This window comes from Prosopis cineraria, unplaced genomic scaffold (assembly GCF_029017545.1).
Source record: "Prosopis cineraria cultivar Desert tree isolate PC_DT_omini unplaced genomic scaffold, ASM2901754v1 PC8, whole genome shotgun sequence".
In the NCBI taxonomy this organism is placed as follows: Eukaryota; Viridiplantae; Streptophyta; class Magnoliopsida; order Fabales; family Fabaceae; genus Prosopis; species Prosopis cineraria.
The window spans coordinates 21,759,719-21,831,807 of NW_026555339.1; the positions used below are offsets into that span (position 1 = coordinate 21,759,719).

Genomic DNA, 72,089 nt, shown 5'->3' on the forward strand with positions numbered 1-72,089 from the left:
GAGAAATAGATTCTCCACTACCAACATGCCAAGCAAAATGATTCTTGATAAGGTCAGAGGCTTTCAAGATATATCATTTCAAAAACCAAGAGGCACTGTGAGGTATTTTGAACTAAAGCCCTTTAAAGTTCTCAAAATATTTGATTTTGATTGTATTGCCTAGAAGAAAATGCTCCTCAGCAATATGCATTCTCTGTATCTGCCTGGCAAAAAGAGCCATATTCATGTTTTTAGTGTTTCTCAAACCAAGACCACCCTCTTTGGTAGGGGAAAAAAGAATTTCCCTTTTGGCAAGATAAATGTTTTTCTTATCATCATTATATCCCAAGAAGTTAGTGAGTTTTGCATCAATGGCATCATAAAGGTGATTAAGAAGTTTAACACATGAGAGAGTGAAAATATTAGATGCAGAGAGAATCAATTTGATGAGAATGAATTTAGAAGCTTGAGAAAGCAATTTAATTTTCCAAGAAACAATTTTTTTTTTCAATGGATTCCATGATTTAGGAAAAAATTGAAGATTTGTCTCACTTAACATCAATCTAGGTATCCAGATATTTACCAAAAGAATCAGCTGGTTGAATGCCAAAATAATTAGCAATCTCTGAATGTTAATTGAGAGGTAAGAAGAAAGAAGGTCTCCTTGTTTTATTCCACTTGATGGGTGGATTAGATTTGAGAGTCTACCATTAAAGATAATTTGAAACTCAACCGTAGAAATGCATTCATAATCAAATGGATCCATTTGGTAGAGAAGTTCATCCTTCGTAACACAACTTCAATAAAAGACCAAGAGATCTTGTCAAAGGCCTTAGAGAAGTCAAGTTTAAGCGCACCCAATTTTTTCCCTTTTCCTTTTGTGATATGAGTCTGATGAACCAAGTTAGCACTTTGAAAGGGAGGAATTAACCTTGTAGGACAACCTTGAGTGTGTTACTTAAAACCTTAGAAATGATATTATAAGAAAACATTGCACAAATTGATAGTTCTAATGTCCCTGGAGGTCTTGATGGAATTGCCTTTTGAGATGAGAGTAATAAAAGTGCGGCTTAAAGCTTTAAGAATATGTTCAAATTGTTAGAAGTAAAAGAATAAGTTGAAAACATTGTCGTTAACAATATCCAAAAACTTCTAAAAAAAGATGGCATGAAAGCCATCTGGTTAACTTTACATTTGTAATAAAGAAATTGTTTTGAAAACAAAAGTTATTATATATAATTATTTTTTCCTATTATATTCAATAGCTATATCTTTCAGCATTTCAAAAGAGTCATAGGTTCAAAACTCTCTTGAAAACACCTTGGAGATTTAATGATCATCAGTGCTGGAGCTCCTATGATCACTGTCGGCAGCAGGTGGTCAATAACTAGTGCTGGTGGGCCATTTCTTTTTTTCAACAAAAAAATTAAGGGTAACTTTATCTTTCACAATACATTTTAATTATATTTAGGTCTCTTGGTTCCACAAAACAAATTCACATTCTTTTGCTCCTTTCTGGTGATAATTGTGCTCTTAAGGTCCTTAGATGCAATTTTTCTTATTATTATTTTTTTTGGTAGTATCTCCCAATTATTAAATATGACAAACATCACGTAGTAAAGTTGATAATTCAAGCTACACTCTATGAGTCAGTTTGAATAAATTTAAAAATTCTCAACCAAACTCAAGAGTTTAAAAAATTTTCTTTACTTTAAATTTATTCAGACTGTTTAAATAAGCTCAAAAAAATCTCAACCAAGCTTTAATTTCAATGGACTTAACCCAAATGCTCAAATTCTTTTTTAGTATTAATAAAATAAAATTAAATTAAATTAAAACTATCAATTCTTTAAGAAAAAAAATTGAAATTGGCTAAAAAGCAAAATAAGCTAATAAGGTAATATTTAAAAATTCATGTATTTAGGCTAAGTCAAAAGTTCAAATTGTTTAAATCAGGGTTTGTCATACAAACATTTTTATATATTCAAATATTTCAAATACGATTAAAAAAAAAAAAGGAAAAAACCCAACCTGCATCAAACCAAACACATCCAAATTACTAACTCTACTACACCTTTGTTGATTAAAATAAAAAGTTCTTCCAAGAGCTAACTAATGACCTTGAATATGTTCAACTTATCCTTTCCACTAACAAAACTACTCCGACTTCTAAGTTCAGAATCCAAGTAGATTGAAACTTGTACCATTATGCCAACTCATTTTCCCTTGTTTCTTCCATAAAATTATCTTTCTAAATATTCATAATCCGCAATATTTCAATACAGAATTTATTTACATCAAGCATTTGTTTACAACATAACTTGGCAAGCTCACAACGTGCTGGATATCTTACATGGTAAACGATTTCATCCACCAGCATAACCAATCCTCCATCATCCCCAAATTCAATGTTCCTATGTGCAATACTTTTTGTTATTTACAAATTGTATGTATAGACTACTCGTTGGACAATACAAAGTGTCTATCTTTGATCATCCCAGTACAGCAATGCGGATAAAATCACATTTTCTTCACTATTCTCATTCGTTTTCCAGACTCTGCTTTGGCCTATAAATTAGTGCATGATTCAAGCGAAGACTTAGCCAACCACAATAAGCCAGGATCATTCCGCTTCAGTATTAGGTAAGATTCTGGCTTACCAAGCTCATCAAACATGACATCTTCCTTGAAGCCAACCAAGAACAAAATTTCCAATGCAGCTGCAACATTAAAAAAAAAAAAAACAAAGAAGAAGAAGGAAAAATAAGGCTGTGGCACAAATTCAAGCTGATGTATAGAATCAACCCATTGTTAATTTAGTACTGTGTTCATTAGTATTTTCTCTCTGACATTCCTATGTAGAAACCTAGTAGATAAGGTGAAATAATAACAATCCAATCCCGAAGAGACAAAATATGGTAGGAGATTGATGCTATTCAATTTTATCCAAACCCCTTGCACAAGTAGTTTAAGATCTCTGAAATATTCAGTCATAAAACTAAATCAGGAGCTCTCCATATTACAATAATTAAATTAAAACCCTACAGTGTCAATATGCAAACCTTTATTGTTCACAACATTCGTCTCTATAACAGGATTAGCCTGCAAAAAAAAGAGTAGTTTCGATATTTTTAGTCAGGCCACGGATACAGCATGTACTAGAGACGAAAGGTCAGGCAAATCGTACCTTTCGGAGCTTTTTGTATTTCATCTCATCAGGGTGTTCAATCACATTCCTGTTGTCAAGTGGCAAACAATTATTAGGCTTGAATTACCATGCCAAAGGGAACATATAGGATAAAAATATAATTTCTGAAGTGCCTCAAAGGAAGTGGAAGTCAACAAAAACAAGACTAGTATGCTTGGTTGGAATAGATTATGAAGGAGAAGATAAAGAAATGGGAATAACAAAAGAATGATATTATTCAAAATCTCGTTTGACATACTTCAGACAAAATAGGGAAATTTTTGCATTACTATGTTTGGTAGAGTAAAAATGAAAGGAATGGAAAAGATACAATAATAATTGACCCAACTGCCCTTAATATTTGAATTCTGGTTATCTAACAAATTCCCTCGTTGCCTCTCCCTGCTCAACTGTATGTGGAAGCTCGGTTTAGGAACAAGATTGACACTTTGGCTTAGATTTCCAAGAATGGTGCATCATTCCATTGGGTTTTCGATGGAATAAAATTGAGCCATCATTGATTACAATGAATGTATAGGGAGAGCATTTTCATTATATCAAACCATTCTCTTACATTGTTCCCTCCCCTTTTCCATTAATTCGCAATCCTTTCTTTCAAGCAAAACATAACATAAATACTCTCAAATATCAAACTACCTGATAATTTTTATGAGAGTTTGGAGAACTGAGGCAGTCTGCAGGGGGCTAGCTTCAGCTCTCAGCACTTCCAGGGTTTTCTGCAGACGGTTACAAACATCAGTCACAGGGTCATTGATCCTTTGTAATTCTTGATCATCAGGATCAGGCTCATCAATCTGCATTGTAGATAACTCCGGCGGGGGCACCACCACATCATCGGGATCAGGTTCTGCCAGCACAATTACTTCAGCATTAGGTCCATTATGAGCAATTTCTTTAGAAGCACTGCTTCTTCCAATAGCTTGAGGTCCAACATTTACAGTCACAGGAACATCGATCCTCTCTGATTCTTGATCATCAGGATCTGGCTCATCAGTTTGCATTGCAGATAATTCTGGCAGAGGCACTACCAAATCATCAGGATCAGGTTCAGCCAGTACAGCTACTTTAGTATTGGGTTCATTTTGAGCATATTCTTCAGAATTCTTGCATTCAATATCTTGAGGTCCAACACTTACAGTAACAAAAGAACGTAATGAATTAGAACCATCAGAACTTAATGCTGTTACATCGTTGGATTCATCTGGATCAGGCTCATGCTTCATTACCTTCGTGACATGATCATCTGGATCAGGCTCACTATAAGGTCCTCTCTCAGCATGAGAAATCATATTCATATCCATGATTTCTTTTGATTCGGAATTCATATGATCAGATCTGTCACTTGCTATCAAACTAGAATCATCTGAATCTGGCTCTTCATTCACTGCAGACCTTTGAGCCTTTTGGGCAGATGCATTAGTCATCCGGTAGTAAGCAGCAGCAACAGAGGAAGCCCGAGCACTTGCTAGCAGATCAGACCTATTACCTCCAACCTTCTGAGGAACATTGCTATTTTTTCTTTCAAAATCTTCTTCAAAATAGTCAGAACTTCTGACATCTCCCAAGGTGTTGCCAGCAGATTTAGTCCAATCTAAACTAGTAGCTTCTTGATTTAACTGCCAAAAAACAATATCAGAATAAGCCAACTCATTGGACGGGGTATAATTATGAACCAAGTCAAGGAAAGACACTTGAGCAAAACCTGTTTATCCAGAGCATAAAAATTGGCATCATGCTCAGAGTATACCATGTGAGCCTGAAACAAGTACAAGACACATTAGTTCAATAATTATCCAGAGCATAAAAATTGGCATCATGCTCAGAGTATACCATGTGAGCCTGAAACAAGTACAAGACACATTAGTTCAATAATTATATTTACATCCGATGAGCCCAATCTATCAAAGGGCCAAATATACAAGAGGGAGAAGCCTAACAAGCCCAACATGATGAAACAGACTTCAAACGGTAATATAGGCTAGAATACTGAAGAGGTAGGCGGCCCATATCCTAATGGAAGCAGGAAGGATGGAGGGGGTTTTCATTATCAATGGTTGTGAGCCACTGGTGAGGGGGCAGCTAATGTCATGGTTTTGCGAGAGCCCTGACCTCTCAAATGTCGGGGAAGTTATTGTCATTCTCCATTTGTTTTACTGTATTTACATTTCCAAAAGCTGAGGAGAGTTAGTGATTTTGAAAATTTTTCCTCTTCCATAACTCATACAAGAGGCTTGTACTAGCTTTTCCTATTGATTATTGGCATGATAACACATGGGCTACATCAATCTTGGTATCAAAGTCAGGTCGCCATCCAAGGCAATGAGGGTACGAGAATGGAATCAAGGGTTAAAAATGCTGAGAAGGCAATGAGCAAGCTACAAAGCATTGGAACCATTGTGAATGAGATATGAAAGAGTTAACGTTGAGACTAGATGAAAGAGCAATGATGAAAAGAATGGTGTAGCTAACTCCAGAAGCAAAACTCAAGCATTCTTGCTCTGCTTCAGAACATTCCTCCGTCACAAGATGGTAATTCAGTGTTGATACTGAGATAATGAATGTTAAGGCTGGTGAAGGGGTAAAAAAGATGGTAACAACTAGATTGCGGCCCCTGCTACACGTGCAACAGGAAGTAAAGAGGGGGAATCTACAGAAGTGTCAGGCAACAGAGTTATTATACCAATAACTACTACAAGTAGTGGGAGAAGAAACAATTAAAGAACCTGACAACTACCAGAGGCTGAGTTGAATCGCAAAAGATAACTGGGCCTTTCTTTCAAATGTGATGAGAAGTTTGGGCCAAACCATAAGTGCAAGGTAAACAGTTGCAATTGATGGTTGTAAAAGATGAGAATATTGCTGAAATTGGTGAAAGAGATTTCATAGAGTTGGAAGATGAGTTTCAAGAAAAGGAGTTGGCAACTATGGAGCTTTCTCATACATCAGTGGTGGCATTAGCTCAACACAAGACTCTGAAGTTGAGAGGGAAATTACACGACAGATCTGTGGTAGTTCTTATGTCAGTGGGGCTACCCATAATTTCATATCTATGCAACTAATCAAGGAGTTGGGAGTTGAAGTAATACCAACTGCTTATTACTCTGGCTGTGGGCAATAGAAGTAAGAGATAATTACAAGGAAAATGTGCAGATGTAGAACTTGACTTGCAAGGGATGAGGATTATACAGACTAATGATTCATTCCCTTTAGAGAACATAGATGTGGCACTTGGGATTAAATGATTGGAGTCATTGGGGAGACAACAGTGAATTGGAGATAACTAAACATGAAAGAGAAGGTCAACAAGAAGTGGGTGTGCTTCAAGGGTGGCCAGACCCTCAAACAAATACTAGTGTCTCAAAAGCTTTTACTAGAACTTTGATGCTCTGTTTGGATGTGGATTGAGAATATGGGAGAAAAGAAAACTAGGAGAGAAAAGAGGAGAGAAAACAAGTTTTCTCTTGTTTGGATGAAGAAAGAAAAGTGGGAGGAAGGAAAAGCAGGAGAGAAAATTAGGTGTAGGACCCACCACATTTTCTCTCCACACATGAAGAGATTTTGAGAAGAGAAATTCATTTCAAACTCTGCCCTCATGCTTCATTACTTTAATTTGTTCTCTTCATCTTCACCATCACCTTCGAGACTTCTCCGCCCAGGACAATCATCTTTGCCACTCTGCCCCTCTTGCATCAGCATCTTCCACTTTCTTTCCTCATCTCTTACTGACATTGTTGAATATCCTGGATTCACTAACATTTATATCCAATTCTGCTCTGTAAAGCATCATACACATACGCCCCTCTTCATTAGTTCCTATCATCAACATCTAATTTCAATACATATATATTTATTAAATGGCGAGATGGACAACAAAAGCTAGTATTGAAAGGAGAAGAAAACAGGCTTTTAAACATACTTCTGGGAAAAAATAGGTGTAAGCTTATGGTGATAATAAAATACTAATAATTTAAATAAAAAAGTATTTTTATCAATAACTAATTCGATTTTAAATTATTTTGAAGATGTTAATTTTAATATAATTTTGTTCCTCAACTTATTTTTATGAAGATATTACATGAAACATGATATATTTTGATATGACGGTATTATAGTCATTGTGATGTTTGCTCATTTTCTCTCCTTCCTGTTTTTCTTTGCTCATTCAAACATGAGGAGTGATAACATTTTCTTTTCAGTTTTCTCTTCTCTCCAATTTCTTTCCTCTCATTTTCTTTTTTTTTCAACTTTTCTTCTTATCCAAACGAATGGTGAAGGACAAGGGAGAAACATACATGCTGGAGATAAACACTATTTCACTGCATAATGGAACAAAGTGAAGAAACTGCCACTGAATTCCCAGGAGTTTAGAGATTGATGGAGAAATTCACAAGTGTTCGTGAACCAGTTAAGGATTTACCCCCACACCAATCAAAAGACCATGCTATAGTAATCAAAGGAGAAGTACAGCCACCCAATACTTGACCATAAAGGTATGCATATGCTTATCAAGCAGAAATTGAAAAGATGGTAAAAGATATGATTGAAGCTGGAATAATTACACCCCACAATAGTCCTTATTCTAGTCCAGTATTGCTTGAGGAAAAGACATGGTAGATGGCGTTTCTGTGTAGACCATAGAGCATTAAGGCGATTGTTCCAGACAAGTATTTGATCCCTACTATTGACGAGTTGCTTGATGAATTAGGGGTTGCCACAATTTTCTCCAAGCTTGATCTTAAATCAAGTTATCACCAAATTTGAATTAAACATAGGGATGAATATAAGAGTACTTTTAGAACTCATGATGATCACTAAGAGTTTTTAGTTATTGCCTTTAGGCTTATTAATGCCCTATCTACTTTTCAATCTTTGACAAATGACATCTTTAGAAATTACTTGAGGAAGTTCATACTTCCTTTTTTTTTTTAAATCACATACTAGTGTACAGCAAAGATGAGAAAACACATTGGGAACACTTGAAGCTGACATTGAAGGCATTACAACAGCATCAATTAATCATTAATTAAAAAAAATGTCTTAGCCCAGCCACAGCTCAAGTATATGGGACATACTATTTCTGCCTAGGGGTGAAGGCCAATCCTAGCAAGGTAGAAGCTATGCAAAAGTGGCCTAAACCAAAGGATTTGAAGAGCTTGAAGGGATTTTAGGCCTTTCTAGTTATTACAGAAAATTTATCAGAGGTTATGGCAAAATAGGAACACCTTTGCCTGCACTGTTGAAGAAGGACGCTTCTTAGTGGAATGATCAAGCTGAAGAGGCATTTGATTGGTTGAAAGAGGCTATGGTTTAAGCAACTTATTTGGCTATGCCAAATTTCAACCTACCATTGGTAGTTGAAGCTGATGCTTCCAGGGTTGGGGTAGGAGCTGTACTAATGCAACAAGGAAAGCCAATTGCCTATTTTAGTCAGCAACTGTCACCAAAGGCTCGTCAAGGATCAATATATGAAAGGGAGTTGATCGCCACAACGCTTGCAATCAAGAGGTGGCAACATTAATTAACCGGGAGGCAATTTATCATCAAAACAGTAAGCTCCAAGGTTTTAAAAACCAGACCAGACCAGACCGGCTGCTCTAGAAAACAAATGACCCTGATCAGAAGAGGTGAGTCTCTAAACTTATGGGCTACAAGTTTGAAATTCATTATTTATAAGCCCAAAAAAGAGATTCATGCAGCTGATTCTTTATCCCGTTGTGAGAATCAAGATATTGAGCTTATTGCCTTTCTGTTTCGGCAATATCCCTAGCCTAGAAGAGTTTGCTTCTGAAGTGGCTAAAGATGAAAAATTGTACAACTTATGGCAACAGGTATTCACTATAAAAGAGGTACCAGTGATGCAAAGATTGAAAAATGGCTGCTTAGCGTTTCCAGGAGGCTGCTGTTACTACGCAAATCACCCAAAAAACAATATCTTTAATCACGTAACTTCATAATTCTCCACTTGGTGGTCATTTGGGTTACTCGCCAACTTACAAGAGGCCGGCAAAGGTTGTTTACTGAGAAGTTATGTGATGTGTAATTTGTAAATAATAAAAGGGGTAGTTATTAGTTAGTAACTGTCAGAGGTAAAGGGAGTTAACGAGTCAGTAACTATATAAAGGGGGTGTTTGTAAATCAGAAATTATGTTTTTGAGTAATCTGAGAAGTATTATTCAGTCTATTCATCAGAGGAGCAGGGCAGACATTCCTCAGCTTGTATGCCAGAGACAAGGTCCCAAAAGAATCAACAAGAGATGGCAGAAAACTCTAAAAAACGTTTTCATGCTATAAAAGATGATTTACGAAAGTTTTCTTCTTTACTTGGGGCACTCCAAGCCTTGACAATTGGCTGAGCAATTGTGTTCTCAGCTTCGATTTTAGTTATGGCAGTCATAGGTCACATATAGGGAGAAAACTAGGTTTGTTACAAGCCAATCAAAGAGAATCCAGAAAATTAAAACTATAATCTGATAGAATTAGATCACAACCTAATATGAAAACAGAATAATATAAAAAGAAACAAATATCTGTTATTAGATTAAATTAGAGGAGATCCTTTCTAAAAGGGCTTGGGCCATCAGTGCCCTGCAACACTCCCCTTCAAGCTGGAAAATAAACGTTCATCATTCCTAGCTTGCTTGTTAAGCCTTCAAATTTAGGTTTTGATATGGCCTTTGGTTAGCACATCTGCAACTTGCTGATGTATAGGAATGCATGCAGCATCAACAATTCTGTCATAATGCACCAAGTCATTTACAATCTTAATAGTTTCTTTGTTATCAAGAAAACTTTCGTTGGATATATCAAGCCATATGCCTTCACATATTCCAAAGGCTAGTGCTCCAGCTCTGCTTCTGCACTACTTCATGATACAACATAATGTTTCTTGCTTCTCCACGTTACCATGTTTCCCCACACAAAGGTACACTAGCCTATAGTTGATCCTCTATAATCAGCATCAAAATAAACTTCAATTCCCCTATTGCTTCCTTGTATAAATTATAGACCTTTCTCTGGTGTATTCTTCAAATAACGCAGTATCCTATATACTACAGTCATATGATCCTTATTTGGTTTACCTGCAAACTGACTCACTACACCAACTACAAAGGAGCTACTATGTCTTGTGTGAGATAAGTAAATTAGTTTGCTCACCAGGCACTGATATCTCTCGCTATTAACGAGAGCTCAATCTTCTTTAATCCCAATTTAAGATTCATCTCCAAAGGGGTAGTAGCTGGCATACCATGTCTGGATCTGCCCACTTCCATGCCTAGGAAATACCGTAGGGTTCCTCAATCTTTGATCTCAAACTAAGCAGCTAGCATCTTCAAACTTTCTAACTCACTGATGTCATCTTCAATGATGATTATGTCATCAACATAGAGTATCAAAATAGTTTCTCATCACAGTACTTGCAAACAAAGTATGATCTGCTTGGCATTGATTATACCCTTTTTTCTTTACTGCTTGAGTTAACCTTTCAAACAACGGTTGAGGAGATTGCTTAAGACCGTATGGAGACTTATGTAACCTGCATAACCTGTTCTAATTTTAATTATCTCTGAATCTTGGAGGAATATCAATGTATACCTCCTCTTCCAAATTTCCATTGAGAAAGGCAATTTTGATGTCTAGTTGGTGCAAAGGCCAATCAAGGTTAGCTGCCAAGCAAAGCAATACCTTGATTGTATTGAACTTAGCTACTGGAGCAAATGTTTTCTGATAATTGATCCCATATTGTTGTGTGAATCCTCTTGCACCCAGCCTAGCCTTATACTTGTTCACTGTTCCATCTGGGTTGCACTTCTTAGTAAACAGTAAACACCCATCTGCTTCCCACTGTTGACTTGCCATTTGGAAGCATAATCAACTCCCAGGTGCCATTTTTAATCAATGCCTCCATCTCTTCATTGATTACATCTGTCCACTCTGGACTTTTCATGGCTTATTGACATCCTTTGGGATATTTTCAGCTAAAATACTAGCTGTAAAAGCTCTCCAAGTAGGAGACAATTTGTCATATGATACAAAATTACGGATAGGATGTTTGGTGCAAGATCTTACCCCTTTTCTCAATGCAATGGGGCAGCCCTAGACCATCAGACTGCAGATTTGGGGTTGAAGTAGATGATTGGTGTGATGTACCTCATCCTTCATTCCTTGGTGGCTGAACGAGAGCAGATATTTGCTGCTGTACCTCTGCTGTACAGTCTGATCACAATCCTCAAAGTGGCCGTTATCATTAGCATTACCAGCTGAGACATTTTCATGCTGTGCAGGTCTAGATTTAGGTTTTCCTAGTGCATTTTCAGGCTCGGTCAGTGGCCGAATGTATGAAGGGTGGACAGATTGGTGAGACTCAGAAAATGGCCATTTGTTTGCATTTACTCCCTGATTCTCCCTCTGAACGGGCATTGTTTGGTAGTATGGCTGTGTTTCGCAAAAGATACATCAATGAAGATAGAATTTGTAAGAGGGAGAATGGTAGCACCTGCACCCTTTTTGTGTTTGAGAATAACCTAGAACTACACACTTCATGGCTCAAGCTTCAAGTTTGAAGGCGTGAGAGGTGTGGACATAAGCTGTACATCCAAACACTATGAGTGGTAGTGTGTTCATGATCAAGGTGGTAGAACAAGTTTCAAGCAGAATCTGTTATGGTGTTTTGAAATTCGAAGTTTTGGAAGGGGGATCAATTGATTATAAGGGATCATGCCATGTCAAGAATTTGTATATATTTTCTTTCAGAGACACCATTCTGCCGTGGTGTACAAGGTTGAGAACTTTGGTGGTAAATCCAGTGAAGGGTTAGATAATTTTCAAAAGTAGAGCAAAAGTATTTGTGGGTACTGTTAGTTCAGAGAACTTTCATTTGGACAAGAAACAAATTTTGAATTAAGGCATGAAATTTCTGGGGGAAAAAAATTGGAACCTTGGATTTGTCTTTGAGAAGGTAAACCCATGTTAATCATGTGTGATCGTCAATCAAATTGACAAACTATTGTACCCCAATTATGGTTTTGACTTTGGATGGTCCCCAAACATCACTATGAACTAAATTGAATGGTTGAGAGGATTAGCATGCCCTAGTGGGATAAGCGTTGTGTGTCTATTTGGCTGTATTTCCATGTCTAGTAGCTCACCAAGGGGCAGTAAGTGATTTTGAACTTTTTTCCTCTTCAATAGCTCATAGAAGAGGCTTTTTTCCAATTTATTATCAGCATAATAATACAAGGGCTACATCAATATCATTTTTATTAATTAGCTTAATTAGAATATTTGATGACTAGGCATTAAACCCCATATTTTTCTGAGAATGATTCGATATGAACAGTTGATACTTATGATGAAACATGAAAGTTAATATTTTCACATCCATGCAGACTAAGAACGGTTATTTCTATATCTTACAAGTTCATGCAGGAGAGTTTTCTTGATGCTTTCATATTTCCTGAAACCCTTGAGGTCATCAGTTCGCAGTCGCAGAGATATTTCTTCTCCATGGTTCTATGAAGAATAACAAAAATGAGTGAAATCAAAAAGATAATGCTGGGTATTAAGACTTTTGTAAACCTCATCCAGGACAAGGCACTACCTTGTTGAAACCAAGAATGCACTTCGGGCTCACACCAACATACCCAATAGGCGCCATCTCAGTCATAATAACTACATGCCAACGATGCTAAAAGATGAAATTTAAACATCAATTAGAAGTTGTGCAATCATGCCATGATGGATCAATGATATCTTTATTATCAGGAAATACATTAAATCATGCCTTGTTCATGATGGCAACAATTCCAGGATCTGCAGCAAGCATATGCATTCTCTTTAATGCCTCAGAAGGAGGAGGGTTCAGCTGCAAATAAACAATTATAATTTTCATCGATGGTCAGTTGGGCAATCTCCCTTACAAATTTCATATCATGAAAAAGTTGGCAAAGAGTGTGATGGTTTGGCAAATGCAGCATTAAGAAAAACACGTTAGCAAGCCAAAATGTCATGCTTGTTACATTTTCTCAATCCACAACAATGATGCCTTGTTCTAACATGTATCACAATGGTCATTCTTTTCAACTGATCCTTTCCAGTTCTACTGGTCAGTCACATCCATTAGCCTATGCCAGTAGAAAGACTGAGCTGCCAAGATAGCTAATTTAGTGAGGGCCTACGCCATTAATGGCTAATGGAAACTAAAATGAAACAGCCCAAGCATGATTTCTAATCAAAGCAACTTCTTGTCAATCTTGGTGATAATTCCAAAAAAAAAAAAATTCCATCCAATTCCTTGTTCACAATTTGGAAAACCCGAGCAAGGGATTCTATATGCCATTCCCTCCTAGAATGTACCTTAGGATTTAGCTGCACTTGATCCTCGAGGGCAAGGGTCTCTTTTGGGAAGTATTGATAAATAATCATAATAAACGCAAGTGACACACAAGGATGTTATAGAAGTTAGTTATGGGTGTGATAAAGCCTATAAATAGGTACCTAATTGCAATTCAGACTGTGACTTGAACTTGAACGAGGATATACAGCATACTATTCAGATTATCCCTCTCTGTTCTTCTCTCTTCTAAACCTTCTTCTACCCTCTCGACCTCTCTTCTTCTCTCTAATTCAATTTCCTTCCCTCTCTTTTCAAATTAGAAACATCTAGCAGTATACTTAGAAAGGCCTAACATTGGAATCATCTGTGTCACACATTGATGCAGCCAACCATTTGTGGATCCGCCAAGTCATTTTTCTGCTTTAGCAAATATGATAGATGATAGATACTAAAACTCACATGCTAAAATATACCTCCATTCCTGGAATTTCAAGTGTCCGAAACTCACTAAAGATATAAGGCCCTTGTGGCAGCTTCAATGAAACAGGTCCAAATGAACTTCTTTGTTTCAATCTCTTTTCCTCATCCTCAAATCCAGCTATCCTTAAATTTACCCTTGTGTCTTGTAGAACTTGCTCAACTTCATTTGCTGACACACCCATCATTTTTATTGACTTAGCCTGTAGAGGAACAATGAATGGTTAGGGGAACAATAAGCAAAATATTCAAGTCAATACGGCCACCATCATCATGGGTGGTTTATTTTTAAATGCAAAAAGGAGTATTTCTTTGTCTGTCCCAAAAATATCCAGAAGATAGCAATTGGACTTGTCTTGATAATCTCAAACTCTCCCATTGGTAATCATAAATACTCACTAAAAGACATGATGCAACTTTTTTCATCCATTACTCAAATGATACCACACAGGTATTTGCAGATGAACTTCTGTCCATCAACAAATTCTCTCTTACAGGTTCAGAGGACAATTTTTAAAATGAAACTATCAAGTTATATAGACTCAAGCCCATTCTTTGAATCCATTTGATCGACAAAGGTCCTCATGGGAGAAAAATTACTGCTGATATTAATTAGGCTCCATAGCCAACCCCGCCTAATGGAATAAAACTTCTTGTTGTATTAATTAGGTTGCAAAGAGCAATATAAAGTAAAATGTCAAAGAACAATAACACAGAAAGATATAAAATTATATACATAATATTAATTCCATACCCCAATGATTAAATGTCAGAGCTACAGTATTAGTAAATGATGGGGTACCTCAGTAATGGAAGCTTCATGCAGACTTAAGAAAGCATGCTCTGCAGAGAAGGGAGACATCAATTTTGAGGCTTTGCTGGAAACCAGTGGAATAATGAGACGCATAGTATCTTCTTGGATATTAGTCAGCTTTTGCAACTCCTCTCCTAGCTCCTTGACTGTGGCACCTGAATTCATCTCTATGACAAACCTCTTACCCCTCCATGTTACAGAGATTTTGTGCAGGCTTGAAGGAGTTTGCATGTTTGAGCTGCAAAATTCAAGCGGGTATGATCAGTTTCATCATAACAGCTCTCATAAGCACAAAAAATCACCGAAATTCAACATCAGATACATGCAGTCCCGATCAAGATCTTTTCAATCTGCTTCCCTTCATTTCCTATATACTCTATCTTACTTCATAAGACTGAACTGTTAGTCCAAATCCAGTATCAAACAATTGCAACTAAGCTAGATTACGGGTATTCAGGGGGGGGGGACAACAAAACAGAAGGAACTTTTCATTTGTGAGCAAGAATCTACCATATAGCATTAGAAGGATAAAGTCACATGATAATGATATGTAATTGATATAATTAGAATAAACATAGGGAGAACCATTTGTTAGTTAGTTCGGTTAGCTTCTTATATAAAGGGGTTGGCTTGTACCTTATTTTCTCTAATGCTTAATAACGTCCGGAGTACTATTCAGAAACTCTCTCCTTTGTCCCTCAATTCCTCTCTTTCCTCTTCAATTCTTCTCTACTCCCTTCTATTCTACACAACAATGGTATCAAAGCCGTTGGTCACCAGAAAGCTATAGCAAAGCAAGAGCTATAGCACGACGTCAATCACCAAAAAGCTCATGTGAAGGGACACAACTCTAGCACACGGTCATGCACAAATGTTTTCTCCTAAAGTGTTGACATAAGACTAAGAATGACGACGGCAGTTGGCAGGGTTTCTTGATGGATCTCAAAGAAGATCGGTGGGTTTGAATATGTGGGATGGTGCAAAGCCCTTATCTGGCACTAATGGGTGCCACTTCAACAAGGGTAAAAACGTCCAAACCTTGAATTTCAATAATTTGTCTTCCAAAAACACATCTTTCACCTCTGTTTCTTCTAATACAAGTAGTAGGTCTTCAAGAAATCAAGCCAAAAACTCTGGAACATTGAGCCCAAATGGAGTAAAGGAATTATGGCCCAAGATCTCTACTTCTACTATCACCAACCCTTCTCTAGAGATCATGTATGTGTCCAAACATAGAGGATGCAGTTGTAGCTTATTGAATTAGAGGAAGGTGTAAAGGAGGCCAAAGATAACATAGGTCAAAACATGGAGGTTCATGAAAGGACTAAAGGTGTCCCGGAGCAATCAAAATGTTTGCAAATATCCTTACATGCGATACAAGGGAGTGTAGGACCCTCTACTCTGCAAATTCAAGAGTATGTGGGTCTGAGACAGATACAAATTCTCACTAATAATGGAGCCTTGAATGCCTACATTGACTGTACACTAGCTTTGGTTAAAATCAGCAATGTGCGACTCTCACCCTGTGGCAGAAGTTTAAGTAGCTGGAGGTGGAAAATTGAAGGTTTATGGTGTTTTGAAAGGAGTCAAGTGGAGAATGCAAGGTGAAGAATTTGAAGGAGATTTTCAAATAATGGAAGTCAGAACCTACGCCATGGTTTTAGGTTTTATTATGGCTTAAAACCATCCATCAGGCTCATTATAATTATGATAATTTGTCTATAATCTTCTGGTATAATGGTAAGGCGTGTAGATTGTAGTCTCAGGAGTCAAAAGGATGTAAAATTGTCGATTTTAAGATTAAAGGTGATTTAGAAGCTGGGGGACAGATGTTTCTGCTGCAACTATTGGAAAATTTTGACGAAGGGCTTCATTGCTGTCAATTGCAAGCTCAATTTGTAGAAGTTTTTAAGGAACCTAAGTCCCTTCCTCACTTGAGAGAGGGTGACAATCACCCTATCATCTTACAAGAAGGTTCCAACCCAGTCAATTTAAGACCCTATAAGCATCCAGCAGCTCAAAAGAATGCTATTATAGACATGGTGAAGGATTGACTACCATCAAAAGTCATTCAAGAAAGCTCTTCACCATTCGTATCACCAATCATGTTGGTGAAAAAGATGGGTCTTTGCATATGTGCATAGATTATCATGAACTTGACGAGAGAACGATCAAAAATAAATATCCTATTCCTCTTGTAGAAGAACTTCTTGATGAATTAAAGGAGCCTAGATGGTTTACTAAGCTGGATCTAAGGGTGAGTTACCATCAAATCAGGATGGAGCCCAATGACATCTACAAGACAGCCTTCCGCACTCATTCAGGCCACTATGAGTAGTTAGTGATGCCTTTTGGGCTCACTAATGCATCTGCAACTGTTAGGGCACAATGAACAGCATTTTCAGGGAGTATTTAAGAAAAATTTGTGCTATTTTTTTGATGACATTTTGATTTATAGCCCTTCCTTAAAAACTCATATTCATCATTTGAGTATGGTTCTGGAAATTCTGAGGAAATTTTTTTTTTTTTTTGGGTGAAGGAAAGCAAGCGTACCTTTGTTGCAACTCAAGTAGAAAACTTGGGACGTATTATCAGTAGAGGAGTGATTTCAACTGACCTAAAGAAGATCAAAGCAATCCTGGTATGGCCAAAACAAACCACTGTGAAGCAACTACAATCATTTTTGGGGCTTGCTGGCTGTTATAGGAGGTTTATTAGGGGCTATGGCTCTTTAACTAGACCTCTAACGGACTTGCTCAAGAAGAACAATTTCCACTGGTCAGAAGTAGCTGCTTCCACCTTCAAAAAGTTGAAGGAAACATTCGTTGCAGCCCCTATTATTGCCCTTCCAGATTTTTCTAAAGTGTTTGTGGTCGAAACCAATGCTTGTAATTCTGGAATTGGTGCTGCTTTATGCAACAAGGTCAACCCACAGCCTTTTTCAGAAGGCTTTGGCTCCTCGACATCTGAATCTTTCTATCTATGTGAAGTAATTGCTTGGGGTAGTGCAAGCTGTGGAGCATTGGCACCAATATCTTGAAGGGAGGCAATTTGTTATTAAAATTGATTAACAATGCTGGGCAAGAAATTGAAGACAGCATTCCAAATGTAATGGGTGATCAAACTCATGGGATATGACTGTGAAATTCACTTAAAAAAGGGCAATAATAATAATCTAGCCGATGCACTTTCAAGGATGCCTAAAAATGAGGTATTTCAAGTGTCTCTTCATACCTGTTCAGATTTTCTTTTCCTGGAAATTCAGAAGAGTTGGGATGATGATATGGATGTGAGAGCTGTAAAGGGCTAAAGGCTTATTCGCAACAGGCCAACAGCATAGAGACGCAGAAGGAAAGTATACTTGGGATAATCAGTTTTTAAGGAAAAATGGCAGATTAGTAGTGGGAAATATCCCTGGTGTGAGGCAGAAAATTCTGGAATAGATTCATGCTAGTCCACAAGGAGGGCATTCTGGTGTGCAAGCTACCTATCAAAGAGTTAAAAAGTTGTTTTGGTGGCAGAAATTATTTCAGGATGTCAAAGAATTTGTGAAGCATTGTGATACATGTGCTCGGTGTAAATCTAAATCAGTGGCTCACTTGGGTCTACTACAGCCTCTACCTATTCCAAGTAAAGTTTGGGAGAGTGTGACTATGGATTTCATTGAAGGATTGCCCATGTCAAATGGGAAGGATACAATTTGGGTAATTATTGATTGTTTTAGTAAATATGCACATTTCTTGCCTTCATCTCATCCTTTTACAGTATCTACTTTGGCATAACATTTCCTTGATAATGTGTACAAGTTAAATGGAGCTCCAATCGAGATTATTAGTGATAGAGATCCCCTCTTTATTAGTACTTTTTGAAGGAATTTTTGAAGGTTTTGGGGGTGGAACAAAAGTTTACTTCCTCTTATCATCCACAAACATACAGTTAGTCATAAGTACTCAATAGATCTTTGGAGAATTACTTGAGGAGTATGTGTTGGAAAAACCCAAAAGAGTGGAGTAAGTGGCTCTCTTTGGCAGAATGCTGGCATAACACCCCGTATCACACTTCTACCAAGTCTACTCCCTATGAATTACTATATGGACAGGTTCCACCAATGCATGTGCTCTATTTTCCTAGAGATGTGGCTGCAGAAGCTGTGGATAGAACCTTTTCAGCAAGAGAAGAGGCTTTAGGGATAGCAAAATACCACCTCAACAGGGCTGTGACAGAAAGAAGCAAAAAGCTGATTTGCAAAGGAGTGATAGAGAATTCGAGGTGGGGCGGTGGGTGTTTCTCAAGTTGCAATCTTATCACCAAATTCCTGCAGCATCAAGAGCTCTCAGAAATTAGCTCCAAGGTATTTTGGACCCAACAGAATCTGTAAAAAAGTGTGTCCAGTGGCATATAAGCTGCAGTTACCTCCAGAGTCAAGAGTTCACTCCACTTTTCATTATCTTTGCTCAAGGTATACCCTGATCCTTCTGTTAAGCAATGGTACCCCCCTCTTGATTGGCCAGAGCCTCCTTCAGATCTAATTCCGGAAAGAAAATTGAATAAACGAGTGGGTAGGGAAAAAGGAGGATCATTACAGAGGTACTTATAAAGTGGAAGGGTCTTCCCGATTTTGAAGCAAGCTGGATTTCCTTATTTCAGTTGCAGACGCAACGCCCTTCTTTTATAGTTTCTGACCCTTAAAGTCAAGGATTCTTAAGGGGGGTATCGATATGTAATTGATATAATTAGAATAAATATAGGGAGAACCGTTGGTTGGTTAGTTTGGTTAGCTTCCCATATAATTCTTATACAAAGGGAATAGCTTGTACCTTATTTAATCTTATGCTTAATAACATCCTGAGTACTATTCAGAAACTCTCAACTTTGTCCCTCAATTCTTCTCTTTCCTCTTCAATTCTTCTCTACTCTCTTCTGTTCTACACAACAGATAATCTATTATGCCTAGAAACATCGCGCGTTACCAATTTACGGTAGAAACATCAACCAAGCTACACCCATCAAGAGGTAAATTTTGACAGATTCAGACAAGCAACAATAAGTTAAAAACCATAACTAACCGTGAAGACAATAATTGAATGAGATAGCGCAGGGTTGCCATAAAAAGGGGGGCAAAATACAGAAATTCTCCACTTCCACAATCAAATTTCGGAGAAATAACAAAACGCGCATGGGAATTTGTAAATCCTCACCATCCACAACCACAAACAAAAGAAAAGAAAAAGGAAAGCAAAAATCAACATTTCAAATCAAGGCTAAATTGCAGCATCGAATTATGAGGGAAAAAACAGCATATTGTTAACATGGCCAACAAGGAAAAAGAAGTCAGCTATGAAATTTTCTAGAGAAAGAAGATGAAATTAAGAAATCGGAAAACCTGTGGAAGAAGATTTTGATGATTACCTCTGGCTTTTGCAGCTTTTGAAGTCGGGGAGAATCACGCTGAAAGTTTTTCGGGGGACAGCACTATGGTTCGGTATATAGGGAATGGAAATATATATATATATATATATATATATATATATTAATATAATTACAATTATATTTAATTAAAAAATATAATATGTATATATGTGTGTGTAAATTTCGATGTAAGAAAACTATTTTATTATTTTTCTTTTCATGATAAAATCTTTTTCCCTCCCTAAATCTTATAAGGTTTTGATTCACCATTTAAATCGGGCAACTCTTATTCTTAATTTCTGTAGAGTTTTAGGAGATCTTTCTTAATTTCTTATTATTTTACTATGCTTAGTCAGGTAAGACTAAATTTTTAAATAAACTATATTGACCAGCCTTTTCTATTATGTATTAAATATAAAATATCTCTCCTATCTTGAAAACTCATACAAATCTTCTTTGAAATTAAAATAAAAGTTACATAAACCTTTCTTGTATATTTGAATACTATTTTCATCCATTCAATCATTAGTTGACCATTATGTTTGACTTTTAAATTTTTAATTTGACCATAATCCCCCTTTTAATATAAGAATTATCTAAAAATCTATATTTTCCAAAAAAAAATATATTTTGCATACAACTTAAAAATATAATAAATTCATTTTGAAATTTTTATTATATTACAAAATTGATTAATTTTTATCATGTTATGAAATTTTAATTTTTATCAAATTTATGGAAACTTATTTATTTATGTTTTTAAAAATTTTTAAAAGCGTATTTCAAATATATTTTTTTGTTCATCACATAATATAAGTTCCAGAGATTATATAAATAATTTAAATTTATAATTTGTAAACATGTTTTTAAAATTATGTTAACTATAAAAACAATATAATTTAAGCTTTATTAGGGTGAAGGGTAAATTAGTAAATAAAATTTGTTTTAATATAAATTTTAATTTAAAAATAAGTTTTTAGAGTATTCCTAACAAAGTTAACATATTGGACTAAATTGTAAGTTTTCAAAATAGAGAAAAGGTTTGTATAATTAAAGTAAAATAAAAGGATAGTGAGAGTGTTTTACTATAAATTTTTCAACCATTTTTAAATTTTGGAACTGAGGCAATTATAAATGGTTTTTCTCCAATTTTCTACAATACAATTTACTTGGAATATGATTTTAACCTCACACAAATATAGAGTTATCCTTGTCTCTCTCAAAGTTCAAATAAATTGTATCCTAAAACTTGATAATCAAGGAATATATTTAGGAATGCATCAACACTTTGCTTGAGAAATGATTTAAATAAGCAATTTTATACTTCTTCATAGGTTTTTGTTAATCAATATTCACATATTCTCTTACCCTTTTTCATTATGCTGTTATAATTATCATTTTTTAATTTCAACAGAACAAAAACGATCATATTTGACTGCTATTTTACTCTATGAATGATGATTATAAAGAATCATCATTTATAGAGGTGATCCTTTTTTTAGGATTATTTAATCATTATGTTTTTTTGTTTTAGAATAGACGAATTCTAGGCCAGGATTAGCCTATATCTCCTAAGACATTATTACAATACAATCTTTCAACATGATTCGTAAGAGCTTCTCTGATGCACTCAAAAGGACTATAAGACCAAGCATCATAACTCCTCTTATGTATTGTGCTACTTGAGTATATTTTATAAGTCTTTGTTATTCCGTGGCCCTGCTTAATTTGCAAGATGAGTTTATTTACTCCTGGAGAGTTACCATGCAAATAATCTAGTATGACGAAATAGCTCTTAAAGATAGTGTTCTTTGCATAACTCAGACTTTAAATTTACCCGCTAGTTCTAACAACAAGCACTCTTCAAGTTTCAATGCAAGAATATGCCGTCCACATTACTCTTCACTTATTTAAGGCCAGGAGGTTGCCACATTCCAATTCGATCAAGTGCAATATAATTTTCCTCCCTAGGAATTTTGCTCATGCTTCTCTAACACTTTAAACCATCACTATAAAGGATGAAATTATCACCTCATTGCTCATTCTGCATTTCTCAAACACAAAAAGGTTGCGGCGCCTTCATAACCACCAACAGTCCAAACACACAATTGCAAATAATTCTTTCAATTCATCCTTATCTTTGTTGGCCTACGGGGAAACATTCCATCTCCCCACTCCTAAAGATCCATGTTGAAGAGGTGTGTTCTTGCAGAAGAAGGGATCGGACTTTTATACAAGTTTTGCATTATTTCAGAGTCTCAAAGTGCGTGCAACATATCCTCAGCCTCTCTGTGGCAGCACGAGCACAAGTTATTGTCACTAATACCCCTTTTGTAACATTTAGAGTTTGTTAGTAGACTACCACGCATGGTTAACCAAATAAACTTCTGCATCTCTAAGGAATTGAGTTTCCATATCCCAGTCCAGACAGAGCCATTATATTTATTTTAACATATTTGACAATTATTTGTAACTACCAAATATATTGCCCCAAATATTGCCCTTAAAAGCTATTCATTAACTTGTTTGATGATTATTCACTATAACTGTCAAATAAACTGAGGTAAATTTGACAATTATGTCTCATAAACATCAAATTTGGTCTAAATATTTTATGGTTATATAAATAGCCATCAAATAAGCATTGACAATTTTTTTTATGCATGGGCTGCTTTTTAAACAAGCCCCTTGCATAGTAGAACTTTATACACTAGCAAAGACCATACTAAAAAATCCAAAAACAACTCCAACAGCAATAAAGCCAATTATAAACAAAATGTAACATTTCAAAAGTAGCAACAAGTTGATAGAGTGATTGATGATGTGAATAAAGGGTGCATTTTCAAACCCACTTCTCTCCCATTTAAGCATAAAATTTTAGCTTATGTGGTAACAAGATTTTTAGTAAACAAGATAACAACCTTTAGTGTTCTCAATGACATTGAGCTGGAAATGATAACCATAATCATCAAGGGGGAGAAGTTCAACCTCTACCACTTCATTCCACATAAAATGGTCTTGTGTACTCAAAAGAAGGATATCTTGATAGATATCACATTCAATATGTGGAAGGGGATGAGGAGGACCTTAAAGAGTTTTGCAAAAAATCCATGTTAAAAATGAGGATGCAATTGAAAGGTATAGATTGGATTCCAGACGCTGAAACCGATGAGGAAATAGTGGCTAGAGATAAGAAAAAGGAAAAGAAAGGGAAGGGAAAATGAGAGAATCTTCATAAACTACAGCATCTAAAATTTTTCAACCTGATTTTTCCCAAGCTATCACAAATGAGCACTTAGCAAAGATGCTCTTTGAGCTTGCCAAGAGATATGATAGTCTATTCAAGTCTGTTTAGGAGCTTGGAGTTTAGATGAATGAGAAAATGTAACATTCAAATTTAAATTTTTAGAATCTTTTAGAGTAAGATAATTAAATTAATTAGGAGATGAAAATTTTTTGAAAATGAAAAAAATATAAAATAAATAAAAGAAAATATAAATGAAATAAAAAATAAGAAGAATAGAATAAGAATGAAATATAATATCAAAAAGAAAGAAAGAAAGAAAGAAAGAAAGGTGGAAACAGTTTTGGGACTTACAATGGATATGCTATATGAATTAAAAAAATGAAAAGAGGGGAAATAGCAGTAGGCTCCATGGTCACATTTCTTTTTTATATCCCCCCTCCACTTTCTTCATTTTGCACCATAGAAGCAGCCATGTCATCCATGTGTACACAGGTAACATCTTGAGATTTAATTCAAAAATAAATTAATTAGTTAGGTAACATAATTAATTAATTATAGTAATTAGAAGTCAACTGTTGGGTTCTAGGTAGCTACTTGGCCTTATAGACTTTAGAGAAGTCAAAATGGAGTTGAGAGAGTTTTGGGTTGTGTTTGACCCAACATGTTTAGTTTAAATGAAGCTATTCATTTTGGACGAAACTTTAAAACTCGAATTTGTCATACAAAACTTTAGTTCAACAAAGCGAGCATGATAAAACTTTTAAATTGGAATCTGTCATATGAAATAATAAATTTGAAATATTTTGGGAGAGAAATTTATACGGGAGGCACCTAGGCTCTACTAGGGTTCGATGATGGTGGAGTTTTGGGAGTACTTTGAGATTTCTACATCACGGGTAAGCTTTCCATTCCATTATCCTTGCCCCTCCCTTCTTTTAGTGGTTTTGAAGTCATTTGGGGGCTGTTCGAAAATAATTTCAATAATGAGGTATCACTACTACAGAAAGGGGGATAGTTGACGCCCTATAATTGATGCTTATTTAAAAAAAATGACAAATGAAAAAGGCGAATAATACTTGACAGTTATTATAAAACAAGTGTTAAGTATTACAACACATACTTGATGATTATCTCATAATAACTGTCAAGAATCTATATTTGATGTTTTTTTAAAATAACCATAAAATAGAGGTGAAATTTACATGTTGGTTTTAGATAAACAAACATCAAATTAATAATTTAAAAAATAAATAAATTTGTATACATACTTGATGATTGTTTTGAAATAACCGTCAAGTATTTTTATTTAAATTCCTCTCCATTTTTTTCGCTCTCCATTTCTACAAATCATTCGTTTTTAGAAACAAACCTAGAGTCATTGAAACCTATTTTTCATCACTCCAACTGCTAAAAACACATTTTTGGTCTTGATTCTTGAGGGGTTTTGGATTCTCAGCCTCTATAAGTCATGTGGGTGCTCATTTTTGTGGATTCTCAGCCTCCATCATTTTCTAACACACTCACCTCTCTGTTTTTCTGCACATTCAGCATTCTCTCTTCTTGTTGAGGTTGGTTCTTGCTTTTCCAATTATTAATCTTCATTTTGAATGAATGGATTGTTGATTTTGATTTTCATACGCAATAAATAATTTCTGTGTTAATTATTTTGATCTACATTATTATTCTTATTAGTAGGTGTTTGAACTTTTGAGTTTTGGGTGCTTAATTATTGAATAAATGGATCATCCAATTATTCTGCTAGTATGAGGAGATTCATTAAGTATATAAAAATAGTATACCACTTAATTACCTTATTTCCTCTATTGGTATACACATCTTTTTGAGTTTTAGGTGTTTGTTCTATAATTGAATGATTAATTTAGATTTATATTCTTTGAGTTGTCAATTTCCACATTACTAGTTTTTCAATTAATTGAAAATTGGCTTATAAAAAATGTTTTTGAGATTTTAAATTGATATATATATATATATATATAGTGTTTGATGTAGTTTATATGATTTTAATTAAAATTGGACTTCTTATTAATGTTGTTGTTATTGTTGTTGGATCATATATAGTCTCATTATGGATAACTTGATTTTTCTAAAGGCATAAAGCCTTGGTAATACTCATTTTAAGCCGTTATATATACTATCAATTTTTTTTAAATTATTCTTGAATATAACTTTATGTGATTATTGCTGTAGATGTTGCTGTTGCTGTCATTTAAATTAATAGAGAGAGGGGATGAAGTTTGAGAAACTCTCTTTTTTAAGTCATTATGCTGACGAAATTATTTCAATGACTAGTATTAAAATGAAAGAAGATATCTATTTTCTTTGAACTCCTTTATTGGACTATCTTGAATGTTCAGCATTTTCTTGATGTCATGCATATTGAGAAAAATGCTTATGAGAATCTTATTGAGACTTTACTCTAAGTGTCACAAAAAACAAAAGATGGCATAAAGGCAAGGTTAGACATGGTTTCTTTAGGAATAAGAGAAGAATTAGCACTCCAAAATAAGGAGAACCGTAACTTTCTCCCTTCGGTAGCTCATATGCTATCTAAGAAAGAGAAAGATGTATTTTGTGAGTTCTTTAATGCAGTTAAAGTTCCCAAGGGCTACTCTTTAAACACAAAAATATTGTATCAATGAAAGATCTGAAGTTGAAGGGCTTAAAGTCTCACGATTGCTATGTTTTAATGGAGGATTTCATTCCGATTACTATACGTGCAATTTTACCCCCTAAAGTATGAGGGACAATTACTAAGTTATGTTTGTTTTTTAAGTTCATTTACAGTAAAGTGATTAACCTGTATAAGTTGACAAGGTTGTAAGCTCGAATTGTATTAACACTATGTGAGCTTGAGATGTATTTTCCACCAGCATTCTTTGATATTATGATCCACCTAAATGTTCACTTGGTTAAGGAGGTTTAAATGTGTGGGCCTGCTTATCTAAGATGGATGTATGTTATTGAGTGTTATATGAAGATTTTGAAAGGCTATGTGAAAAATTGAAGTCAATCATAGGGTTGCATTGTTGAATGGTATATTTATGAAGAGGTTGTTGACTTTAATACTGAGTACCTAAGTCATATTAGCAATGTTAGGCTTACAAAGTCTCGATATATGGGTAGAATAGGTGGAGAGAGGATCATGGGAAACAAAGTCATTACTATATCAAGTGTAAGGTGGGAGCAAGCACACCTATATGTGTTGCACAACACTGAAGAGGTTGAAGAGTATGTAGATAAGCATATGGCTGAACTTAGGAGGGATAATCTCAATAGATCAGAAATTTGGTAGCCAGGGAAAACAATAAAACTTTTACAAGATGGTTTAAGGAGCACATTCTTCAAATGTTAAATGTTAATTCCAATTCAGTTTCTAAAAAATTGAGATGGTTAGCTAACAGTCCAAGCAAACAGGCCATTTCTTACACTGCTTACCTTGTCAATGGATATACATTTTATACAATGGAGCAAGATGATAGGAGCATAATACAAAATAGTGGTGTAACTCTTATAGCTCATTTCATGCATATTTTCAGTACTAAGGATAAAAATCCTATCTATGCAAACATGTCATACTTTAGTGTAATTAAGCATATATAGGATTTAGATTACATATCCTTTTGAGTTTCAGTCTTTAGGTGCAAGTGGATTGATAAAAAAAATGACTTGAAATTTGATTATCAATTAGATTTGTACAAGTCAATTTGAACAAGGGAGGGTATAAAGATGAGCCTTTTATTTTGGTGTAACAAGCCAAACAAGTGTTCTATGTCCCTAACCTTGCTAATAAAGGATGGTCTATTCTTATGTTATATGAAAAAACAAATGAAAATGTAATAGTTGAAGATGACCCATTTGAAGGGATATCAAATCAAAGTAACGACACTGCTGATAAAGCTCTATACATGAGAAAAGATCACAATGAAGGCATTTGGATTTCCAAGAGAAGTAAATTATTTCAGCATAAGAAGAAAATATTTCAAGAGGGGAAGTAAAAAACCAAAGTCAAGGAAATGAAAAAGAGCGACTTGAACATGTAACCTTTGAATTAATTGTGCCATTTCTGTTTCATATTTGAATTAATATAGTAATATTTCAATTAATTGCCATTTTTGTTTCATGTTTGAATTAATATAGTTGATTAATATTTCAATTAATTATGTCATTTTTGTTTCATGTTTGAATTAATATAGTTGATTAATGTTTGAATTAATTATGGTTGATTAATTTTTTGAATTAATCATAGTTGATAAATTTTTGAATTTATTGTGTTACAAATAAATGGCTTCAAATTCTAAGTCCATTGAAATCCCTCCATCAGATCCCACTATAACTTTTACTAATGCTTCATCGTTACAAAAAAAATTGGAGCAAGAATATAACAACATCCAGCAGGGCTTAACAATAATGGAAGAAGTCACAAAAACAAGAGTTGCAGGGAAAAAATAGAAGTGCAGTGGATCAAGAAAGGGCAAGCCATCAAATCTGAAAAGTTTATAAGTTATATTGGGGTTATGGCAAAGATAATTGTACCTATCATGTAGAAATCATGGCACAAAGTTGATCAAGCCACGAAGGACATTGTTTAGGAGACCATATCTGTAAGTTTCATTTTACTAAGTTATATTCTATTATAGTGTTTTAAATTAATGCACTTAACATAGTTATTTTATTTTATAGTCAGAATTTAAAATGGATGATGGCAAGAAGGATTTTGTCCTTCAAAAGACTAGAAGGGCATTACGGTCTTTTAGACATTTTATTACACAAAAATATTTGAAAGACCCTCATGCTGAATTTGTAGCCCGAGTTCCTCCCCTATTACAGCCTTTAGTAAAGCAAGAAGATTAAGATGCTTTTGTTGTCTCTCGGCGCGAGAAGGAATTTAAGGTATATATATTTCTAAAATTTAAATTGTAGTGCCTTTTATTGAATGTATCTATATGTACTAACAGGATATTTTTGTTATTGATTAAAAGAACTGAGTGCCCAAAATAAGGAAAGAGTGGCCTAGAATGAATACCCTTACAGAGCAGGGAGGTTAGGGTATGCAGGCGTGGAGCAGAAAAAAGTGGAGGCCGAGGGATCAGATGTTACCATATCCTGCCAAAGACTCTAGGCATTAGCATAAACAAAACAAAGATGGAGTTATTGACAACCATCATGTGAAAGAGGTTGCTGAAAAAATTGTAAATATTATTCTTATCCATCAATTAATAGATGATTATGAAAATGCATACTAATCAACTCTACTTTGCATAGGATCCCCTCTTTCAGGAAGTCTTAATAGGCAAGCTTTCTGAGTATGAGGATATCTTAGCTAGAGCATTGGGGACCCCTGACCACCTTAGTTGTGTCAGGGGTGCCGGTTTCAGTGTCATAAAGAAGCAATACTTTGGCAAGATTAAGAAGTGAACATCGGCTTCTTCATTTAAGATCAAAGATTTGAGAGAAGAGCAAGCTATTATGTAGCAGTAGCTAAAAGCCTAGATGAAGTTAATTGACATGTTATTAAAGGGGCAGATTGTAACATCCTAAGTTTCTCAATTGGTAATTATCAATGTTTTCAAGGGTAATTTGATTAATTTAGATAAATTATTGATTAACGAGGTTTATGAAAAACTAATATAGTTTTTGGATCTTTGGATAGCCGTAGAAGAAGGCTAGGTTAATGTTTGAGCGGGCCATGGCATGAAAAGGAGTTTAAATTTTAGTGAGATTTTTTGCGCTATGCGCCACGACAGTTGTGTCAAGCGCTGTAGCACACGTGTAAAATCTACACTTATTAGATCATGAATCAGACTCAAAAATAGAAGAAAGAAAGAAGGAACTTAAGAACAACGACAAAGAGAGACTTGTGGCTACTAAGGCTTGCTTCTAACATAATTTTAAAGGCCTTTCAAGCTTCATATATATTGGGTAAGCCTTCCCTTTTTTCCCTCTCCCTTATTATACGAGCATTTGGACATTTAGGGAAATGGGGGCTTTGATTTCGATTCTCTTGGGTTTAGAGCAAACCCATTATTTATTTAAGGTCTTGGAGAGTTAAATCAAGCTTCTAACCTTAAGTTTATGAGTTTTATGGTGATTTGAGATTTTTAGTTAGGCTTTAGACAAACCCTAAGTATAATTTGAAGATTTTGAGACAATGTGGGGAATTGGACAATGAATTTGGTGTGTTGAAGAGGTTTAATAGGATGGTTAGTGTGTTTGGAAAATGGTTGATGTTGTAAGAAAAGGAATTTGGGTATTTTAGACATTTAGAACCCAGTGAATTCAGAGTTATCCAGACTGATAATTGATGATTGTTACTTGATTGTATAGATTTACCATTGCTCAAGTTATGTCGTGTGTATAGAACGTGCGGAGATAATGTTGAGCCATGGTAACCCTTTTGTGTAACAAAGGGTTGAGGTAACAGAATAATTTATACTGATTGAATATATTGCTTAACTGTTTGTGAGTAGATATGTTGATTTGAACTTGAGATTTGATAACCTTGTATATTGCAAAATGTGGTTTTGTGCATGAAAAGCTATTTGTAAATGATGAGAATGATAAAAGTTTTATATGACTTAATTGAGAAAATTTAAGTGTATATGTGTTATATACGATGAGCGTGAGCATGATCATGTTAGAGGTGGGAGTTTACTTATAAGAAGGAGTAGTGAAAGTCCATATGGCATGTATTTCCTTAATGTCTAATGAGGCAGGTGTTGGAGATTTTCTCCTTAGTATCCATGCGAGATATAGCGTTGGAGAGTGATGCTCTTTAGCATTAATGATGTGATGTTGGAGTAACAACACCCTGATTTATGTGTGATACGGGGAGATCATAGTTCGAAAGTGGGCTAGGACACCTTTAGCCAGGTGATCCTACCACTAAAGGTAGCTTGGACCATTATGGATGTGCACTTGGTTTAAGAGTCTATGGTTTCAATCGGAATGATATGAAGGCTCGGATGGTAGAATGATCATGCTAGTAATAAAAGATTTGTACTGATGAAGAGTATGTGGTGATATGTAAAGGTATATTTTGGAGTTTTTATAGTTTTACTCTCTTATGGTTATACATGTTAATTAATAGTAGTGAATTATTCTATTACGAAATGTTTATCTCACCCTGTGGTTGTATTTTACAAGTGAGGGCTCCGGTAAGGCAAGGGGAAGGAAGGGACAATTCAAGAGTAAAGAGCACAGTTGTATAGCTCCTCCCTTTCCTCTTTTTTAGTATTGTAATGAATATTATCAACATATAATGCCAACTTAGGAATATGATATTATTTTGGATATCACTTGTATGAATTTATGATAAGTGTGTGTATCTTGGTCCAAGGTTGATGTTGTAGATTAAATGCATGTGCTTAGCCAAGTTACAATTACAAGTGATGAATTTGAAGTTACTTATGTGCTAAAATGACCAAGTTGATATGTGTATTAAATTTTATCCACCCCTTTGTGTTATTATCAAAAGGGGTTTGGAGGTCATTTTGAGTGTGATCACTTATTTGTGTGATATAAATGAATTGTCATATTATGTGTGGTTCATTTGAGATGGTTAAAGTGTTTCTGGGGCTAATAGCATTTGGCATTGTGAGTTGGACACCTTTGTGTGTGTTTCAAGGTGAAAATAAACATTTTAGGTTTGGGCGTCCATCTTTTAAATGGATGATTGTTTGAGTATGAGACTGGTACCATTAGCTAAAGGGCTTGAAGAGCTTCATGTAGATACTTAAACCACCCAAATCGAACGTCGGATGGCGAGACGACACGCTTCAAGAGTTTAAAGAGCTGTCATGATAGCAATCTGCTATCATAACAGTAGGTACGCACCGCGACGTAACTACCATGTGCTGCGAGTAGATAGCCTTCGAGAGGGTCGTCCCTCTGTGCCATCTGTCGTGGCGAGCATGGTTTGCACTGCAGTAGATGAGCCAATTTTTTTGAAAAGTGGCATGTTTTAGCCTAATTTAATATGGTTTGATTTCTATGCTTTCGTATTTGCTCTTAATTGATTTTTAACGTGGTTTGAGCTCAAACACTATTTTAAAAAGGGTTTTATTAGGATTCCATTATTTTAATTAATTATATTTTAAACCTTTGGATTGTGATAAGTTCTTCTCAAAATTTAACTATTCCTAGTTATCACAACAGCGTGTAAGAGTGTTGTCTTAATAATGTCAAGGCAAACATTACACAAATACCTGGGAGGCTTTTGGCTGACATTAGCCCTAGCGAGAAAGATAGCTGCACAGTCCCTTCAGACAAAATACCCAAGTTAATACATTTTATCTTCTAAATTTGCTTAGCTAATTTTTTGTTTAAAAAACTAACATTGTTTGTTTATTTAGGGTGAGAATGACTACAACTATTTAGCAAACAATCCTTCACGAAAAATAGTTTCAATGGGATACGTGTACAATATAATTAAGGACAAAATCCATAACCTTCCCCTCTCGCCTAATTACATTAGGGTTTCCTTAATTGTTGTAATCGACCCTAAGTATTCCATTACCTTATCCTACTGATGAGATACAGATGATAAGAGATGCGTTGGGGAGCTTCATTGCATGGCCCAACCACCTTGTTACAGCGGGTACACCAAAGTCGATAAAGGACCCAAAGCCGCCAAAGGACCCATTGCCAGCAAAGAAAAATGTATATATGACTTAAATAATTATTTAGAATCTTTAATATATATATATATATATATATGTCTAACTTTTTTATTGTATAGCCAAGGGAAAAAGCAAATTGAAGGGCAAGTTGTTAGGCTATACCAAAGAGTCAGCCACGGTTTCACAACATCCAGTGCTTATGCCTGTTGTAGAAAACAAATTCCATGACTCTCTTGAGACTTATGCTTCGGCTATGAGGATGGCTCGTCAAGTGCCAATTGGGGATATCATTAATTTTGACAATGGACTATTTGGTAGAACATCATTTGAAGTTGTTCAGAATGAAATTTTAAATGAAATCCTTAAACATGATATGGGGAGCACTAGTTTGATGACCTTTTACATGAGGTAATTCTTCAATAGTTATTGGTTAATTACTTGAATTATATATATGTGTGTGTATGCAAGTATATTAACTTGTATATTTTTTCACCCAAGTCACCTTTATACCTCATTCATGGTTCCTGGTGGCCTCGAGTCGAAGATTAAGCTAATTAATCCTCATGATGTCTGTAACAGCCTTAAAATATATATATATTCAAAAAATTATATTAATATTAATATTAATTATAACATTTTTATGTATTTATTTCAAAATTTTGTAGATGTTAAAAAAAATGTGTAGCCTAGTGATATATGTGGCAGCAAATCATTTATTAGGTTCTTGTAATTACTCAAAAAAAATTTAAGTAAAATTAAAATATGTAATAGTACCTTTTTAACAGTATTTTATTTGTTTCGTGGACATATTCAATAAGAAAAAAAGGGTCGGTTCAGTAGAAATTAGATCAAGCAGACACTTATTTAGGTGGTCCCCTGATCGAACTTTCTAGATATTAAAAGTGATTTTTTTAACCTCAAATTCCATTTTTGTCCTTCTGTAATAAAAAAAGTAATGAATAAATAAGAGGAGGTGAGGAATTTCAGAACACACGCACGCACCACCGCCCATTTCTTTCTTCTCTTCCTTTTGAAATTTCGAACATTCAAGAGCCAGGAAGAATTACCTTTTCTCCCTCCATTTTTCGGCACTAATCCCAGCTACCGTCGCTGGCGTGGTTCTTTGTTGCCGCTGTTGGAGAGTTGTACTGGTTGGGATCTCCCTTCTGTGAGTTTTCTTCCCCGTCTCGGTTTTGTTTTCTCTAGTTAGTGATGCCATCGATCACTGCTGTGGAGGCTGCGGGTGGTCTGGAACTTCCTCCTTACTCTTTCTCGGTCCGTATATCACTATAGGTACTGCTCTTGCAGCATAGCTTCTTCTTCCTCTGCTTTTCATTGATTTCTCCTTCCCCTCCATTTTTATCGGTGCTGCACATTCATGGCTGGAACTTCCAACTATTCTTTCAGTTAAGTTTGTGCGTGTGAATATGTTGTGAAATTTGCCTTCATTGCTGTGCGCGCACACGCGTGTTTAATTAGTGTAGCTTGTGGTTGGTTTCTTTTCTCAGTTTGCTGCCGTGTGAAATATGGGGAGATGAGAATCTGGATTCTCTTGAGCTAATACTGATTTATTCAAAGAAGAATATGGAACTTAGGGAGCTGAATTATTTATTTATCCATATTAGAGAATTTCGAGAGATGGAACAAATGGGAAGAAATTTGGATTAAGTTTGAAAAATTTATGCATATAAGGTGTTTGACATAATGGCCATTAGAAGCTTCATTTTTTTTTTAAAAATAAAAATAAAAATAGTGATTCTTGTGAGGGATATGTCTAAATTGAGTGTTGTTGCTCTATGAATTTAATTTGAAAATTCCAAAGGTAAATTGAGTATGAAAGTAGGATCAAATTACTTGAATTCTTAAGAAATATATGATTGTTGACAAATAATGTGATAATAGCTTTGAATGCTACAAAGCTCTTTTGAATGAATTGGAAAATTTGTTACGTCAACAAAGAAATGTTCGTGTACATTATGGATTCTAAAGTTTTAAATTTATAATCATTGTGCGTGTGCGTGTGCGTGTTTTAATGTTAGAAGAAGGTTTTTAGCCTTGTTATAAGTATATTAAGTCCCTAATACACTCTATATTCAGGGAGTTGGGAAGAAAGATAAAAATCGATTAATGTGGTAAGATGAGAACCTTGTACTTTGAGAACATTTCAGGTAAGTGGATAGCGTCCCAACTGATTTTTTTAATCAAAATTTCATTTACTACAATATTATATTTTTCTGGAAATCATTTTTATAGCATTAATGCGATTATTGAATATTTGTTGATTAACATTACTTTATTTTGAGAAATTAGCTTTACCAAATTTAAAATGTTATTTGATCAATTAAGTCAAGTTTGAACTTTGATTATGAGATTTTTATTTTATCAAATATTGGATTGATACAGAGAATGATTTATGCGAGTTCGATGTTGAAAATTTTCTTTATCCAATAAATTCAAGCATGAGCATCGGATACGTAATTTGATTCTGGCAAGTTTTAATGCTTAAAAGTATTCATGCGAGTTTGATTTTGAGAATGAGAACTGTATCTTGAAAGTGATGATTTTCTCGCATGTTTGAAAATGGTTTTAAAAAAGAGACTTTATACATAACATTGATTGCTAACGGCAGTTCCGTTAGCCCTTGGCGCGCCATGGTACACCTAGCTAGTAAGGTGTTTATAGGAAGTGCTAGCCTTGTGCGATGGCCAATGCACGTGGAACGGAGGGATAGTTATTCGTGAGCATAGTACTCACGTTTGTTTCGTAGCTCCACGCCGCGTTTGGTTAGCGATACCCTCGTGGACTGTGTGTCTACGTTTGTTTCGTGGCTTCGGCTGCGTTTGATTACTTACCCTCGTGGATTATGTGTCCACGTTTGTATTCATGGCATAAGCCGCGTTCGGTTATTTACCTTCGTGGACTGTGTGTTCACGTTTGTTTATTGTTCTAATAAGTCCCTAAAAATTTGTGAATTTGACTATTTGGTGATTTTATATTTCATTAGTTTTATCTAGTAAATTATTTACAACCATTTATTTCATTTATGTGTTTTCTAAAATCAAGTGATAAAAACATTTGTTATGATATTTCGATGGTTTAACATTTTATTTAAAAATTTTATAGAGTCATTTTATTTTAAAGTTTATTAAATTTTTATGAAAATTGTTGTCTGTTTAACTTACATGATTATTTCAAACTTTTCTTTTTATTCATGTTAAATTATTTATTGTTGGGACGTTATTCACTGAAAAATTATTTTGGTCTCAGACACCTGAGCTGACGTGGATCTTTCTGCGGATCCTCGAGCACTTATAGACATATGGAGGGTTGATTGAAATTTTTCTTTTGATGTAATTATAAATTTTTATATATCTCATTTTTATTTTATTTTGAAAAGTACGATTAGGTGCTCCACATAAGTTATAACTAGGAACTTTTATTTTTATATATATGCTATCTGTCAGCTAGAAGGAGCCAAGCTCCTGATTTATTTGATATTTTGACTGCATCAATATACTGTAGAAATTTTGAGAGATTTTATTTACAGGAGGGGTTTTGTTGAAATTTTTATGAACATGTTGAAATTTTATTATAATTATTAGTGTCAAAAGTGTTATAATTTCAATATAAATCTGAATTAATTAGTGAATTTACAATTTAAGGCTTACAGGGATGTGTGAAACAGTTCACATCCCGTGCCGGTCACTCTCCAAATTTTAGGGCGTGACAATGTCTCTCCCCACAATAATATTACAAAGGAAGTTCTTGAAAATCAAGCAAGAATGCTTTCAGATTAATTTTGGGAAAGGGGAGCAAAGAAGGATACTTTATTTCTTGCTCATTACTGCCAATGGTGAGTTGTTAATACTTGTTACGGGTAAATATTTTTTTATATTTACTTGTTTGGTAACACATGCTATTTCTTATTAGGGGATACTGGATGCTTATTATGGTTAATCCCGTTGCTCCAAAAATATGGTATCTCGATCCCCTTAATGGAGAGCCAAGCAACAGGGAAGATATGGCGGTACTTTTTAATAAGTAAGTTGGATTTTTTCACTTGTCATTTTTTGTTATTTTTATTTTCCATTCATATATATTTCTCACATTCATTCCATAATTCCTTCTTAAAGTTGTGGTATTGTATCGGACTGCGACCAACAAGACTGTGTCCCCTAAGATGAGGGCATTCGAATTTTCAGAGAAATGGGTCACTATTAAGGTATTCATTTAATTGGTCAAATTTTTAATCGAGAAACTATCTCATATTTTACAATTTCATTGATATGTGTTTTTTTTACTGTGTCTACTCCAGCTAGATCAAAACAATGACTATGGTTATTGCTTGGTGAAGTTCATGAAGGACATTATCACCCACACCCTTACCACATTATCTAACAAGGTATATATATTAAATTTAATTACACTTAAATTATAAATTTTAACCAATTTTAATTAGATACCTATTAACTTGAAATTGTTGTGACTATTTGCTTACAGTACTTCGAGGATGTCTACTGCGTTTGTTATACAGTTGCACATGTAGAAGTAGTCCTTGAAGAGGTGGCTTAATGTGTTTTCAATATGTGGGTAGCAACAGTAGTTAGGTCGGTACAATAGTTAGTTATGCATATATACACATTTTTTGGGCCGATTTTCATGGGATAGGCCACTTAGTTTTGAAACTTTAGTTTGGGAATAAGTTGAGTATAGATTTTTTAGATTTTAAGGCTAAATGTATAGGAATTTTAATGTTAATTAGATAGTAAATACTATTAAAAACATTCATTATATCGTATTATTTTTGGTTGCTGGTTGATTGTTTTTTATTTGTAGGCATCTATATCTTTATCTAGGGGAGCTGCTTTAAAAGCAGCTACCTTATTAAAAAAATGTCATAAATACTTGACAGTTATTTTAAAATAACTGTCAAGTATTTATAAACTTGACGCTTGTTTTCAAATGAGCATCAAGTATTTGTAAATACTTGACGGTTATATGGAAACAAGCGTCAAGTATTTATTCAGGAGAATGCATATTTAATTCATGCACTTGATTTTTTTTTTCAAATAACCATCAAGTATTATCCAAATACTTAATAATTTTTAACCGTCAAGTAAGGTTTCTTTAATATATGTCGCACCCTTACTTGACAATTAAAAACCGTCAAGTATCGTGAAAAACAAGCGTCAAGTATGGGTATTTTCTGTGGTAGTGTATTCAATGACCTTGATGGGACTTAAAGATGCTTATAGTATCATCAATGAAAAGGTTTGATACTTGCTAGCATTAAGCATCATTATTAAGAGTTAAAGTGTTAACCCTAATTTTAAATAATTAAAGTAAATTTTTATAAGTAGTTAGTAATAATAATTAAGTCTAGTACGAGTTGAATGCACTAATAGAAACTAGTTTTGTTGCCTATTATGCTTAATCATGCATAACAAAGGGTTTAGACCTTAATCATAGTTAATGATTAATTAATGATGTTAGTCAATTAATGATAACTTGTTGACCTCTACATGTAAATATAAGCATAAGCTTATTAGATAAAGGAAGAGCTACACCAAAGGGCGGACTTTCCACTCTCGAAGATGATAGAACCTTAGTATTGAGGTAACCAAACAAAATATTTAATTTAGTAAATCAATGAACTATCATTGTAAAATAACCACATGTCAAGTTCTAGTTAATCATTACGAGTAGCCTTTAGGGAGAAAGGCAAGGTAAATTGCGAATGGTAGGTGTTTGATGTTCAGCTAAATTATGTTGGCTGATGGAACTAAAGAGGTATGTAGGTGTATTTAAGTATAATTTCAATAAATTTAAAATGGCCTTGTGTTAATGTTGTGTGAGGCAAAAGAGTCCAACTAAAGGAATTGTTTTGAATAAATTTAAGAGGTATGTTATTACCTAAATTCCTTGGAGTTGAGAGAATTAGCGTTCACTTGGCTGAGAATTTTCTATATGTCATAGCTTTTATTGTTAATTATTGATAATGGAATTAGGGTTTCATATGAATTGTCTTGCAACCAAGAACTAAACTATTGCATATCATTGCTTGCTTTTGTAACTGTGTTAATTATTGACCATTCAAGAAATTTATTTGCAAATAAGGACTAATAACAAGTTTCATTTGATAAAAAGCAAATCCATGTTTCCAATTTAACAATAATCCATATTACATTTGTTTCTATCTGTAAATAAATTTCTTGAATGGTCCTTAAATGTAATTCTCCCCCTTTTTGCCCTTAATTTACTCCCCACCTTAACATCTTCCATCATTCCTTTCTCTCCCTCTCCCTCTCTCTCCTTCTTCTTATTAATTTTTATTTCATTTTCTCTTCTCTTCTTTTAATAAAATATACATATGTGTGTGTCTTGTTTCCATTTTTTAACCTCAATTTAAAATTATATCATAAGTTAAGTCCAATAACCATCTCCTAATTAATTTAATTACTCTTAAATGTTTTTTCTAATTTATACTAACTTTAATTGATTCTTAAATTTTAAATTGGCACTAGTACAAAAGACTCTTTTACGTCTCTAATTTACATTACTTTTACAAAAAAATTGATTTAAATAAAAAGATGTGGCAATTATGTTTTTTTAAAAGGTCTTTTATATCGGTGTTCTAGAAAACCAACATGGAAAACTTATTTTTTTCCTTCTTTTTGCACATGATTTTCAAAATAACTGATGTAGAATATAAATGCCATGTTTGTTTTTTTCCAAAACTTATATGGTATCTCAATTTAAAATTTGTAGAGTCATAGACTCATCCAAATCCATTTCTCCTCAATTTTTTAGATATGTGATGCAACTCTTCTCTCCTCCTTCTTCTTCCTTTCTCACTCAAAGCTTCTCCTTTTTCCTCCCTTCATCATCTAAAGTCTCGTCAATCACTATTTTGTAGTTGTCTTGCTACCTTTTGCCATCACTGTTGTCATTTGGGTTATATAAGTATGTATCTTCCATTTCCCCTCCATTTTAAATACAACTAAAAAAGTAAACTTTTGTTCTCCATCTCTCTATTTCCCTTCCAGTCGAAGAACTCTTCCCTTCCCCTTCTACTCTCTTGGTCATGGGTGGTACATAGGTTGCCATAAGGGATGCATTGGTGGTTGTCAGTGTGCGGGTCTTCCACTTGTGGTCTCCTCCTTGCTATTTCAACTTGTGGGTGTGGGTGTGACTCATCTTTTTCTATCTTCTTCTTCTATTAGAGAGATTCTACAAGCTCTCCTATTGCAAATCTTTATTTTTCTTCATTTCTATTGTTGGTATTGTGATTGATTGATTTAATTGAATATTTGTATAGTTAGGTATTTTAATAGATGAGTTTGTTCCCTTAAATCTTTATTTTAATTCTCTAATTTATATTTTATAATGCTTCATATAATAGAATATTTTTATACTTGAGTATTTAGATTATTGGGTTGATTTAGTTAACATTGCTATTGATCCTAGATTAATTATATATTTTTTGGAGGTGTTAAAAATAAGGGAAAACTGTACCAAATTTTTTGAAAATTAAATAAAACCTTATCTTAAATTAGTCATTTCTATTAAATTGAAGTATTTTAATGTTGTACATATAAATTTGAGTATTTATATTATTGGGTTGATTTAGTTAATATTTTTATTGATCTTATATTAATTATTTATTTTTGGGAGATATTAAAATTAAGAGAAAACAAACAACATTTTTTTTTAAAAAAATACACTTACAACATCAATTTTTTTAAGAAAATTAATGTGAAAAGTCTACTTTCCACATCGATTGTTTATTTAACCAACATTGTAAGTGTAAGAATTTGGAGGAGAAAGACATACCTAAAAGTAGTCATACTGATATACAATGCAAGAATGGATTCACAGGCTTGGACTCAATTCTAGTTTCACAATAATGCACTTAACATGAAGAAAGAAAAAAAGAGAACTAGCGAGAGAGAACAATCAGTTTTTGATCAATTGAAATATTTCTTGAGGCTCTCTTCTTAAACTACCCACATCGATGGGAATTACCTCAGTGTCGTGCTTGCGTTGTGCTCTAGTAACTATTTCCTTTCTAATTTAAACAATTGAAGGAAAATTACACATTTGACCTCAAAACATATTACGTTTTCAGACCTAAATCTTCACTATATTTTGATAAAACCCCATGGGTTTATATTAGGCTTGATCTACTAAGAGTGGATTACCCAATAGTAAGTTTATAATCAAAGTAGAAAGTCAAATTTTGGTACTTTTGACTTTCCTTAAATAATCAACGTAAAAATTTCAAAATAACCAATATATTAAGTCCTTCTTGCATCAATAGTATGGGATATTACAACTTAAGTTTTAAAAATAATAATTGGGATGTTATAGACTAAAACAGTCAAGGCTGGTTCATCTGATATGGGGGTCTAGTTCATTTCTTTTCATCTCTTTGCTCCTCTGATAACTTGTTAGTATTTATGCTTTATTTATTTTGCTCTATACTTATCAAGTTCACTAGTGCAAAATGATATTTTCTCGACTGTAAAAAAATAACATTTCCACAACACCACATGGAGTGTAGTAGAAATAGATGTAATAATAATAAGACAATTTTCACGACAATTGGTAAAGGAATTGTTGCCGTAATTAGATAATTTTAGCGAGAGGTTAAAGAAGGACTTGTCACCGTAATAGGTCAATTATAGTGAAACTTATGATGAATAACTGTCACCATAACTGCCTTTTCTTCTTCTTGTTTTTTTTTTAAAATCTGTAATTCATCTCTCATTTCATATATCCAAACCCTGTAACACAATCACGTTGAAATTTTTATAAATATATAAATTTGCATTAATTAATTAAGCTCAAACATATTAGTCTTTATGATCTTGTGTGGACTGTGATAGGCAGATCACACAAATGAGCCCAATAGAAAGAGTCCTAACCTATAACCCTAAAGTCGTCAGTTATTTCCTATTTCTTAACTGATTAGGTCAAGGATAATGTGAGATAATTAATTAATTATTGAGGTGGCTATTTGATGTGATTTATATAATTCAATCAGTTGATAACTAATATATATGACTTTTTTTCCATTCTCTCCATTATCTTTGCACTCATTGAAAGACTCTGAAGGTCTAATAGGTTGTATGTCTGCCTACACTCAAGATAATCGAGTTATCACAATTAATTATGGATTCTTCAAATATGCATATTACTTTACTTAAATCTTATTTGATTTATATGAATTGGGATATGAAAGTTAACAAATCAAGCTAAAGAAAACATGTATCGCAAAAAAGAATATGTATTATAGGGAAAAAAAACAATGCATACATCAATTAAGAATTCAAAGGATTGAATACAATCAACTAAACCAACAATCATTGCTTGGACACTTGTACAAGCATTGCTGACCTGCTTCAACGCCACCGAGTTTGACAACAATAGCATTTTATATGCGAGACCAAGATCAAGAACATTCTGACATCAATATAAAAGGAATTTATTAATAACATAATATATCATTCCCATTAATCAGAATATAAATCCCCACTACCTGATTAAACACCTTATAGTCAAGAAAAATGAAAAAAAAAATGCAGGGGAATAGGAGAGAGGAAGTACATATGGATAGAAGTCGTCTTAGCGAGAGATAAAAGCATAGTTGAAGTAGTTGTGTGACAGTCATCGATCAATATAAGATGTTTGCACTTTATTATTTCAGGAAAAATTACATCTAGGTCTCACATAAGAAAATTTATTATCAAGAAATCCCATAAAATTAATAAAATACTCTCAAGTCTCAAATCTTGTATATTTACAATATAAATAAGTACATTTACAACTAGGCAATGGCACTTAGTTGTAAATGCCCTTACCCAAGTTGTAAATGTGCAAGATTTGGGATTTGAGAATATTTTGTTTATTTCATGGACTTCTTGGTAATAAATTCTCTTAAGTGAAATCTATATATAATTTCTCCTTTATTTCCAACAGTGATACTTTACGTACTCTCACCTCCAAAATGCAGACCCTTTCATTGATCAGCGTCATCTTTGGGCAGTAATGGCTTGAGTACCCACCTTTATACTCTTGTTTATTTCCTGCAGATAGTAAGGAACACCATATATTATACTCATGATTTGATAATTCGTTTTTCTCAAGCTATTTTGTATGACGATGGTTGGAGATGCAGTTTTTGCAAGGACATTAATTCATAATTATGATTTAGATTAATAAATTGCAAAGACTTTCCTGCACTGGAAGTACGAAGCTTATTAATTTAATTTGTTGTTTTTTGTCATATAAATATGTGTTGGATTTATTTATTTATAATTATAATTATGATTTATCTCTTGGTTTGAAATCGATCTCTCCTCAACTAGCAGTGTTATATTTGACTAAAACTTTCTAATGCATAGAGTAGTATTATAATTACTCTAGTTTAAGTCTGTACTGCATATAGTACTCTTGGTGTACTACAAATTAAAGTGGAAAATAGGCTAAACATACAGCTCCAGTGAACAAGTTTAGTAAAGTCTCTATAAATGTTGGGTTACCACCCTTGTCCATTTACCATCGATTACTTGGCAAAATTTCTCCGCATGACTCTTATCAGAACATGGAAGCTTTTCTCAGTCTATATTAGTTAAAAGCAATCTAATGTTTCCACAGGGAAGGATGAGGAGATGGCGTTGAGTTTCAATGCTCATTAAGTGATGAGCACCAAATTTTTAATTTGGACCATCTAAATTTACCAGTTTTATTTTTTATTTATTAAAATAAAAAATATAAAATTTTAATAAATCTACCTTATCATTAATCTAAACAATGTAGATTTGATCTCTCTCATACCCTCTCACATGGCCACTTTCTCTTTAATCCTTTTTAGTAGTCCTAAACAAGGAAACCTATCAAACTAATTAAATATTAATCTATTATGATGGAAAGTTAAGGTACTCGTCTATAGCAGATGAGCAATTGACATGCAAAAAATAGCAGACTCTTTTTTGAAAGCTACACTCTCACCATGAAGTAAAAAATAGCAGACTTTCAAAGTTAACTCATCAAAACAAACACTTATTTCTGATTGGCACCCTAGCACAAAATTAAGCGATTCCTGTCCAAAGAAAGGAAACTCTGTTACATTATCAGTACATTTTAATGAGATCATCACGAACTGAATACAGGCACGTGTCTTAGCGATGCAACAAAAAATTATTGTATCATAAATGCAAGTAAATCTAATTAATCACAAATTGATCCCTACTATAGAAGCCAAGTATATGATTATATAAGTGATAAGACTACAGAAGCTTTTTTGCACCACTCATCCACTTGAGGATGAACTTAAAACACACGAGTTTTAGAGTTCTGACACGCATTAACTGAGTTTCATAAAAAAAAGTGCTTTTGCTAGGTTTCTTCATATTATAAATATGAAGAAATTAATGAATGAGTCTAAACAGTTAGTTAAAGTCTTTGACCGCTGTAATCTTCCTTACATTATAAATAGAACCTCATTTAAGTGAACGAGTAAGAGATTAACGAATTGCATTCGTTATTTTACCTAATGTAAAATTTTTTATTTGACATTAGTTTTCCTTTGAGGTCTTTACTTGTCATTTTTCCTAAAATGTTTTACCTCTACTCTAGCCTCTGTAGAAACTAATACTTCTTTCTATAGGTAAAAATTGGAACAACACGGGAGACTGAATTACACTTGGAACTCAATCTTAAGAAAATTGCAAATTCACTTTGGACAAAGAAAAGAATTAGAGTGCTTAGAGGGGGGGGGGGGTTATGGGCATGTTTCGTCTGTTTTCCCTTGAAGTTGAAATTAACTCGTGCAGTTTTCATCGTGCACGAGGTTTGAAAAATAATTTGTTCCCTCAAATGCCAAAAGGAATAAATTAGGCCTCATGACCGTAAAGGCCAAATGGGCCTAGCCCAAATCCACCAAGGGTGGTCTAAATATCCAACACAATTAATTTAGAATGATTAACAAGTGCATATAAGCAGCAAGTAAGATTGTTTTGATTCAATTACCTAAATCTAATTAAAATGTCCTAAACTAACGTTCATGCCGATTTCAGTTTTGTATGGTAAAAAAAATAGGTGATAAATGAGAGTGTGTTTTGCCACAATCAATGGAGTGATCCCAAGGAGTGTGAGTGAAGCAGTCATCATTCAATTGAGTATGCAAAGCGATGATGAAATTCATGAATGATTGAAGAGTGAACTCGTTAGTTGTGTTAGGATGAGTGAGAAAGTGGATTTGAAACTAATTAGACATTTTATTAATGGAATGTTAATGGAATGGAAAGGGGATTACCACAAGAAAATGTAAGGGAGTGGAAAGTTGTAGAAGTGGAATGTAGGAATTGGGCGTGGGAATGAATTGAGCTATGGGGAATTTGAGAGGAGGGAATGGAGATTAAATTGAGTATTTCAAAACTAAAATTGCATTTAGATAGGTGAATTTACATTAAAATTTAGATTCTATTTGGTTACTAAAAAGGAATAGAATGAAATAGATTGAATAAATTAAAACAAAAATGAATTAAATATATATAATCACCATTCTTCTCATAATAAGTATAATAAAACTCATTAATATATATTAGAAATGTGAAAATCATCACAATCTTTAAAAATCTCATGAATTATAATTCTCAACCTAATGAACTAAATTACCCTTTTTCCCTTATAATGTGCTCACCTATTCCTTTTGATCATCTTATTTTTACCTTCATATTTTGAATTAATTCAATTTCATTCCTTTTTAGTAAGCAAATGAGACTTTATATTTAAAATATCACATTTAAAATTAATAGATTTTAAAGGGAATTTGAAATAATGGCTGAAGAACAAAGTGAATAATCAGAAAATAAAAATAAAAAATGAAATAGAAAGTGACAACTAATTAAAGGAATAAAACAAAGGTAAATGAAAATAAGAAAATGAAATCTCCCCATTTGTGTTCTTGTTTCTTCTCTTTCTTCTAACGTGACCACCACCACTCCATCAATCTAATCTCCAATTAAATCCTTAGGCGGCGCAATTTTTTTTAAGTTCCATTGGTGACCAATTGATGTCTGTAGTGCACAATTAATTCTAAGTTACCTACACATAGAAAAATTGCTATATGTATTTTGGAGAATTAAAAATAATATTCAATAAAATAATAAAAAAATAAATCCTAGAAATTTTGTAAAAATATTTATTTGCTCTCTAATGATAAACGTAAATCAATTATACCTAAGTATACCAAAACATGTGATAAAAAAACTAAAGTTAGTGAGATAAAAGTGTGTAAATTATATGTGATTTATGGTTATCACTTTGGAGGTCTTGAATCTTATAATACCTAATTGGAGGCATTAATTTTTGAGAACCTATATGTGTGCTACCTAAGTTTGTGTGTGGAAAAATTTTCTACTAAAGTTTGGATGGTTTGTCTAAACTAATTTAGGCCAATAAATTAAGGTGAAAGGATTAACTAATTGGCTAGGAAAGTCTCTGAAACTCACTCCCAGGAATCTCATTTGCATTGATAAACAACCATATCAATTCACTCTTGCTTCTTTAAAATTGGAAAGTCAAACAAACACTAGTTAGTTTTTTTTTTATGCACTTAGGTAAATTAAAATCAGTTCAATTAATGGTTATACACCCCTTTAATTCAATTAAACTTGACTAAGTTATATCAAATTCTAATATAGGGAAAAATTATTTGGTCTCCCATAAATTGAACGTACTATAATTCCTTGCAATTTGGCGTTTATAGCTAAATTGGAATAATGTTAATTAAATGGTAGGACTTGTGATAAATGATTGGGCTGCAAGAGGAAATTATTCTAAAAATTTAAAGCGAGTCTCAATCATATAATATTTCTTAGTTTGTAAGACTGAGTGAAGATTACAAAAACAAAACAAATAGATTACAACATAAATATTATTGGATAACATGATCGCAATACATAATACGTGATCTAACTAAAAACCAAAAAAAAAAAAAAACTAGCTGTCATCCTTAACCATGACAGTGAATTATGTAATTAGAAGAAGAAAACAAGAAATAGAATGCCTTTATAACACTATTCGATTCTTACGCTGCACAAGCTGGAACCGTCCCTGTAACTGTGGGCTTAACATTGGCACACTTAGCAGTTACTTCAGCTCCATTGAATGTGAGATTAATGTTATTAAGTTGAACGTTGTCACATGGTACTCCGCTACTACAGATAAGAAGTACTCCTTCTTGAGTTTGAGAAGTGCCGCTAATGTTTGTGAAAGTCACATTACTTATCTTTATCTTTGATGGGGTCTAATCCATTATTGAAAACATGCAAAAAATATAGACAAAAATGAGAAGCCACTGACACTAGGAAGAGAAATGACAATGAAGAGTTTGAATTATATTACATACCGATTTGTCGCATTGATTTGATGGGCAATATTCCTGATCTATGATCACAGGATTTGAGACATTATTCATAATAATATCTTCAAAATGCATGTCAGACACAGTAATAGCTCCTGGAGTGCCAGGCCATGTCTTGATCCTCACACCATTCATTGTGTTAGAAATGGTGCAGTTTCTAACTTTGACATCTGATACTGGTGCTTCATTATCGTATCTACCAAGACTTCCAACGCTAATGCCATGGCCAGGTCCACAATACACATTCACCACTGTTATGTTAGTGTTACCATCACCTAATGAGACACAATCATCTCCTGTACCGATATGGGTATTTGCAACAACCACTCCATTTGATCTTCCGATATGAATTCCATCCGTGTTGGGGCTATCTTCAGGTGCACTAATATTGAACCCATCAAAGTTGAAATTGTTGCATGAAAGAACATTAACATGAAAATTTTTGCTATCTTTTGAAGTTACGCCCTTGACAAATGAATTGTTGATGAAGTTGAAGCCAAAGTTCTGTTACATTTGACACAAAACTAATGTGTTAGGAGAAATCCTTTTCCATGATGTTGGTGGCATGCCATGTTCTTCTAACGTATTCCTTTGTGTATGTGCTTTTCTTTTAATAAATAGAAAATGTAGACACAAGGGAAAATATGTGTTTGGTATAGTAATTGGTAAAAAAAACTAGAAATGCACATGATACACATTCTCTCATTTTTCAAAGAAGCACATATGCAATCCAATGCAAAGTTCATGGATCATGCTTTTCTTCTAATCATGAGATGAAAGAACCATATTAAATTTTGAAAAGGAGAGAATGATCATATGATTTCAGATAGAAGAATATATATATATATATATATATATGTTTGGATGTTATTTACCATGGTAGGCCAATCACATTTAGGATTATGAATACAATCATTTGCTTTCCAAGCAGCAGGACCCTGTCCATCAAAAGTTCCGGTTCCTGACAATGTGAAGGCATTGACATATCCTATTTTAACCCATTGGTCTGCACCTTTTAGTTCAGCTGGGTCTGCTGGTGCTTGAATTAAACCATCAACTTGTAACTCAATAGAAGGAGCCTTGCATGGGCCTCTAAGATCCACTGCATTCATCATGTAAGTTCCTGCACCTACCAAAATTTTGCTAGCATCTGTGGCAGCACATGCATCTGTCCATGCTTTTGTGAGAGCCTTCAACAGAACACATTCACAAACAACATATTAGTAATGAACACAAAACTTTGTTTTGATTTAGATCTGGATTTTGGATTTAAAATATCATAATATTTCAAATCTCAAGTTTCAAATCCATGTATTTAAAATACTTTGTTTGGATTGTAGTTTAAAAATTTTTAAATGAAGAAGAGAAAAAAAGTTGAAATTTGAAATGAAAATAATAAAAAATAATTGGGAATGGTGAATTTACCTTTATTTTTCAATCAACAAGAAATTATAATGAAAAATGGAAAAAGAAAAAAAAGTCAAGGCATCCATAGTGAAAAGGCGAAGAGAACAAGATTTGAAGCAATTAGAATTTTATCAAATGACTAGAGTATAAAATGAATTTGAAATTACAAAGAAAATATAATAAGAGATGGATTTGGATTTGAATCAAATCAAAATTTATAAATTTTTGTACATTCGAATTAGAGATTTGGTTTAAATCCAAATTCAAATTCAAATTCCCACTAATCCAAACACACCATAAGGTTATAAACAGTAGACTTATGTTTATGCTATGGCATTACATCAGTTATATCACCATCAGGTTTTCCACCGTAGCTAGCTATGTTAAAGTCTGCTGCTTGAGAAATAATGAATGAACCCAGAAATAAGAACAAGGCGCATATGGTAATACTCATTTTCCTCAACATTGTCATTAATTCTTTTTGTATTGTGGCTTTTCTCACTTCTTGTTTCTAAATGTTGTTGGCAGATATGATCAAAACGTATTCGGCAGATTGCTTTTATAATCTCAACACATAGTGCCATAAATAGTCAAAGGGCTAAAACCGATCAGAGACCATTAACTTGCCAAAACACATGGAAAGAAGACGTCCATTCGAGCTAAAAATGCCAAAACTGAAATGTGGGAGTGAACAGAAAACAAGATTTTGTTCAATAAGTGTCTCTTCAATTGTATTTGACTTCTATTTATGAATGCCCCAAAAACAGCTACTACTATTTTTGCAAATACTTCAATATATAATATAATAAAGAAACAAACATGTTCCTCTATCTGCCTTTATTAATTGCACAACCTACTCTTCATGTCCTCAATACAACATGTTAAATTACCCTTTACCTATGTGATAACGCAGATTTGGAATAATCAATTATCAATTATAGAGACACTAGATAGTTAAAAAAGGGGGAAAAAAAGAAACTTTCAAACATTATGTTAATTTTTTTATAAAAATATAAAACTTAATGACAATGTATTTTTTGAACTTTTATTTTTATTTTTTTAGAATCCTAAAGTTAAAGTTTATTCTCAAATTTTAATTTGTTTCTTATATCATAAAAAGCTAAGCTAAAGTACATATAATGACAAACCATTGCAATAAATTAATATAGTGTCTTTTTATCGTACCTGAAATTAATATTGTGTCTTTAAAGTTACAATAGTATGCTGGTCCGAAAAAAAAAAAAGGTCACAATGGTATGGGGTATCTCCAACAGAAAAGGTATGGGTATATAAAATAAGACACGTACAATTATATAATATATACTGGGGGCGAAAAGGTAGTTCATCAATCTAACTTGATCAGTTAGGGTTCTATTGATCGCCTTCAAAATACAGAAATTTTGACAAAAGGATTATAATATGAAGTGAAACTCATTAAGCTTATTGTTGCGCACAACAAATTATAGAAGAGTTAAAGGATAAAATTTTTTTCAAGCAATGCTGTTCTGAAGCTTTAAAAAAATAGTGTAATTTCATCCCACCGTAAAACTGTTGATAGTTAAAAAAAATCTATTTGACCAAAAAGATGACAAATGTCATAAGGAATGGTCTCATTTTTATTTTCACTTGACGCATGCTCCTCTGCAACTTTGGTTGGATTTATCCATCAATAGCCTCAACGAAGAGATACCCGCCCGTTTTTCCAAATTAAGGAACCTAACTTTGATCGGTTTGCACAAGGAGATCATGGACTTTGTTGGTGAAGGAGACGTTCCGACAACACCTGCCGAGCTATTTCGTGTTGTCGCATCGCAGCAATGACAAAGATGGAGCTAGGAGGGTATGCAATACCAGCAGATAGAAACATGGAGTTTCACACGGAGTGGTTAATAAAGGATCCGAGTATGTGGGAGAATAGAGTCGAGTTCCAATTATAACACCCCGATACTAAAGGTATGATTGGCATGAAATATAAAATGAACTCACATTCCATAATGTCACACCCCAATATTAAGAGTATGACTGGTATGAAACATGAAAGAGATAAATTCATATTCCATGAGTCTTAACAAACCAAAGGTTGAGTTAAAATGTCGATAATTAGTTTATACATTTAATTTTAAAGTTTGAAAAATCTTAAATATTTTATGAAAATTTCAGCAGAATCTTCTTTGTAAATTAAACCTTCCAAAATTTCACAATAGTAAATTAGACTTGCCGAGCTATTTCGTGTTGTCGCACCGCAGCAATGACAAAGATGGAGCTCGAAGGGTATGCAATACTAGCAGATAGAAACATGAAGTTTTACACGAAGTGGTTAATAAAGGATCCGAGTATGTGGGAGAATCCAATCGAGTTTCAATTGTAACACCCTGATACTAAATGTATGATCGGCATGAAATATAAAATGAACTCACATTCCATAATGTCACACCCTAGTACTAAGACTATGACTGGCATAGAATATAAAAGAGATAAACTCATATTCCATGAGCCTTAACTAACCAAAGGTTGAGTTAAAATGTCGATAATTAGTTTATGCATTTAATTTTGAAGTTTGAAAAATCTTAAATATTTTATGAAAATTTCAGCAAAATCTTCTTTGTAAATTAGACCTCCTAAAATTTTCATAATAGTAAAACCTATCAGTCAATTTAGCACAGGAGCCTAGCTCCATACCAACAAATTATATATATATATATATATATATCAGCAAAACAAAACTAGGACCTAACCATGATATACATGGAGCATTAAGTTACACTTACATAAAACACCACATTTATATTAAAATACCCAAAATTGCTTCCACGGTGCAAAAATGATATTGTCCCTTAATGATCGGCAGACATATATTTAAGCAAACAAAGAAATTATAATTTAAATTATAAAGATAATAACTAATAAATTTAATTCAAAATGACTTAATAAATGAAATATATATTTAAGCAAACAATAACTAACGAGTTTTCTTAATAATGTAATCGTGAAATTAAATAATACTATTAGAATCAAAAAAATATATTAAAATTTATACTACTCATAGAATAAAATTAAAAATTTCAATGACAATGCAATTCAATAAAGTATTTGTAGAGAATTAATAGAGAAATAATAAATTTTAACTTAAATTCAAGAAGGCTTTATCAGAATGAATAACAAGCATGGACACACAATCCATGAGAGTAAATAACCAATCAAGTGAGGGCACACAGTCCATGAGGATAAGTAACTAGTTAAGTGCAGTTGAAAGCCACAAAATAAGCGCGGTAGGCGCCATGAATCAAGCGTAGGTATGTAATCCATGAAAACAAGTGAGTACGATGCACACGAATAATCATCCCTCTGTTCCATGTGCGTTGGCTCTTGCACGGGGCTAGGACCTCCTACAAGCACCCTACTAACTGAGTATACCATGACGTGCTAAGGGCCAACGAGATTGCTGTTAACATCCAGTGTTTTGAAGTTAGTCTTCCTTAATAAAATCAAGCATGTATGGACCAAGAAAATAATTTCAAAATTTTCTCTTTTAAACACCAATCAACCATCATTTTTTTTATTGTCCAAATTTATCATTATTTCATTAATAAAATAATGATAAAAAATTAGGATTAACAATGATATTTGTACAATTTATAAAAGAATAATAGTACAATTTAAATAAAGGATTTTATGAACATTTTACTAGAAATCTATTCGAAATGCTACCCAATCACCTGAGAGATTCCAAGAATTATAACGCCTGACTCCCTCGAATCCTCACTTACTTTAATGACTCTCCGAATAATATAAGCATAATCCAACAATCCTCCCGTCATTACAAATTTTCCTTCTTATAATACACAAGCAAAATTAACATTTAAAATTTTTAATATTCTCAAAAGTTTCTCATTATTCTCTTAAATTTTTACTAAATCCTTCAATAATTTCTATCAAGTAATCAACAACACAAGGCAGCATTCAACTACCACCATTGATACAACTCTTATTTCAAGTTAAGACAATCTTAATTATCATTTACTCTAATAATTTTACTTTAGGTGCTGTAAAATTTTAATAGTAGATCAACTTTACAATTTATATGAAGACACATGCTTTCTCAACTAATAAATATAACTTCTCTAAGCTCTAATATAAAAATTAAATAATTTTACTCCTACCAACTTTTTCTTTCAAACATTTATGCATGCACCTTGGAACATTTATCATTGACCAAAATTATAAAATGAGAATCCAAACAATTTCAACAACTTTCAAACTTCCAATTCCACAAACAAATTTAGTTCACTGTCATAACGAAATAACATCCAACATTAATCGAAATTACACCATAATTCCTTCTAAACCTTCTAGACAGCAGCAATAAAATATAGGTGTAGCATCAATCAGCCAGAGGAAGTAAGAATGATGATTCGGTGCTGCTATAGAGATCGAAGAGGAAAGAGAAATAAAACAGCCACTCACCTCAAACGAAACAGCAGTAACATCACCATAAACAGCACCTAAACGACGATGTAGAAGGAAAGGAGAAGTACTTCACTCTGCTACACTAACGAGAAGAAGAATCAATAATTTCTAGCCAATAAAATATATAATTCAAGCTACCATACATACTCGGACTTCTAGCTATGGAAGGGAAGAAAAGAAAAGAGATAAACACGCACGCAGGCACCTCTGTCATCACAAAACAGCAAGGAAATGAAGAGTAGATTCAGCCAATCAATTTGAGAGAAACAGACGAACACGAGAGGGGAAGGGAGTGAACAACTTTCCGACAAGGAGAAGACATCCACGCTCATAGCAAAGCCGAAGTTGGTGTCACAAAAAGAGAAGAAAACAGAGAACAAATGCAAATGCTCTCTCACTCTGTACTGTAAATCTAACCGAGAAAGAAGAAGGGAAATTTAAATAAAGAGGACCATGGGAAAATTACAGGACAAGACCAAAGCTTGTGGAGAAATTACATAATAATTTTTTTTTTTTGCACACAAGCGAGGGGCACTTTAGTACTTCCTCCATATAAAGAAAAATAAGCTAATCTTTAGTTTAAGTAAGATTTGAATTCTAAACCTCCATATAAGTAATTAGTACAAATTTCACTAGGCCAAGGCCCCTTATGTGCTATAACTAAAATAATTAAATAACATATTGATAGGAAAGGAAAATTATTTAATTTAAATTTTTAGGTTATTACACATAAGCCTTAATTAACTAGAAATTAAGCTAAAATAGCAATATATGTAAGTTATATATAATAGTAAAATTTGTAAAGTTTTAAATTTTTTTTTTTAAATTTTGGCAGAATCTCCTCTATAATTTGGACCTCTTGAAATTTTCACAATAACAACAAAACTTGCTAATCAAACCAGCAAGGAGACTAGCTCCATTCCAATAATTTTTTCAATAACAAAATAAGATTAGGATCTGACTATGTGTACGTAGAGCATTAACTTATAATTTACAAAACACAATATAAGATTTCATCAAAAAGATTAATCACCGTGTGCTTCCTTTTTCCAAAAAGCAAGAAGGGCCCTCAATAGTTAGTTGGAGGCATAGGGTCAGCTATAATATCTGAGACAAAAAAAATTTACCGGTGAGTAGTGTCCCAATCAAGATTTTAATAAAGAAAATATATGAAGATAATAAGTAATAAATTTAACTTCAAATAACTTAATAAAATAATGAATTATCCAAAATTAAAAATAACTAATGATTTTACATAATAGTGTGGCTATGAATTTAGACAAGGTTGATAGAATCACATATGTGTATTAAAAATTTTACTGTTCATAAAATATAAGGACTTACAATAAATACAATTCGATAAAGTACTTTCAGAGAATTTCCAAAAAATGAAAAATTGTAATTTGAAATTTTAGGAGGGCTTTATTAGAACAAATAACAAGCGTGGACACATAATCCACAAGAATAAATAACCAATTAAACATAAACACACAGTCAATGAGGGTAAATAATTAGTCAAGCATGGTAGAAGCCACGAACCAAGCACAGGCTTGAAGCCTATGAATCAACATTTTCAAAATCTTCTCTATTGAATACCATTCAACCTTCATTTTTTATTGTCCAATGCAATCATTATTTCCTCCATACATGAGTCATTACATTAAAAATTTATATCAACATAAAATTCAGTAATTAAACTACTAAAAATGTATATCATTGATCATATGTATGTTTCTCTCATTGCTTATCAATGATTTAACTCATTCATAACATCAAGACATTTTCATTGACAACACATCTATTAAAACAAAAATAGGATTAACAATGATACTTGTACAATTTATAAAGGATTACTAGTAAAATTTAAGTAAAGAATTTTATAAACACTTTACTAAAGATTTATTCGTAATGCTACCCACTCAGTTGATTTTTAAAAACCTTACAGTTTAACTCCCACAACTCCTTGCTTATTCTAATGGCGCACCAAAATTAATCTAACAGATAACCCAATCATCTTCTTGTCATTATGAATATTTATAATATCTCTAGGCTTTATTAGAAACTCTAACAATCTTATTTTCACTCATAAATCTTTCAAGTATATTAACAATTACCAAGAGAACATGCACCATACTAAATCATGAAGCAAGAACCCAAGTAAAACTAATAATTTCCATCTTCTAATTTCTTTTGCAAAGTTCTAGCTCAACATATACTAAAATAGTATCTAATCTGCACCACCCAATTATTTCTACCACCTTAAGACAATAACATAGGGAAGCAAAGCACATTTTGTCACCAAAGAAAGAAGAGTAAATCACATAATATACTAGAATCCATACTCATGGAAGAAAGGAGAATCAACATACTACCTTGACCAACACATAGTAATAGCTGCCACTCACACATGCAACTCACTAACAGCCCAAAAAGAAAAAGAAAACCCAAATAGCCTAAGAGAAGAAGACAAATAGATTTCATGGACCAAAAGAAGAAGAAAAATATTAAGCTTCCTTCACACATAGATGTTCAGTTGATGAAGATGAAAGCAACAAATTATATTTCCTACTCACCACCAATAACCCTTAACAAAGAAGCATAACAGAAACTTCAACCTCTTCCCTCACCGTGTCAAATGAACAAAATGGAGAGGAGGAAGAAGATAGCAGTGAGTGCATAGTTGGCAATCTAAGAAATAAAGCATCAAGCACCTCACAATAACACTGAGCAACAATGATAAGAGGGAAGGAGAATTATCAACTTAGCTCCATTGTGTTGGCATGAAAACAATGAGGCTGACAGTGATGAGGATGATAGTAAATGAAGTAACAGCAACCACAAAAAATGCTCAGCTGGCAATGGAGTAAGGATGAAGACAAGAGTTAGAGAGATGAATCAACTATATGAGGCTTTAGAGAAGTGTAAAATGGTGATGAGAAAGAAAGATTGAGATGTTCTATTTTTATTTGCGTAAATGATCTAATTTAGAGCAAAAGAAGAAATGGAAAAATTACAAACAGAGCACAAGAAAATTATGAGAAAAGACACAAAATTTTCTATAATTTAAAACCAAACTTCTACTTAGAAAATTTGGACTCTAGATCCTTGCAACATTTTTTAGCATAATTTTCCATAAACTACACCTTTCTAATTGCTATAAAACTTATTTAAATAAAATATTCATTAGGAAAATTTTTTGTTCAATTTAAAGTTTAGGGCCATTACAAGGTTTCTCTCGATGATCTGTCTCTCTGTAGAAATTTGTTCAAGGATGTTTTGTTTAGATCATCGTGATGAGACTAAGTTATTGATGTAGAAGACATTTCACATCAGTTGCTTTAAGAATTAGTGTAAAAAGTAATATTTTTTAATTACATCTATTACCTAGTCAACTGATGCAAAAAGTGTTTGAGATTTTTAAAATTTTAAAAAATTAACTACTTTTTACATTGGTTTTGGTTATAATTAATGTAGAAAGTATTTTCTACATTAGTTCCATAAGGAACAGATGTAAAAATTAAAATCTTTTAAATTTCCATATCATCTTCCTTCATAGACATCATTTTTCATGATTTCTCACTCATAGACACAATTTTCTTTGCATTCCTCACCATTTTCCTTGCTTGGAATTACATATCTTTAATGGTGTTGATCCTTCCCACCTATTCTCATCCTTTTCTTGAAACCCCATCTTCCATTTCTTCAAAAATCTCCTTCTCCCTTCTTTGATTACTCCATTTTCAATTGTGCTCATATTGGTTACTTTAGTTAGTTGCTTGTAAGTTTAGTAGAAGCATTGGTTTCAAGCACTTTTTAGGCTCAGATCACTAAGTTAAGCTTTTCTAATCCCACTCCTACCCTCTAATCTCTTTAAATTAGTTTTTGTACAATTTATGGTTAGGGTTTTTTTTGAAGATACCTAACTATTGGGTCTTAATTTTATAGTAATTTTAAGGTTAAATAGGCATTATTTAGGTTGTTTTGGTGGTGACTATGATAATAGGAGCTTAATATAACCCTCCTCTTACAGTATCATGATATAAGAAGAGGATTAACATAATCATCACACAATTTACAAATTGTAATCAAATATTTAGTTTGAAAAGCTTGGGCTCAAGATTTATTTTGTAAAATCATCAAAATCTTAACATAACAGAGCCATGCGTAGTGGAAACAAACCATATGTATTCATATCAACCATTGCATGCCTTTTAAACAAGGAAAATAAGTCAAAATTTAGGCTATGCACCGTGGCGTGTGCTATATGCATTGCGTGAGCTATGACATGAGCATGCCATGTGCCGTGGCGCACATGACAGAAAATGTTGTTGTAAAAAATTAGTTTGCCAAGCAAACTTTAGATGTACATCGTTTCTACATATGACGTCTAATCAAAGTGATTCAAGTGCCCACATGAAATTTAACTCATAAGCTAACTAATGAGATATGTTTGGATATGATCTAACTATCCGATCATAATTTAGACACCTGAGTGCACAAATTCACTTTTTATAAAAAATTTAACACACCCAAGTGAACAAATCACTCACATTGTCTCATTAGACTGCTTTAGGTCTTGAACCAAGTCTAAAAGGACCTAATACACTTGATTTACCATGTTTTATAACAAATACACATATATATCATAATTTGACCATCCAACGACCCATTTCTACATTTCACAATATTCGCAAAAATATTCATTTAACTATTTTCACCATGTTATCACCATAAACTCACTTCATATTTACTATTAGCAAGTTTACAATATAATTGCAACTAAATCTTAGCCCCAATTTATCATTTCATCACACATTTCCACATATCGGCTGAGATTCACAAAATTACTACAAGTTTCCCGCAAATTATAACTTATACATGCATGCAATTCCTACGACAAGTTATATACACAATATTCGTATTAAATCTTAGTTCATTACACAAACTTAGAGATTTCATAGCCACTACTATGCTGGTCTTGACCTTTTTCCCTTGCCTTGATCATTACTCTAACCTATAAAAATGTAACCACAAGGTGAGATAATAATCTCAATAACTAAATAACTTTTTATTATTGACTATCACATGCAACCATAAGTAAGTATAGCATAATATGCAGGTAAACATAACATATAACATATGTTTTACTTTAAATCACATTAACATGTTATTTTGTCTCTTTTACAACTTTATTTACCACAATTCACCATTTTTTTAGTATATAGCATGATCACTACTAACCAAACCTCCAAATCACCTTGACTTTAAACTATAGGCTTACCTTAGGCTAATACACATTTTCATTGGCCCTGAGCTTACTTTAGTGGTAGATCACCCAGCCAAAGGTGTTCTATCTCACTTTTAAACTATGGTTTCCATTAATACACAAAATGGAGTGTCGTTGACTCCAACACCATATCACATTGATATTATGAAGTTTGAATCTCTAACACCATACCTTAATAGGCACTAAGGAGATATAGTTCTTCAACAACACACCCTGTTAGGCATTAAAGAGAATGATGCTATACGATCTTTCTCCATGTCTCGACACAAGTGAATACCCACCCTTATAATCATGCTTCCACACAAATCACATTCCATATGTATATAAAACCACACACACAAACATATATATATATATATATATCGCCAAGTATGCAATTTCTTAAAACTTAGTTTTTTGATAATCAATGTCATCAATAAACATTCATTTAACAAGCATGCTTATTATAAAATATTTTCATGCATTAAGACTCATATTTCTAAATAGTTACAATAGATAATCAAATAGTAAAAGTTATTTGGTTACCTTAACACTTTTGTCACAAGAAAGGTAACCTGTAGTACTTTCTCAATCACCCTTAAAGCTCACTTCAAACTTCCTTTCTCACCTTATGTGTGGAATATGTTAATCTATACCCAATTGACATAATTAGTCAATTTATTCAATTGACTAGAAATGCTTAATTACTGCTTAAAGCTACATTTAATCATCTATTTCTTTCTACTTAACAATCTAGGTTTATTACCCCTCAATTGACACTTTCAATCATTTCTATTGATCTCATTTTACTTTTACTCAATTTTCACTCTATTTCTCTCTTGATTTAGGGCCAAATGGAGCCTAAAGCTTCAAAGCTTTATCACTTAACTTCAAACTAGTTACAAAGCTTCAATTTAACTTCCTAGAACCTTTTTATTACTATAAGATAAGAAATAAACCCATTAAATCTTCTTGATTCAATTTCTCTATAACTCATATCAAGAGAAATTATGGTAGAATTAGAGGTAACGGCTATACAAAGCTTACCTAATAAGTTACTAATTGGAGATGCCTTTTAATGCCTAGAGAATTCTTACCCTAGCAGCCAAAGACTTCTCCTTCTGTCCTTCTTGTGTTTTCTTTGATTTCCCTTCTAAAATCCAAGCCAAATCATGACTTAATAGGTCATTTCTATGCCATGCGCTATGGTGCAGGTAAATTTAGTTGCAACACGTGGCACAGCAAGAAAAATTCTCATTATGTGCACATGTTTCGTTCCGAAACACGATTCTTCCACCCGTATCTACTTATTCAACACCTTAAAGAGTCAAATTATCAAATAATCATCTAAACTTATAACCATTAACTAATTACTAATCCACCCCTAATTAGTAGCTAATTATAGTATTAAAAATCAAGATATTACACTTAAACCTAAAATCCTAGACTAAATGGATGAATTTTTATGAAGATTTAAGGCAATAATGGCTAAATAAGTGATATGTAAGTGTAATGATAATTATGATGATTAAATTTAAGGGTTTATATGGATTTAAATGTTATGGCTAAATAATGCCATGTACATATTATCATTTCTATATATATCACTTTCAAATATTTAGCACTGTTTATGTGATTCAATACTATATCACTTGGTTTTGTGCTTGTAATTCATAGGGCTAGCTTCTTCTTCATTGGGCTTTGGAGCCTTTGAGGAAATTGGACCTTTTAAAGTGAACTCTAATGGAAAAGCTCTGTTCCTTAACAAATATGCTTGAAAAAGGTGAAATTCCCACATACACATGCAAACACTTATATATATTCGGTGGTCTTATTTTTTATTTTTCTTTCATTTTCAAGACTTAAAAAATTAATCATCTTTAAATTAATTACATGTATATTTTAGTGCTGATAAATATATATAGTGGCAAACGTGTTGTTCTTGGAATTACTAGGTAGAGTGGGCTTTTTTCTGGAATCCACTATATTATACTAATTCAAAACCATTCAATTTAATTTTTTACAAATATATTATTTACTAACTTTATGATATTGATCATAAGGCAATGAGAACATAGCAAAACATGGTCCTTAAAAAGTATGCATATTGGCTTATGGATTATATGTGGATCGAGCTAAAAGAAAGTGAACCTAACATTTTATATACTCATTCAGTTATTAGGATTTCTTACCCATTGCTTATAATAATATATTTTTATACAAATTTGTAGTAACACACCTTAAAAATAGAGGGTAACTGGCACGGGGTGTGAATCATATCACACATACCCTAAGCCTTAAATCGAGAAATCTTTTCATTTCTTTAATGTAATCAAATTTTTATTAAAATTATTACATCCTTAATAATATATACAAAATAACAAAAGTTTCAATATTTTTGTAGAAATTTTGATAGAACCTCCCTTATATATAAGACCTCTTAAAATTCTACAACGTAATGTTTCACATAAAATATTATATCAATCAAGAGTTCAGCTCCTTTTAGCCAGTAGACAAAGAATATAACAGAAAAAAGACCCTAGCTATGGCCTATATGGAGCTCCTAACAAATTTTCATAATATAAAATATAGATTTGATCATTACATGAAAAGGGACATTAGCAAAAATAAATGTCTAACCAGCTTAGCAATAAGCTCCCAGTGATTAGCAAAGGTATCTATGATTGAAAATGATTTTTCAATTAATAACGTCTCAACAATAAATAAATAAAAAAGAATAAAATGATGAAATTGCGATGATTGTATAAACTAAAGAGACAACAATTTTCATATGAAATATTTAATATATTTTGGAATTAAGAGGCTCTATATAACCTTAAATAAAATTTTGAACTATTAAGTTAACACATCAAATACTATGATCACTTGATTTTAAGAAAACAAATAAACAGAATGTATAAATATAGTAACATCATTAATTAGAGTCAATGGAACATAGAATCACTAAACAATCAAAGCTCATGTTTCTAGAGACTTGTCAGAATAATTAACAAATATAGATACACAATCTATGAGGATAAGTAATTAAACATAGTTTGAGCTACGAAGTAAACATCGACACAAAGTCTATGAATGTAATACTAACCAAAGGCAACTTAAAGCCATGAAAACAAACTCAAGTGTTAAACCCATGAATAATAAATGTGAGAACAGAGCTCAAGAAAATCAAACTAGCTAGTCATTAACTATGGCTAAGGACTAACGGAACTACTATTAGCAATTAGTATTTTGAATATAGTCCCTTTCTAAAATATTTCAAACATGCAAGAAATAATCATTTTTCTTAAATATAATTTTATCTTCTCAATATCAAACTTGTTTGAATCACTTAAAGTGTCAATCCTTCTAAATATAAAAATTCATAAATAATATCTCATAAACTTTTTTACCAATTTTCATGATTGTATTTATCAAATAAATGGTTCGTAAAATTTGTAAAAGTATTTTCATAAATCTTATGAGTATATATCAAGAGTCTAAGCAAGAGGGGGAATATATATATATATATATATAATTGTAGATTGTTGAAAATAATACTTAATAATAGAAAATTTACTAATATATTAATTAGGACGTTATCCACTTACCTGAAATACTCTCAAAATTCAAAAATACACCTCTCAACTTTAATTAAATTTTTCCTTTTCTAAAAAACCTATAAATTATATTAAGATTTTAAATAAACTTTCAATAAGTTCAATAATTTCCTTCTAACATTATTATCACTACAAAAATTTAGCTATAGCAAACTTGAAATTTTAGAACAAAAACTTTACACATAAAAGTCTCTCAAAAGCCACAACTAACCACTCCATTAAAATACAGTATCCTCTTAATCCTTTTGTCCAAACACCAAATGTACATCATTTTCAAATCCCATAATAAAGCTTTTTAATAATCAAATTTCTTACCCAACAATTTTCATCAACCATATAATTCTAAAAAATTTATCTAGCTACATATTACCTTTATAATCAAATTTCTACACAATACCAATGCCAAGTTTAATTGACAAGATAATAGTGATCAAACCAATTATGTCTTTCATGGGATTTAATGAAATTTTGTAAATTTAAATTCAAGCAAAGCTCTCCTAATGGGCATTTTATCGAACATCTTATGGGCATTAATCCTTAAACTAATACTAGCTTCTTCCTCTTCAATTTCACTACAAAAAATTTCACAATATCAATATTGTAATCACAAATCAAATCAAACTCAATTAGAACTCAAACCCACATCATCATTCTCTTATTCTTAGTACTAAAAAGTTCAACTTAGTTTTTCCCCTTTAAACTCAAACACTCATGGTATCACAAGGAGAAAATTTTTTTACAACTCCAACCATTTTTGTATTCACATGCCTAGGTTTAACAATGAGGCACCAGTCACAACTTGAAGCATTAAAACACACACGTGTGTGCTAAATAAATGAGGGAGAAACAAACTTTAAGATTATTACCTCTAAACGATAATGACAGAAGCTAGAAGAAAGAGATGATGCTTCTTAAATGAGGAAGAGGAAGAAGATGGGCAATGACTAGTGACATGCAAAGCTGAGGAAAATGAGGGAGAGAACCGATGATAATGCACAATAGAGGAGGAATAGTAAAGAAGAATAAATGGAGAGGAAGATTTCACCCAACACAATCATTCAAAAATGGCAACAAGGAGTAAATTTTGACAAAATACCCCTCAATAGCATTCGCCAGCTACCTAAATTAGAGAAGGAGAAGAAAATTTGCAACCTAAGGCTTAGCAGCCAATACTCTCACACTCACATATTTGATGATGGTTGGAGATGGTGGTAGAAGAAAGAGGATATATAGGAAAAGGGTGGAGGGTTTCAAAACTACTCTTTTCTGGCTCACATTTTATGTTTAGGAACAAGAAAGAAGAAAAAGTTTTCAGATAGAGAAGAAGGACATAATAGTAATTTAGCTACACTAAAGCAACATGAAGTAAAATAACAATCTCTATCTTGTTTGTGAGGTTTGAACCTGAGACCCATTATTTATATAGTTGGCATAAAGCCTATCAAAGCACACTCTCTCTAATTATCATTGCTCTAAAAATTAATAAAAATACCATCAAAATAACCTAGTTTATGTTTTTTTTGAAAAGATATTCTGGTTATTACATGTAGACAACCAATAAAGACTAAAGTGATGAGATATATATTTAACATCAACACATTGAGCATGATTAAATTTATAGTAGAGGTAAACACATTTTTGAAATTTTATTTTATTATGTTATTTGAGATTAGTTAATTAATATTTTATTGTAGATTATATTTTACATGTTTAAAAATGCAGATTCATTCTTCAAAAAAGAAATCATATTGAAGACATTCACATACATTATGAACTTACTTTGCAAAAAGTTTACGGGTTTAGATATAGTTTTAGATAATTTTAATAAGTTTGTTAGTTTTAGACAAATTTTGAATAACTTGTGAATAGTTTTGGATAATTAATAATGAAAATTTTAATTATTACAAATTTTAAATGAATTATGTTGGGTATTTGATAGTTTTGGATAATTAAAATGGATTGTGCTGTTTGGATGGAAATTTTATATGAATTGTGTTGTTGGTTTGTTATTTTTGTGTACAGGGATCTAGTAATTTATAGAAACATATATTACACACACATACACACCATCATTTTTTTACATCAATTATGATCATAATCGATGTAGAAAGTTGATTTTCTATATTGGTTGCAACAATAACCGATATAGAAAGTAGCCTATCTATAATTGATGTAGAAAGTAAACTTTTTTTAATTGATGTAGAAAATTGACTTTCTACATCTGTTGTGTCTATAACTAGTGTAGAAAGCAGGGTATTAATTTTTTAAAAAATTTTAGATGACTTTGTACATCGTTTTAATACGCGATGAAATTAGAAATTGGAGTTGAGTTTGGGAGGAATTGATTAGAATTCAATAGATTTTGTACTGGTCAAACTTCTTTTAATGGTCAGCATCCATTAGATTTAACAGTGAGGCAAAATTATACTCTTTTTTTAAAGTTTCGAGGTGACATTGCTAAAAAAAAAGTTTTGGATATCAAGCCCCTTGTCATAAAGTTTAAAGTTATTTTTAACCTTTAACCTATTATAGAACTTACAATAATAATAAAATAAGACAAACTAATATTAACATCATCATCCTTAATAAAGGGAAAATGACAATATATGGATCTTGTAAAGACATTAATGATAGAAAACTTTGAATTATTTAAATGTCATAGATAGACAATGGTCTTTTTTTGTAGTCATAAAATATTTCTAATTATTGAAATAATCAATGGAAGGTCGCTTATCATGAAGTTAAGAGAAGCTATTTGTAAATTATGGAAGGTCAATTTTTAATGAATAAATAGTTTAATGAATACATGTGAATGCACCAAAGAAGGGGTGAATTGATCTTATAAAAACACTTACAAGTAATGCAAGATAAAAAGAGAAACTTAAGAATGATATTACCAAACACAATTAAGAGAAGGGAAGAGAAGCTTGCATGAGAGTTTATCTTAGTTTAGTTCTAACCATTTTAGCCCATATCCAATCCTCAATTCACATTTGAGATTCTCTTCGCTTACTCTACTAAGATTAATTTGGACTCTTGGTTGTGTCAGTACAATCTAGACTCTAAGCTTGTATCACTCCTCCTTATAAAGGTAATGTGATAACCTACTTAAGCTTCTTAAGATTAAGTCCTTTGTTTTGAGTATGAAAAATAAGGATAAACAGAGATGTTCATGAATGAACAACTCTTGTTATAAACTCTCTCTAAAAGTGGATATACAATCAATGAGGCTCTCAAATAATAAATATTATCACAAATGGTAGGTAAGACAATGAATGATAATGATCATGTAATAACTATTCTCATTTATTCCACCTTAGTCTTCGTAAATGAATCTATTTATAGTTGATAACAAGTAATAATCCGTTACACATTTAATTAGCCATTAAACTCTTTATCTTCTTTCCTTCTAAGTTTCTCCAAAAATAAGGCCATGGCATAGCTTGTGTACTCATGACAAGTAAAGAAAGCAACAATTATATGCATTTAATGCTCTGACAAAAAGTGGGCAAGGTTAATATCATTAAATTGCTATACAGGTATAAAGGATGATGTAAGAGTTGATCAATGTTTAATCCTACCCGAGGTTGTGTTTAAAAAGTTTCTAGATAGCTAAGAAAGTTAACATAACACTTAGATTATGAAAAGGTTCAGTAACAAGTGAGGATCATAATGCATGAGACTTGGAATGAGAAACAGAGCACAATTCTTTATGTTTGTATTAGAATAAGAATCATTATACTAGTCCAAGCAAGAACAAACTAAGAAATAGTGCTAAGATCTTGTTAGAGAATAAGGAAATTATATTGGAATAATTATTCATAAATAATGGTGATTAGAGAGGCATTTATTTGGGAATAACAATGGTTATACTTGAATAAGAAAGCTATATCCAAATAAGACAGCTTATACCCAAATAAAGGATGTTGTTTTAAAATAATGGTGTAAAGCATAATGTAGAGGAACAAGAGTCATTTATATCAGTATAAAGAGAAGTTCTAAGGAATAAAGCACTATACCAGTATAAGTGTCCTTCTACCAATATAACTAAGGTTATATAGAAATAAGGGAGCTATATTAGTATAAGAGGAAAAGGTAAGGGAATAGGAGCACTATACCGATGTAACTAAGCTTGTACTAGTATAAAGGACCAAAACTTACGAAAGACTTAGCAAATACTCAAAAACAAAATTAATGCATAATGGAGATCAAATCTAGTTGAAAGACTTCTCTTTAGATGAAATAAGCTTAATGAAAATTCTGAGGAAAGTCAAATACTTAACTTAAAAAGAATCTCACAGAAGTAAGGCTTAGAATTTCCAAGAGATTCTTACTAATTTTAGAACAAGCAAAATTTTTTGAGTATGAGGATAGTGAATTTAATGAATTTTAGATTAGTTACCCTTAAATGCCATTAAATTCCATTAAATTTTCTTGTTAAATAAAATCTTATCTTATTTTGTGATCATCAAAATCAAGGTTTAATAATATATACATGATTAGTTATAAATTTAAGAAAGTTACTTATGATATAAAAAGTCAGTTATAAATTAATATTCAAAAATATGATAGAATCCCTAAATAATTGATTTACAATTAATACTACTTAGATATATTCACAATTGACATTTTATATATTTATAAGTGATATTTTTAAAATTTGCAACTTATGAATTCATGAGAGTATTATTCATTCATAATAGAATTTTTCATAAATATCACTAATGACATTTCTACAATACACAAGTGACTATCATTAAATTCATAAATAATGATGTATAAATTCATAAAGCTATTTTTCCATTCACAATTGGTTTTCTAATATTAATTCAACAATAACATTTCTTAAATTCACAATTAACTTTCAATAAATTCATAATAGTCACATTTCATTGGCTATTTTAATAACTATTTATTTTTAATTACAAAATAATGATCACAGTCTTTCTATGGCATTTTAATAATTCAAGGTCTTCAATTGTTATTGATGCTAGGGTATAAAGGAAATTTGAAATCATAAACTTTTATATATCCAAATGAGATATTTGGTTGAAATCCAAAGTCCTATTAATCCAAACACATTATAAGGTAATTATAAATAGTAGACTTATGTTTATGCTATAGCATTACATCTGTTATATCTCTATTAGATTTTCCATGGTGGCTAGTTATGTTGAAGTTTTCTACTTGAGCTATAATGAAGGAACCTAAAAACAAGAACAAGGCACATATGGTATTAATACTAATTTTCCTCAACATTGTGATTAATTCTTTTTGTATTATGGCTTTTCTTGTTGTTTCTAATTTTAGTTCATAGATATGATAAAAACCTATTTAGAAGATTACCTTTTTTATAAATAGTCAAAGAGCTATAATTGATTAAAGACCATTAGCTTACCAAGATGTATGGTAAGAAGAAATCCAATGCACACATGTGCCACGGTAAGTCTCCCTCATGTAATTCGCCGTAGTGAAGGCATCATTCACCGTAGCGAGCTACATAGGCATGACAACAAATAAAAAATATAGGGATTGAATTCTAGTGCACCTTAAATCATTGTTCAATGTTTGATTGAAACGATCTAGGTGTCCACAAGAAGCATATGCAAAGAGCTAACAAATGGCATTAGTTTCATTTTCAAATTCATTCATACAAAGGAGCTAGACACCTGAACACACTTAATCACTTTTTATACTTTTGAAACTAAAAGGTGTCCAAACCCCAAATAAATTGCTATAAGCTCACAAAACCACCTAGATCACACTTAAAAGACCTATGATGACCTGTGCAACACACCGTAACACATCAAGGCATTTAAAACATCAATTCCAAACCCCAACCTTAAAAATTATTACCTTATCATTTCAAATGACTTAAAACATAAACAAGTATTTTGACCCTAATTATATAGTTAATAACTCAAACAACAGACCTAAGGTGCCAAAATACAAACATTTACTACCAACACATTCAATGGTGCAAGTAAGACAAAATGTGACCTAGTTGGCAACATCAATTCCATTACACTTAATATGAATTTATAAAGAGGCATTACAAAAATAAATTAGTTTCTTATGCTGTAAGAGTCTTCCCCTTGTCCAGACCAGAGATAACTATCACGAGGCTAGTCTTTCAACCCTTGTAGTACTTAGACACTTTTCACTTAAAGATGCTAAGTGAGTCAGATTTGTTGAGAAGGAAGATGCTTGGCTAAGTTGAGAAAAAGAAAAGCTTGAGAGAAAATGATAATTGAGAGAGTTTGGGGAATGTGAGACTTTGTAACACTTGCCCTAAATGTTACCAAAAGCACACCACAACTAAATAAACTAAGTGTGGTTAAAGAGTTAATCTTAAAACTAACTTAGAAAATAAACTATTTAAATTACCAAATAATCTACAAAATTGAGAAGCACACATTGTAAGACCTCTTAGAAAATTTTGAGGGATTATTATATAGCACACAGAAGCAAACTTGGGCAAACAGGGGTAATTAATTGCTTTGCTGTCATGAAAGCCCTCTCGAGTAAACTTTTAGGAGGTGTTGTTTCACCGTTTTACCTTTAATCAAATTGATTTTAAAGCCCACGCATCTCTTTTAATAAATACTAGTTTTTTCAAAATTTTAAAAAAGATCCAATAGCTAGATTATAATTTAGACATGTTACAAGTTTGGTATTTTGTTGTTGTCATAATAACACATTTGGACCAACTTCTAGAATGCACCATTTCATCATCTAATGTCAGATTAAAACAATTCTAAATCTAACACATCACATTTAAAGAGTACTAGCATACTAAATTTTAAAAAGATCTAATAGACGGATTGAAATTTGTGGGCATCCCAATCTCAGCAATTGTTACTGTCATGACACACCTTCAGACCAATTTTCAAAGTGTGCCATTTCTCCATTCTCCGTTCAATGTCTAATTAAGGTGATTCCAAAGCCACACAAAGGTTATAAAATTTTTTACTTGTAACCCAAATTTTAGAGAAATCCAATGGTCAGATTGAAATTTGGACATTTGAATGTAAAAGTACAACTTTTTGGTAAAAACATTTTTAAAACTATCCAAATCTTATCTTAAGAGTCACAAACTTGTAAGAAAACTTTGGACACATTAAATAGGACTAGAAATACCTAATAGAACATTCAAATGATAGAAAACTCTCTTATATCAAAATTTAACCACCCGGGTGCTATTTCCCTAAATAGACCCTAAACTCCAAAAATTTACAAATCTCGTAAGAGTGGTAAAAAACTAATCCAAATGCCATATACTCATGTAAATATACACGTCAAACATTTTCGCTTGGCTCAGAGATCCTCGTGGGGCCCACATACCTACTCTTTCTATCCAAAGTGTATGTTTGCCTATTGTACACAATTTGATATGCAACCACTTTGCATTTGCTTGTAAAATCACATATATTTATATACATATTAAAATAAATATTTACTTGTAGTGAAAACTCAGTCTATCAAGTGAATCTATCAAAACTATACACCATAACCAAGTTTCCTAGCCACAAGTCTACAAGCAGATAAAAATTCATACACAAGCACATAATCTATACATATTCATATATATGTATAGTCACATCCTATTAGCACCCTAACCTAAATGCATTACATTGTATTTACTCAAAAGAAAAGGGTTGTGGTTCTTTCTAAATAACAAGCAAACTTGCAGCTTTACTCTTTTTCCCATCCACCACTGGATTCTTTGCCTGGGCTTTTAAATATTATAAAGAAAGGGGTGAGACAACCACATTCTCAATAACAGAGAAATCGATATTCCTTATTACAAGGAAAGCCATAGTCAAGTAAATAAATAATAGATTTAAAATAACATATAATTAATCAATTAAAATGTTTGAATGCATGAGATAGGCTAATATAGCCTTTTCTGACCAACAGAATGCCCCTTGATACTCTTTAACTTCTAGGTAAACCTTATACCTATTGTACCTCCACAGGCACAAGTTATAAACTAAGGCATGATCTGATCTACCAAGTTACCTGTGCTCCTGTCAAAACTAACTCCCTCCCAGAGCCAGCCTAACTTACTCTTCATGTGAAGGCTACCTTGGCTTAGGCACTCAACCTATAACATCTTGAAAATTTTAAGACTCAGATTAATTTTAAAAAAATAAAATATTTATAATTAAATTAAAATTAAGAATAATTTGATAGAGGTCTAGAAGTTCAAATTTCACTAAGTAAAATTTTAGTTTTACTTTATTTTTAACCATGGAAAAAATTACCAAAATTGACCCAACCTTTTGTGTTATAATAAAGCAAAGTTAGGCCCTTCCTTATAATTTTTCCTAAAGTGCTTGGTTTAGTTTTTTAAGACCAATTTCACGCAAAAATGAAATAAAGAAAGTAAAGAAACAAAGCAAGAAAATGAGAGAGTGAGAAGAAGAAGAGAGGAGGAAGAGAGGGAGTTAGGTTCGAATCTGGGAGGCTTTGTGCCATTGTGAGCTCAGCTATATGATAGATTAACTCTCTACTTCAATTCTCTTCCTTCCCTCTTGGTTTTTTTTAAGTTTTTGAAAGAGGAAAATTCTTGATTTTGATCCCAAAGGCTTTAATCTTGTAAGCTTTAATTTTCTTGGGTCCTATAGAGGTTGTTTTAAGTTTTTATATGATACTCTAATATTTTGAGTGGGCAATTGGATAAAAGAGGTGTTTTGGGCACAAATTCAAACCCTAAGAGATTGGATTTCACTCCTCAATAGTCTAAGCCTATTGATTTAGCTATAATTGTGCTATTTAAAACCAATAATATTTAAATTAAGCTTTGGTTTTCATTATAAAGGCTAATGGTAAAAGTTGGTGACACTAAGTAAAGGTTTTTAATTGATTAAAAATTACATGAATTGGAAATTATCCTAGTGGTGGCTAATGAATGGTTTTGGTGGTTAAGTGATACTATATGAATAGTTGGTTTAATATATAGACCATTATCATGAAAAGTGATATGAATCATTTATATGTTGTCAGGAATTATTGGTGGAACTTAATTGGAGGATAAAGAACAAGCCAGGTTTCATTTTGTATAAGAAAAAATCCTTTTAGTATAAAAGGGTTGAAGTAATAGGGGAATATATATTTCTTATTGCTTTGTTTGGCTATTTTTGAATAAATATTACTAACTATCCTGCATTACATGTTTTAAATGATTAAATGTAATTAATTGTGTTTTATAAAGACTTATAGGGTATTATTTGGATAATAGTTTATATATGTTTTTTATTCATTTAACAGTAATGTTTTTATAGAAATAAGTTTATTTACGTGCATTGTATTACATGTTTTAAATAATTAAATGCAATTAATTGTGTTTTATAAAGACTTATAGGGTATTATTTGGATAATAGTTTATATATGTTTTTTATTCATTTAACAGTAATGTTTTTATAGAAATAAGTTTATTTACATGCATTGTAATTATAAAGAATGGAAGTTGCAGTTAAGGAAGTGTAATTGGGTTAGGTACCTTAGAAAGCCTATAAAACCACTTAAGGGAGGAGTGATATTTGTTATACTACCTTAAAATATTGAAGTGGTCAATACTCGAGAAAGGTAGACAAGAGTGAAAGGCATGATCTCGGTGGGAGTTCACTAATGGGGAGATGTGAACTTGTGATATTCCATGACACACTGTTAGTACTCAATTTTTCCTTTCGTATTGTGGGCTCAGTGTACTAAAGTGATTAGTGAATTGAGTGTTCAACATCTCTAAGTGGGGGAGGAAATCCAATATATGAAGTGTGAGGTTGAGTGCCTAGGCCAAGGTAGTTCTCACATGGAGAGTAAGTCGGGTTGGCTCTGAGAAGGGGTTAGCGTCAACTGTTTAGGGTTCACGTTGAAGGAGCACAAGCAGTTATATGGATTCAATTATGCCTTAGATTATTTTTTATGCTTGTGGAGTTACAAGTAAATATAAGGTTTACTTGCGAGCTAAAGAGTGCCAGGAGGCATTATGTCAGTCAAGAAAGCTCATACTGGCCTATGTTATGCATTCATGCATTTTAAATGATTAAATTATATGTTATGTTTAATATATTATTCATTTATTTGACTATAGCTTACTTTGTAATAATAAATATAGATTTATTTGTTACTGAGATTGTAGTTGTCTTAACCCCTTTCTTTTCAGTATTTTTAGATCTAGGAGAAAGAGCCAGTGGTAGACGGGAAAAGAAGCAGAGCTAGGGGTTGTTTGTAGATTGTAAAGAACTACAACGCCCTTTATTTTGAGCAAATCTATCATAATGTATTTAAAATTAGGGTGTCAGTAGAATGTAATTATATATATGTGTGTGTGAATATGTGTGGATTATATGGCTTTATATGAATTTTTGTCTGCTTGTAGACTTATGACTAGGAAACTTGGTTATGGTATGTGGTTTTGATTAATTTATTTGGTAGACCAAGTTTTCACTACAAGAAAATATTTATTTTGGTATATATGTGATTATACAAGCAAATGCAAAGTGGCTGCATTATAAATAGTGTGTTATGAGCAAACATGCACTTTGGATAGAGAGAGTAGGTGTATGGGCCCCACGAGGATCTCTAAGCTAAGTGAAAATATTTACCATGTGTGTTCATATGTGTACATAGTATTTGGAATGGTTTTTGGCCACTCTTGTGTGATTTGTAAATTTTGAGGGCTTAGGGTCTATTTTGAAAAATGACACCCGAGTGATTAAATTTTAATATAAGAGATTTTTCCATCATTAAATATTCTATCATGTACTCTTAGTCTTATTTGACATATCCA

At 32.7% G+C, this 72,089-nt stretch overlaps 2 protein-coding genes across 4 annotated transcripts; both read right to left on the bottom strand.

Moving 5' to 3' along the window:
• Positions 1-2,251: 2,251 nt before the first annotated feature.
• LOC129317716 (uncharacterized) lies at positions 2,252-20,289 on the bottom strand. 3 transcript variants are annotated; one of them, XM_054962080.1, is made up of 11 exons: positions 20,221-20,289; positions 14,800-15,049; positions 13,994-14,200; positions 12,969-13,049; positions 12,786-12,872; positions 12,602-12,697; positions 4,890-4,943; positions 3,824-4,803; positions 3,167-3,215; positions 3,042-3,081; positions 2,252-2,699 (listed from the first exon to the last, which is right to left on the bottom strand). In XM_054962080.1, the coding sequence occupies exons 2-11, from the start codon at positions 15,040-15,042 to the stop codon at positions 2,548-2,550; spliced, it is 1,989 nt and encodes a 662-aa protein (XP_054818055.1). In that variant the 5' UTR covers positions 15,043-15,049; positions 20,221-20,289; the 3' UTR covers positions 2,252-2,547. The 3 variants fall into 3 exon arrangements, with proteins under 3 accessions (XP_054818055.1, XP_054818056.1, XP_054818057.1); XM_054962081.1 differs by having other exon boundaries at positions 20,195-20,281; XM_054962082.1 differs by lacking the exon at positions 20,221-20,289 and having other exon boundaries at positions 2,252-2,547; positions 2,640-2,699.
• Positions 20,290-46,043: 25,754 nt separating this feature from the next.
• Positions 46,044-48,458, bottom strand: LOC129317157 (polygalacturonase-like). Its single transcript, XM_054961522.1, has 4 exons — positions 48,285-48,458; positions 47,413-47,727; positions 46,523-47,041; positions 46,044-46,420 (listed from the first exon to the last, which is right to left on the bottom strand). The coding sequence occupies exons 1-4, from the start codon at positions 48,414-48,416 to the stop codon at positions 46,202-46,204; spliced, it is 1,185 nt and encodes a 394-aa protein (XP_054817497.1). The 5' UTR covers positions 48,417-48,458; the 3' UTR covers positions 46,044-46,201.
• Positions 48,459-72,089: the final 23,631 nt, after the last annotated feature.

Excerpts from the sequence above, each read along its gene's own strand:
- LOC129317157 (XM_054961522.1), bottom strand. The coding sequence starts at position 48,416 with ATGACAATGTTGAGGAAAATGAGTATTACCATATGCGCCTTGTTCTTA. Across the intron at positions 47,728-48,284 it reads CTGATGGTGATATAACTGAT|GCTCTCACAAAAGCATGGAC; the intron begins GTAATGCCATAG and ends GTTCTGTTGAAG. Across the intron at positions 47,042-47,412 it reads AATGTGATTGGCCTACCATG|AACTTTGGCTTCAACTTCAT; the intron begins GTAAATAACATC and ends CAAATGTAACAG.
- LOC129317716 (XM_054962080.1), bottom strand. The coding sequence starts at position 15,042 with ATGCAAACTCCTTCAAGCCTGCACAAAATCTCTGTAACATGGAGGGGT. Across the intron at positions 4,804-4,889 it reads TTTATGCTCTGGATAAACAG|TTAAATCAAGAAGCTACTAG; the intron begins GTTTTGCTCAAG and ends GTTTTTTGGCAG. Across the intron at positions 2,700-3,041 it reads GAATGTTGTGAACAATAAAG|CTGCATTGGAAATTTTGTTC; the intron begins GTTTGCATATTG and ends TTAATGTTGCAG.